This window comes from Vombatus ursinus, unplaced genomic scaffold, assembly GCF_900497805.2.
Source record: "Vombatus ursinus unplaced genomic scaffold, bare-nosed wombat genome assembly UNPS02014814.1, whole genome shotgun sequence".
NCBI lineage: Eukaryota > Metazoa > Chordata > Mammalia > Diprotodontia > Vombatidae > Vombatus > Vombatus ursinus.
The window spans coordinates 7937840-8009928 of record NW_020954592.1 but is presented as its reverse complement, the minus strand read 5'-3'; the positions used below and the strand labels follow the sequence as shown (position 1 = coordinate 8009928).

Genomic DNA, 72089 nt, shown 5'->3' with positions numbered 1-72089 from the left:
TGTAGATTGTGGCATACATTTCTGGACATGTCTAATGAAGGAATTAGTGTTGCCTGACTATGCATCTTTACTGCAAGGGTTTTGTTTTGTTTTGTTTTTCTTTTTTTCAGTAGGGGAAGGGGAGGTAGGAGGAGAGAAAATATTTTTGCTAACTGAAAAAAAATTAAAAAGAAAAAGACTACCCTTCTTTCAATGGAGGAATGTCCCATACCTTCTATGACTGCTCATTCCACTTGGGTTGGTTTTAGTTGTTGGCAAATTTTTCCTTACATTCAGGCTAAAATTTCCTTTCTGTAGCTTCTATTCATTACTCCTCCTTCTGTTCTCTGGCATCAAATGGAGTTAAAAAGTCTAATACCTCTTCATATGGCAAACACTTTGAACACTTGAAAATAGGTATTGTGTCCTCCCTAAGTCTTCTCTAAAATAGCATTTTAAGGTCTTCTGATTGCTCTTATTAAGGCATGAGCTTAAGACCCTTCACCATACTGACTGTGCTGCTCAGATGTCCTTCCTAAAATGTGGTGACCAGAACTAAACACAACCCAGACGTGGTCTGACCAAGTCATTGTATAGTGCATACCATTATCTTTGTAGTCCTAGGCACTATACCTCTCAATGAAGTCCAAGATTAAATTAGCTTCCTTGACTCCTAAACCACACTATTGATTTTTGCAATTCACCCCAAACCCTGATGCCTTTTCTCAGATGAGTTGCTGTCTTAGTCACATCTCCCTTATCCTATAGTCATGAAGTTGAGTTTTTACATTCAGATTTTACATTCAGCTCTATTAAATTTCATCTTACTAAGTTCAGTGTAACAATATTGCCTATCAAGAATTTTTTGGATTTTGATTTTGTCATCCAACTTGTTATCTGTTCTGCCTAGTTTTGTGTTATCTGCATATTTGATAAGCATGCCATCTTTGTTCCATTTGAGTCATTGACAAAAATGTTAAGCAGCAGAGAGCCAAGGAGGATCCTTGGTGTGATTCACTAGAGATCTCCATCCATGATGATGTTAAAACCTTCATGACTACTTTGGGGGGAGGGGCAACCAATCAAACAGATATGAACTCAACTGTATTAGCCCATATCTCTTCATCATGTCCACAAGAATAGCATGACTTTTAAAAACTCTTCACCATAATCACGATATCTACTGCATTTCCTTAATCTAGTCTAATACGCCTTTTAAAGGAGGAAATAAGATTAGTCTAGTGTGATCTGTTCTTGATGAAGTTTTATTGATTCTTTGTGATCACCAATTATTTTTCTGCATATTCGCTCACCATGCCTTTAATAATGCATTTTAAAATTTTACCAGACAGGTCATTGGTTTTTAATTCTTTCCTCCCTTTTTTGAAAATTGGACCCTTGCTCTCAAGCCCTTCACCATCTCTTCTGTTTTCAACAATTTTCTGTCCTTCTTTCCTCCCTTTCTTCCTCTCTTCCTTCCTTCTTTTCTTGTGACTCAATTTTTCCTCAAAAATTTTTTTTTATCATTTTCTTTTACAAAATAATGAAGGTTGATGCCCTAGCTGGGAAAAACTGTAGTTTAGGGTTTAAATTTTCCTCCTGTCCTAAAGCATCTATTCTATACACATGGGATGTTAGCTTAAAAGTCCTTAATACTACCTACATTGGGTTTAATCACTTTAGGGTCAATAGTTCTTGTAGCCTTCTGGTGAGCTTGGGAGCCTTGGGGTCAGTGGGTTTAGGGGTCTTGGTAACCTTTTGGTAAATTTTTCTGGCAACTTTGATATTGGTGGGGTTGGTGGTCATGAGACTGTTATGGCAGCCTTTGGGTCCTTGAATTTTATGAACTGCACACGTTAGCATTGGAGGTCATGGTGCTAAGCTTCTTTATTAGGCAGCCAGGTGGTATGGTGACTAAAATCCTGGGGCTGGAGTCAGGAAGACCTGAGTTCAAATCCAGCCTCAGACACTAGCTATGTGACTCTGGACAAGTTACTTAGCCTCTGTTTGCCTCACGTGTAAAATGAGAATAATAATAGCACCGATCTTTGAATGTTGTTAGGAGTATTAAATGAGATAATATTTGTAAAATGATTAGCATTGTGCCTAGCACATGGTAGGTGCTATATAAATGTTTATTTACTTTTCATTTCCCCTGTTCTCCTCTGTGACTGATGGCTTTGGCACCGTTGGCTGTACCTTCTTCAACTGCTGCTATTATCAGCATTCTGTCCGTCTCATTCAGTCATTCTTTCCCTTCCGTGATCCTTCTCTTTTTCCCCAATATAATGTTTAAAGCTCTTTTTTGTTGGTCCTTAGTGTTTTCTGGCAGTCTCAGCTCATTCAGACCTTTAACATTTTTTTGGTAACATCTTTGCCCCTTTCAAAAAAAGTTACCTAAATATTTCTTCAGACTAGAACTATTGCTAGGATGATAAAAGTAAGAAATTCCTGTATGTGGCTCTTTTAGCATCACCAGCATCTTGTACAGTGCCTTGGACATACTAGGCATTTAATAAACATTTGTTGAATTGAATTAAACAGTAAAGGACAGGGTACCTGCAGAAAGAGGGGAACTAAAAGGGAGAAATATTCATAAAGGGATAGATTAAAAGCATCATAGAAATAACTATTTCACTGTGACCTTTCTCCATTATTATTACTATTTTTTTGGACCAGGCTTATGATTTAATTGGTTTAGAGAACTCTCTGGAGGAAAATCCTTCTACCAATACAGATACTCAACTGTTTAGCAATTTAAAGTCTTAGAGAGTTGCCTAGGATACTGAAAGTTTGGGTTTTGAAGCCTGTATGCATCATGAGTGGACATGAACCCATTTTTTCCCTCACTGACGCTAGTCCTTTTCCCACTAAGTCTCTTCCTTCTCTGTTACCTTTACATATTACTCCCTCCAGCTTTCCCTAACATAAACCTTGCATACTTCTCCTGGACTTCAAGCAGATTCCTGCTTGTTGACCCCCTATTTATTTTGCTACTTGATCCAAATCCTTCTCTACGGTCTCAAAATTCCAATGTGACCACACAGGTCCAGACAATATGTAATTGATTACTGAGAAACAGTGATGGGTCAAATCATTGAATTCCCAAGTGGAACCACTTGGGATAGATAATTGCTATTCCACTGTAAGCAGAACTGACATTTTCTGGATTTCACCATATTCCTTAACCCACAAAATCTCTCATGGCATGAAAAGTAAGATCAAAGAAAGAGCAAGAATATTTGAAACCATGTGAATCTGTCCTTCTGTATTGTTTTTGGAGTATAAGGCAACTGTTTCCCTAAATCCTGCTTTCTTCAATAGTGCCAAGAAGTCTATTTCTTAGCTGTTAGTTGTAAGTTAAAGACATGGATTTCAAAATCCTCCTAGAGAGTAAAGTTTAACCCAGACTGTTACAATTACATTTGTATGTAACCCATCTTGTTAAACTAATTCCCCATGTCCCTGCTGGTGGTCTTTGTATTGAATTATATAACCCCAAGTCTGAAGGTTTTCTGAGGAACAGCTGAGTGCTGCATGGTAGGGGAGAGAGGGAGATGTGACTCCTAATTGGCTGACAGACCTCTGAGCCTGCAAATGCAATTATATAAAGGTACTCATTTGGATTCTGAGAGATTTCTGGGAGAGATACAGAAGGAGTTTGAGAGAAAGAGAGGCAAGAGTCAAGTGTGGACTTTTGCATGACAGAATGACAGTTGGGGGACTCTCCTTGGGGCTCTTTCTAGACATATGGAAAAGCTGGTCTCCAACATGTCCCTTAACTTCCAGCAACTGCAGCCCAAGAGGCTGCTAAAAACGGAGCTTCCCACTGGTGAGATCATTCTTTCTTCTCTCCTCTAACTCCTGAAGAGCACATTTACTCTAATGTATTTACTCATCTACTCTATTTTGTACAACTTTTCAGATTTCTTTTCACTGCTTTCTTCGATAAAAAAGATATTCTAGCTATTTGTGATTTTTAAAAATGTAAACAGTATTTAATGGAAGAGAACTAAGTTGCTGAGAGTAAGCTAAGCATTTCGCTTACCCTAAGAGCAACCAGGAAATGTGACTTTTATTCTAATCCCCTAACAGAAATTCATGCCCTTTGACTTCCAGTATTTAAAGTGTAGTAGACAGATTTAATTCTAGTTCAATACCTCTCATGGAGATAGGAGAGCAAAGCATTGAGCTCCCAGCCTCAACTGGGCTGTATAGGAGTGTTATTTATGGCCCTTCTGCTATTCTACACAAAGGTAGAAATTTTCAGTCTCCATATCCCAGATCAGTTACCCATCCATCCATCCATCCATCCATCTATCCATCTATCTATCTATCTATCTATCTATCTATCTATCTATCTATCTATCTATCTATCTATCTACCTACCTATCTATCTGTATCTATGCCACATGAAAGGCAACCATTTTATGCTAGATACATCATATCTCTGTTATATATGGGTTAGAGAAATAAGTCCAATGCACTGACTAGAGGGCATAAAGTTTACCTTAAAGAAAACCAATTTTATCTTTCATTAGTAATAGAAAATGGCAGCTAGGTGGTATAGTGGATAAAGTGCTGGGGCTGGAGTCAGGAAAACTCATCTTCCTGAGTTCAAATCTGGCCTCAGACACTTACTAGCTATGTGATCCTGGGCAAGTCACTTAATCCTGTTTGCTTCAGTTTTCTCATCTGTAAAATGAGCTGGAGAAGGAAACAGCAAACCACCCCAACAACTTTGCCAAGAAAACCCCAAATAGGGTCACAAAGAGTTGTACACTAATGAAATGACTGAATAACAACAAAACTGATAGAGAAACAATGTTGAGGCTACTTTAGGAAAGCCTAGCAATGCCTTCCTTGCTAATCTTACCTGGTCCTAAGTGAGGCAGGGTCTTAGATGATCTTTATTGCACACACAGCCCATGGAACAAGCTTCATCCCCGATCACTATTAACCAGTGCCAGGTTTATCTGCCAGTGAAAAACATCCTCCATCTTGCCACAACCTAACTTTTCTTTTTTAGCAGCATATGTTAACAAGTGGGACTCCCTAGTGACAATCTTCTTTCTCCCTGTAATAGCAGGATAACTCTCTCCTGGCTATTGATTGGCTTTGACCCAAGTCAAACCACAGAAACTCATAAAAGAAAAAGGGGATTAGGTTGAAAGTAAAATATCACACCACTGCAAAGATGGTTTTAAAACCAGATTAAAACAGATGTTCTCTAAGAGTATCACTCTGCTCTAGGTAGTCTGAGAATTATTGAACCCACAAAGGAAAAAATACAATGTATTGGAGAGATAGCACGTGATGTGTAAGAGCCACTGGTATTTATAGTGATAACTTCCTCATAGATGGCAGCTGAATCACACATGCCAGAGCAGTCCAATATGTAGCATTGGTGTACCTGTTATTAGAGCCATAACTAGAATAGGGTGACAAAGTTCGGTTCATGGATACTGATATCCAGGAGGGTATTTCTTTTCTTTTTTAAATAATATTTCCCCCCAATTATATGTAAAAACAATTTTTAACATTTTAAGCTTTGAGTTCCAAATTCTATCCTTCCCTCTCCCTTCCCTGAGACTATAAGCAATAGATTATACATGTGTAAAAATGTAAAACTTATTTTCATATTAGTCATTTTGTGGAAGAAAACTTGAACCAAAATAAAAAAAAGAAGAAATAAAGAAATCAAAAATATTATGCTTAGACATCTGGAGGCAGATAACATTTTTCATCATGAGTCCTTTGGAATTATCTTTTTTTGCCTCAATTTCCTCAGTTGTTGAATAAAGATATTAATAGCACCTACCTCCCAGGGTTGTTGTAAGGATCAAATGATACAGTAATTGTAAAGTGCCTGGTGTATAGTAAGCTAACATGTTGTTGTTCGGTTGTTCAGTTGTATTTGACTCTTTGTGATGCTGTGGATCATAGCACACCAATGCTGTCCATGGAGTTTTCTTGGCAAAGATACTGGAGTGGTTTGCCATTTTCTTCTCCAGTGGATTAAGGCAAACAGAGGTTAAGTGACTTACCTAGGATCACACAACTAGTAAGTGTCTTAGTCTAGATTTAAACTCAGATATTGCTGACTCCAGGCCCAGCGCTCTATCCATTTAGCCATCTAGCTGCCTCTAAGCTAACATAAATGTTAGCTATTATTATAGTTTTCTCACAAGAAAGGGCTGGACCTTGACCTTTTCCTGGTACGTCTACACCTGAGATGAGATCAGCATCACTGTCATCCTTGTCTCCCATCTGTTTTCCCTGTAGGTGAAAAAATTCCCTATTAAGGTTTTCCTTGTAAGTGGGTACCCGGAGTACCAATAACTATGAGTAGAATGTCATCTTTGATACAATCACTACTTTTAGCTTCCACACCCTCGGGCTGCTTAAGTTGTATCAATGCTGAGTCAGTCACATGAAAATGGATTCTAAAGTCTTTCAGCTTGTAGAAGCTGTGCTTGTTCATTCAAATTTGCAGTAGTCCTGACCACATTTGTGAATGGTCATTTAATCATCTTCTAGCTACCTTCTCCAATAACTCCCCACATCAATAGGGTAAGAAAGTCACAACGTCTGCTTGCAACACATGCTCTCAGAATTCCACCACAGACCCATATTCCCATGAAGGAAAAAACAAACAAACAAAAAGAAAGGCAGGGCTCATTCAATTTCTTTTATGTGTAATTTATATTAGGGCACTGCCTGATCTCCATTAGAACGTTAAACCGAGGCTGATTTCCTTTGGATCTTCTTTATTGAGAAAAGGGGCTATTATTATTTTTTGTGGTCAAGTTATTAGTCTTATATTGATGAGATATTTTACAGTTTTGGGAATGAGTCAAACTCAACAGTTTTGATTACAAATAAGTCATGTCAACAGTTTTCATTCTCATCGTCATCAAAAAGCGTTTATCAAAGACTGAATCGTTAATGACAGGCATCATGCAAAGATTAACCAGGTGTGTTTCCTGCTTTCTTGAGGCTTCTGACCTTGACCCAGAGATGCATGGAAAATAAAGGTGAGTTGCAAAATAAAAATGAAGAAATAGTTCCATTCATCAGATCACAAGATTATTTATGGATTTAGAGTCACAATTAGATTTCAGAGAGTTTCACTTCTATGGGGGAGGAAACTGAGGCTTAGAAAGTGACTTGCCTAAGGTCACACAGATAGTAAGAAACAGAGCATGTCAGGGGTATGTGGCTTTTGGCGTTAGGGAAAAAAAATGAAGCACAATTAGTGGGAAGGGGTTAGACCAGGGGTAGGCCCCTAGGGCCACACTTGAGGACCTAGAAGGCCACCTAGAGGTTCCCCACCCCTGGGTTAGACTTTGGAAAAATTCTTTTCTCTGGCTCAGGATGGGATCAAGTGAGCTGTTCTCTGCTCAATTTGAGACTTTACACAGGAGATGGGATTTCAGGAATGTCTGAATAAAGGATAAAAGCAGCAGATAAGAGGGAAGCCAGCAATTTCAGGCACATCTGCTGTAGTTTGGAAGAACGCTCAGAGAAGGCAGGAGAAATAAGCAGATTTAGGAGTTTTAGCTAAAATGTAGCAATAAGAAATGGGCTGGAGCTGGTGAAGTATATGACCTTTTTATGAATTAAAGTTTGTAATAGAAGTAGTATGTGAATCCTGGCTTGGTCACTTACTCCCTGTATTGATCTTGGGCAAGTAACTTCTCTGTAACAGTTTCCTCATATGTAAAATTGGGGAGGGAGTGTTAAGGAGGAAGAGATTGGATTAGATGGTTTCTAAAGTCTCTTCGGGCTTGAAATCTATGCACCTGGGACTCAACGACTTAGGAGAAGGATCCTAGCATCATATGATATGGATTGCTAATGTATTACAAAGTGCTTTGTAGGCATGGCTAATTCTCATGATCTTAAACAGGATTTCTCATGAGGTTCACAGGTTCAGAACTGGAAAAAAGAAGCCTTAAAAGTCATAACCTGAGTCTTAAATGGGTTAGAGGTAGAAGGATATGAGCCTGGTGATTTTGTGTATATTCTCACAGTACCTGAGCTACTCCTTGGATATGTGAGTTAAAGACTTTTTGGAAACTGAAATGACTCTTTAGGGCCAAGCAGATTACATGTATTCTCGATCTCATAGGGTAACGTAGGAGGTGTGGGGGCCTCCAGAGATTCAGTTAAATTCAAGGCTACTTGAGGTTTCTTTCACAGAGGTCGCAAGTGTGAATAGATGTGGTAAACTACCAATTAAATATACTCTAACTCTGTATTTACAAAATAGCTCCCTGTACTAGTAGCAATCTGTGGCAATTTTTTTAATTGGGTATGTAACTTCTATTAATAAAATGGCATTGTAGGCCAGTGAGAAGAGTGTGTGATCTAAAAGCAGAAAATCTGAGTTTGAATCTCCACTCTATAATTTATTATCAGTGTGAGATCTTGGACGAGTAATTTACCCTCTCGGGGCTTTGGTCTCATCAGCTGTAAAATGAAGGAGTGAACCAGAAAGCATTTGAAGTTCCCTCTGGCTTTAAATCTGTGTTCCAGTGAAAAGTCCTTACTGATGACTGACCTTTGGTCTTCCATCCCACTGGTTCTTCATTCACGTGGCTCTAAAATTCCTTAGTACCATCAAGAACCGTTGCATGGAGGCCACAAAAATGAGGGAATGCTGAACAATAATGGATTTTAGTTATTTTATAAGGTTTGGCATGTACTTGGAACTTATTTAGTTCATCTCTTTTATCAGGTTTGGTATGGATTTGGAATATATTTAGTTTAGCTATTTTACCAGATTTGGAATTGGAATATGGTTTGGATTGGAAAACATTGATCTATCTTATGCCAAAGATATTTCTCATTGGGCAATTTTCCCCTAAGTATTTTTACCAGTGATTTTTCTACTCTCACTGAAATTCATTAGTGTGATGGTAAGCCTCCCTCAAATGATTACACAATAAACACATATGTCTAGTGTAGCTAATGCTCACCAGGAAGCCGTTGTCTGACATTAGCCAGCTTCTACCTTGCCTAGGTGAGAAACATCAAACCAGGCTGCTACAAAAGATGCAGTACATCCATACCTTAATAAAAAAAAAAAAGAACATTAAAGTTGTCACTAGAAGACTTGAGCTCAAATCCTGATTGTATCACTTAATATATGTTTGACTCTAGACAAATCACTTATCTTCTCTGGGCCTCAGTTTCCTAATTTTAAAAAAATGAGGGGGGCAGTTAGGTGGCTCAGTGGATAGAGCCCTAGCCTTGGAGTCAGGAGGACCTGAGTTCAAAGCTGGTCTCAGACACTTGACACTTACTGGTTGTGTGACCATGGTCAAGTCACTTAATCCAATTGTCTCACCAAAAAGATACAAAAAAAAAGAAGAGGATGAGATGATCTGTAAGGTTCCTTCTAAATTCTATGATAGCTATGATAAGGAATTGTAGTTTATGTTGGACATTAGGCAGTTCCTCTGGTAAATGCTGAATTTTAGTTCATTATAGATGTAATGTACATAATCATTTAGAGGAGCTGGCATCTCAATCATTTTGGCTTTTTCTTAGAGTCTTTTTCTTTAATTGTTAAATAACTATATTATCCTATCAAAATATTCTAATTATAGTAGTGATAATTAAAAATTCATGGATAGGAGACAGGTCTTTATAATACTGAAATGCTAGGTTTTTTATGAAAAATTAATTGATTTAATTTTATTTCTTCTGTGCAATTGTTCATAAACTATAAAATGTATTTCCTTTTCTATTGAATAAAGGGTACAGGAAAGTTTATTGAAAGCCAAGGGATAAAGGGGTCTAAAAAGGTTGGGAACTCCTGTTATAGAGCATTATCTATAACATCAGTTAGGAAATAGATTTGATCCTTTTCTCTTTGGTTTAACCATTAAGTGAATACTTCAGCTCTTCTGAATTCAGCACCTAGCAGATTTTCTTTCTGAACATAAGAACAATTTGCTCCTTGACCAAACTTTTTAATTCTGTCCTAAAGGGATCCCAAATGACTTTCCATGAGTCAGTTGCAGTTGGCATCAAATAAACATTTGTTGAATTGAGTGGAATTGATTGTCCTACCCATCTTGGAAGGGTTCTCCTGCTGAATTTCCCCCCAGGGGCCAAGATGCCTTTCAATATGCCAAGCAGCTGCTGAAGAAGACAATAGGCTGAAATTAGAAGCCTAGAGTCCCAAGACACACTCAAAGTTAACTACCCTCCCAGGGCTGTTCCTACAGACCATGGCTAGGTCCACATAAGCTAAATTCATTCTAGTAGTTGCCCACTATAGTCAAATGAATCTGTGTATCCATAAAAAATGGAAGCAATGACCAAAAGCATGGTCAAAGGGGAATGCTAGTTGAGTTAGTAAATAAAAAACATTCCAACTAATTACATTAGTTAGTTTAAAATTTTGGATCTCCCATAAGAAAATACACTTAAGAAACTAGGAAATGGTGGCATAAGAATGAAACTGGATTGGTAGGCAATCTGGTTCTGCACAAGGATTGAGCCTGAAAAGAAACAAAGTTAGGATGAATATTGGAGTCAGCATTATTTGGGTTCTTTTCCCACCTTTGAGAAATGATGGGGGTAAGATCCTGGGCAATTCCCTTAACCTCTCAGGGCACCCAGGAAACTTGCTCAGATTATCAAATTGCAGAGAAGGAATCAACCTTTATTGGTAGAGGAAATTGTTCGCTAGCAGTTCCCCACAATGATGAAATAATAGCTCTTGTTTTAAAAGAATAATAACATATTATCTGTTAAAATTTGCCCTAATACCTAATATGTCCTTAGAGCGGCGATTTTTGCTTGAAGGGTATACTAGCAAGACACAAGTCCAGTACCTTTCATCAAGCTGGAAAGGATTTGAGCCTGAGCCCATGATAGACCATGTGCCTGTCATCCAAAAATCAGCCCAGCTAAACTCAGAGAGTCTCAGCAGCAGATGGGCCACTGGATGATATATTTTTTTTCCAATAACAAAAAAAGTCACAAACGTTATTTTCTAAGGCATGGAGGGCTTGTGATCCACATTGATGGAAGGTATTGAAATCACAGTTCCATAAATTTTGAAATTATAACATATTTTTTATTTTATTTTTAATTTATGAAATAAAACAAACATTTCCATAACACAGTAGAATAAAAAAAGATGACTGCATGTGAAACTGCAAATATATTACGTACAACTTGCTATTCCTTTTAAAGTTATCATGTAAATTATTTTTTTTCCTTTTTTCTTCCTTCCCCTCTCCACTCCCTTAGAGATGACTACCATTAGACACAAACACACACACACACACACACACACACACACACACATATATATATCAACAACTTATATTTGTATACATTACTTTAGGTAGGTGGAATAATGGATAGAGAGCTGGTCTTAGGGCCAAGAAGACTGTGAGTTCAAATCTTGCCTTAGACACTTACTAGCAGTGTGAATCTGGATAATTCACTGAACCTTCCAGCCTTAGTTTCCTCATCACCAGAGTTGTGGTGAAGATCAAATGAGGAAACACATGCAAAAGACTTTGCAAATCTTAAAGCACTAGATACACTAGCTATTATTGTTGTTGTTATTATGTCAGTACAATGATGTCTCTCTGTGAGGTAGGGAGTAGTAATATCATTATCCCCATTTTATAGATGAGGTAACTGAGACTCAGAAAGGCAAAATAATTTGCTTAGATCACACAACTAACTGGGACTCCAATTTATGTCTTCTGATTCCAAATCTAGTATTCTTTCCACTTAGATATCTTTGACTCGTGCTTCTTACGCACCAAACACCTAACCCAGGATGTATTATTATCCTGGGGTTATAGAAGTAGTTGTCCAGCTTTTAGGTAGCTGCTGTGGAAGGTGCACTTCAAAATGCTTCTGCTATGTATAACTCCACAAACTATACACGCACTCGATCACTGGGTTTTATGATAGACCATCTAAATAATAATAATGATAATGTTAATATTTATACTGTGCTTTAAGGTTTACAATAAACATCCCATATCTCACCTTATTTGATCCTTACTATAATCCTATGTGAAGGACAGCTAGGTGGCACAGTGGATAGAGCACTAGGCTTGGAATCAGGAAGATTCATCTTCCTTAGTTCAAATCTGGCCTCAGACACTTACTAGCTGTGCGACCCTGGACAAGTCACTTAACCCTGTTTGCCTCAGTTCCTCATCTGTAAAAATGATCTGGAGGAAGAAATACACTCTAATAGCTTAGCCAAAAAAAAAAAAAACCACAAAATGGGGCCATGATGAGTGGGGGCTATTGGAAAGACCAAACAAAAATAATCCTGTGCAGTATATGCTATTATTGTCCACATTCACAGATAAGGAAACTGAGGTTCAGAGAGGATCAATGACTTACTGAAGGTCACACAGCTTATTAAATGTCAAAGCAGGGATTTGAACCCAGGTCTTCCTGACTTCAAATCCAGCACACTATCTGATATGTAATGCTGCTTTTTAAAGATGAAACAGAGAAATGGGGAAAGAGTATCTCAGGGTAATTGTCAGAAGATATCTAGATGCCTTGGACACAACCATTGTCACAATTCAGGGCAAGGAACAATCTATAAGACTAAGAATTGAAGCCAAGGCCTGACTTATATTACCTATTTTTATTGAGAGATGCAAATTAAACAGAAGCTAAAACATATCAGATTACCTATGGGTTGACAAATTACGGCATTTTGTAAAGGTCACAGGAACCATTTTCATGTTCACTGATCAGAAATAAATATCCACCGTGCCTAGCACAGTGCTCTTCTGTGCCCTATTTAGGTTCTTAATAAATATCAACTCATGACAAAAGTTAGTTGATGATTTAACTTATTTTGGCACAGAGAAAATTACTGCTATTTATCTTATCGAATCTTTTCTGTGTGCCTACTTTCATTATCTAAAGGCATTGCCTAGGAGTTAACTTGAACTGAATCCTACTTCTTCCATTCTGCCCCTCCCGCTCCTCTGCACTTTATTCTTAATATTTTTGTTTGTACTTTTCCATTAGCACTTTCCTGAGATGGGCTGAATTTTTTTAAAAATTATTTTCTTCCTGTGTTTTAAAAAAAAAACTCAGCAAATTGCTGCCCACTCTGACCTCTCAGTTCTCTAGCCTGCTCGCTCTTTCAGAATGGCTGAGAGCACAACTCGGCTTTGGAAATTTCTGGCCCAGGGGCCAAAGGTTCTAATACCCTTTCTCCTCTTAAGGGATATGATCAGAGAACGAGTCTGGGTTGAGAAGAAATGATCTAGCAAAGGTTAAACTAGTGGCATTTGTGCAAAGCATTGAAGTTCATTCAGCCAACAAATTCTTTAGAAGATAAATCACCAATAGAACTTTGGTTAATTCCCAGTGTTTATGTGACGCTACGCTAGAGGAAAACTTCCAAGAGATTTCTGCTCAAGGGATTGGAATCCTTCAGCCCACTTCAAACCAGTTTCCCAATATGCTTTGGTAGCCTTTGGCATCAGTGGCTACTGCAACCTATAGGCTTTCTTTACTTACCAGCAAAGGAGGCAATCATCTTGCTCGCCTTGAAACATTTGAAAGAAAATATTTTTTTCTATTGAAATGACTCCTGTTCATTTCCATGAATATCGGGCTGAAAGGAAGTCTTTTCCTTTACAAATTAACTAGGAGGCACAGTGGATAGATCTCCAGGCCTGGAGTCAAGAATATTCCTTTTCAGGGACAGCTAGGTGGTACAGCAGATAGAGCACTGGCTCTGGATTCAGAAGGACCTGAGTTCAAATCCAGCCTCAGACACATAACACTTACTAGCTGTGTGACCCTGGGGAGGTCACTTAACCCCATTGCCTAGCAAAAAAAGGAAAAAAGAAAGAGTATTCTTCTTCCTGAGTTCAAATCTGGCCTCAGACACTTCCTAGCCGTGTGACTCTGAGCAAGTCACTTAAATCCTGTTTGCCTCAGTTTACTCATCTGTAAAATGAACTGGAGAAGGAAATGGCAAACCACTTCAATATCTTTGCCAAGAAAACCCCAAATGAGGTCATGAAGGGTCAGATACAACTGAAAAATGATTTAACAGTCACAGCAGTACATGTTTTTATATCTAGTGAGAGGGAGAAAAGGGGATAGGGCCAATCATCCAGTAGACTACTTTTTCATCTAGGTTAAATCAGGTCATACTAAATAGCAAGGGCAACTTCAAAGGAGGAAAGACTCCGTAGAAGACAAGATGAAGCTGAACGGGGGTAAAAATGGATGGGAAATCCATATGTTTCACTTTGATGATAGCAGTGGTGATGGCAGCAGTGGCAATGGTGGCGATTTATTAGAAATGGTCGTGGTGATGATGATGGTGATGCTCATTATGGTCTTGATGCTTGATAAGCATATATGGTGGTCATGGTGAAGATGATGATGGTGATTGTGGGGGTTGCTTATGAGCTACTTGCTTCTATATGGATCTCAGGTCTCTTTTATCTGGTGATCAGGGGTCAACTCTTCCACTGGCTTCTTCCCTGTCTCCCTGCTCCACTCCATCCTGAGTTCCCTTCAAAGCACAGGATTCAGGGCAACTGTCTCAATTCACCGTATCCTTGGAATGGCTCTGGCCTCATGGACCATCTCTGAATTTCTTTGTCCTACAGACTACATAGTTGGACTGAAAGTAAACCTTCCTGAATTTAAGCCTTGCAAAAATAAAGAAAGGAAAAGTCAACAGCCCCCGGGTGTTAATGAGTGGATTAATACGGATCTGTTTGCTTGCTCTTTATTAACAGAAATATTAAATGCTGTTTCAATGCTAAGAATCTAGGTTTCTTTTTAAACACACACATACATTCCCCTTTTAAAATCTAGCTGTTAGGCATCTGTAGTCCTCTCCTCTAAGCTCACATTTCCAAATGAATACAACTTGTTCAAAGACCTTGTGGTTGGTATCACTCATTCTTTAGTAATAGTCAAATTTGCCTTCAGAAACAGCTCTTTTACCTTGGTAATTCTCCAAGCTTTTAAAATACCATGTATTCAAAAGTACACCCACGACACAATTCATGTTACTTGCTTTTGGCCTTATGATCTCTCTCACTGTTTCTCTGTCTGTCTTTGTGTCTCTGTGTCTCTCACTTTCTCTCTTTCTTTCTCTCTCCTTTGTCTCTCTTCCTTTCTGTCTCTGTCTCTGTGTCCCTCTATCCTTCCTCCCTCTGTCCTCCTTCCTTCCTCCTTCTCTCTTTCTCTTTTGCTCTCCCTCGCTCTTTTTTGCTCTCTGTCTCTCTGTCTCTCCATCTCACTCTGTCTCTGTCTCTGTTTCTGTCTCTGTCTGTCTGTCTCTCTCACACACACACACAGACAGAGACACACACACATATACACAGAGAGAGAGACATAGAGAGACAGAGAGAGAGAGAGAATTTACAAATGAAAAATATCTCAAAGGGCATGATGCCTATCTTCCTCATTTTGCAGATAAAGAAAATGAGACCCAAAGAGGCTTAGGGATTTGCTCCAGGTGATGCAGCAAGTTTGTTGCTTACCTCCTTGCCTCCTACTCCATTGAGGGCTCTTTCTATTCCAATTCCTGCTGAAGCTGTCATATGAAAGTTTGCAAATGGGAAGAACCCTCACATAGGCATACATTATACCAAAAGGACATTATTACATGTGTATGCAGGACACCCACCACCACCACCATTTTGCATGAATTAAAATAGCTATAAATAGTGTTTGGAATTCAAAATCATTGGGAATTGTAATTCTCCTCAGTTATTCAGCCACTTAAAATAATTTAATTTTTAAAGATTTTTATTTATTATGAAGTTGACAAATATGAAAAAAGAACATTTCTATATTTTATATGAAAAATGAATCTTTATTATGGAGAGTTTTAAAAATTTTTTTATTTGATTTTATTTTAGACAATTGGGGTTAAGTGACTTGTCCAGGGTCACACAGCTAGTAAGTGTCAAGTGTTTGATCTGAGGCAGGATTTGAACTTAGGTCCTCCTGACTTCTGGGCTGGTGCTCTATCCACCGCGTCACCTAGTTGCTCTGAGAGTTTTATTTTTTAAGCATGTATTAAATTTAACAAAGTATTATCAACACCATACTACTTGTCTGTATCCTTTCTGAATTTCCTTTGGTTTACTTCTTTGCATTTTAAAAATGTCTCATTGGCTCTTTTTACTTTTCTTTTTTGCATCTCTATCACTACCCCTCCACTCACCTCTATAATTCACCCTCTCCTAAATAGAAGTCTTCCCTTATAATTAATAATGAAGGTAAAAATAGCTAGCATTCATATAGTGACTACTGTGTTCTGGGCACTATGCTAAGCACTTAACAAATATAATCTTATTGGATCACAACCCTTGGAGGTAGGTGCTATTATTATCCCCATCTGACAGATGAGGAAAGTAAGATGGACAGGTTAAGTGACTTGTTCAGGGTCCCAGGTCTTCCTTACTTCAAGCCTAGCACTCTATCTATTATACCGCTTATTTGCCATTCCAAGTAAACATAGTCAAGCAAAATGAATGCATACATTGGTTGTTTCTGAAAATGTACATTTCATTCTATGCCACGGTCCATTGTCTGACTTCTAAGAGGTAGGAAGTATTTTCCAGCATTGATCTTTGGAATCCTGACTGGTCATTGAATCAATGTTGATAAAATTAATCATTTCAAAGATGACCCAATGGCTTGAGTTTTTCTTCTTCAAATGGTCATCTTCATAAACAAAAACTGGTAATGAAAACTATAAACATTATGTTGTTTTATTGAAATTCAACATGTCCTCCTTTTTCTAGTCCATTCAATCCAAGAAGGATTTAAAAAGCAGGCACACTGCAAATTTATTGGAATACAAAGATTAACAACAACAATAAAATCACTCTTAACCCTTAAGGAACTCACATTTGTTAAAAGAATACATATACACATATAAATAAAAAGAAAATAATTTGAGGTAGGAGAAAATATCGACAGTTATAAAAATATTGAAAGATTTCTTAAAGGGATTGACACCTGATTTAAGCCTTGAAAGAACATGAAGGATCTAAGATGTCCATAGGAGAAGAGGTAATACTCTGCGTTAAAAAGACTCAGAGGTGGAAGATGGAATGTCAAGTTCAAGGAATAGAGGGTAGGACAGTTTGAAATATAAGCTGCATGAAAAGAAGTAATAATAAAGTGAAGTGAAATAAATCTGGAGAAATAAATTATGGCCAAGTTGAGAAGGATCTGAAGTATGAACCTGAGGAGTTTTGCTCTAGAGGCAATAGAGGAAAACTGATAAATCTTTTTTTCTTTTTTTGGCTAGGCAATGGGGTTAAGTGACTTGCCCAGGGTCACACAGCTAGTAAGTGTTATGTGTCTGAGGCTGGATTTGAACTCAGGTCCTCCTGAATCCAGGGCCAGTGCTCTATCCACTGCACCACCAAGCTGCCCCAAAACTGATAAATCTTGAATGAAGGAGTAGCATGGTTAGTACCTCACTGTACAAAGGACAATGGTATTTTGGTAGCTATGTTGAGGATGGCTTGGTGAGGGTATCTCTGGGAAACAAGGAAACAAAATCAGAGGCTATATATGATGATTTTTAGGCAAGATGTGATAAATAGGTCAGTGACTGAGAGTAAGAAGAAGGGGCTAGATGTGAACTGTCAGATGAATATGAGTGGTGGGGTGGACAAGAATTAGCACATCATTCAGAATATATGTAACATTCCCTGATAACTATTTTACAATCATTAGTGTAGTTTTATTTTGAATGTTGGTCTTTATTAAGGTTGTATTTATAAACCGAGATCTCATATTTTTCTAGAAGAAAGTAATCACATTCCTTAATGCTGACTGGAGGTCAGCAGAGAGGTAAGGGCTGGTAGATCTGAGAACTACCAGTATGATAATGGATTCTGTGGGGGCTGATGAGATCACCAACTGGTGTAGGATAGAAGGAGAAAAGAAAGAGGACCCAGGAGAGAGCCCTGTGGGACACCCACAGTTAGCAGGGTAACTTGGATGAAGATCCAGCAAAGGAGACTGAGGAGTAATGAGTTAGGTACCATGATAGAGTAGTGTCACAAAAACCTAGAGAAGAGAATATCAAGGAAAAGAGGGTGAATAACAATATCAAAGATTGAAAAGAGATCAAGAAGGATGAAGATTGAGGAAAGGCCATTAGATTTGGCCATTTAGAAATTGTTAATAACTTTAGGGAGAGCAGTTTTGGTTGAATGAAGCCAGATTGTAGAAAGTTAAGAAGGGAGTGAGAGGAAAGGAAATGGAGACACCTATTGTAGATAGCCTTCTCAAGGAGGTTTGCCCCAAACTGAAGAGAGATATAGAATGATACCTCGTGGCGATAGATGGATCAAATAAGAGTTTTTGAGGATGGAATAGACATGAGCATGTGTGTAACAATAGGGAAACAACAGGCAGAGAGGGAGAAAATGAGGGCCGGGAGACCAATTTAATAGAGTAGAAAATCTAAATTTTTAAAAATCCTAGTTTACCACAAAGTATGTAAGCCCATTACAATTGTTTTGTTTTAACTTATTTGATTCGATTGCTCAAACATTTATTAATAGCCTACCATGTATGAAGTAGTAGGCTAGGTGCTAGGAATAAAAAGACAAAAATGAAATGTTTTTTGTCTTCAAGGATTCCGCAGTAGGTATATAACATAGATTCAGATTAAGCAGGTAAAAGTTAATTTCAGGAGGGAGGGAATGCACAATTATGGGGAGCCAAAAAATCTCCCCCAAAATAAGGGGGCACCTGAGCTGATCTTTGAAAATATATATAGATTCTGAGAGTCAGAGATAAAGAGAAAGTACATTCTAGGCATGGCAGACAGAGTGCCTGGTGGATAGACCAGTTTAACTGGAGCGTTATGTATGTATACACACACACACACACACACACACACATACATATGTACATTATGTGTATATGAAATCATGGATCTGTCAAAGTAGGAAAAGATTTTAGGAAGTAAAGGTTTCTGGTAGTAAATGATGATTCATGGACTCAAAAGAAAAACCAACTGAACAAACAAACCAAAAAACAAAATAAAACCCCAAGCCAAATACTAGACTAGATGTCTGTAGAAAAGAAGACTTAGCAGGAGATATGATATCAATCTTTAACTATCTGAAAGGCAGTCATGCAGAAAAGGGCTTAGACTTGTTCTGCTTAGCCCCAAGGGCAGTGTTAAAAACAACAACTAGAAGTTTCAGAAAAGCATATCTCATCTCAGTGTAGGAGAAAACTTCTTCAAAATGACAAGTGTCCCCCAGTTGCCTCCAAAAAAAAAGAAAGAAAGAAAAAGAAAAGGAAGGAAAAAATGACGCGATTAAAAATAGAATAGGCTGTTTTGAGGAGTAGTAAGCTTTCCATCATAGGAAGTCTTTAAGTGGAGAATGGATAAACCTAGTTTTGTTGGGGATGTTACAGATGAAATTCATGATTTGAATGTAGATTGAACTAGATCAAGAGATTCTATGACTAAAACCTTCCTACAAATCTTCCATTGGAAATAAAAAAGAAGGAATGAAAGACATTTCTAAAAATAAATTAATAGTATTTGGCAACTGATTGAATGTGGGAGGGGGTGAGGAAGAGAGGAAGGATTTAAAGATGACTGAAACTTCTAGCCTAGATGACTGGGTACTTCCCAGTCATGCTATATCAACATGTGTTGGGAAGTCTGAAGAGAAGGCCAAGTAAGGGTAGGAAGTGATTCCAACTTTAGTAAAGCAGATTATCCAAGTGATAGTATCAAGAAAAATAGTTGAAGATCTTTTATTAGAATCATGAGTATAGATTTGGGATCCAGTTCCTTCACCATTCTGTTCATACACCTCTGGACAATCTCCATCTTGGAGGCTGTAGTGAGAATAGGTGAATTCTCAGAGGAAGACTGAGAAGAGAAATAAACAGAAAGCCAAGGACCCAACTTTGGAGAAATACCTTAGGTAGGGATAGATATAGCATAGGGATGAAAAGCCAATGAAAAGGATGGTCAGGGAGGAAGAAGACCAAAACAGCATGTTATCAGATCATGGGAGATAAGAGCTTCAAGAAGGAGAGGCTGGTCAATGGTGTCGATTGCTGCAGAGAAATCAAGAATGATAACATCTAAAAAGCCAATGTATTTGTAGATTAGGAGATTGGTTAAGTGGCTTTTGAGAGTGTAGTTTTAGTTGAGCAGTGAATATGAAAGATGGATTGTTAGGGTTAAAACTGTGCATGAGTGTTAAGAAAGTGAAGGCAGCAGAACAAATTGGTCAAGAAGGAGCTAGGTGATTATGGTGCCAGAAGCAGCATCAACTCATGAATTTTTTTTTGTTTTTTTTTTTAGGCAATTGGGGTTAAGTGACTTGTCCAGGGTCACACAGCTAGTAAGGGTCAAGTGTTTGGTCTGAGGCCGGATTTGAACTCAGGTCCTCCTGACTTCAGGGCCGGTGCTTTATCCATTGCGCCACCTAGCTGCCCCCTAACTCATGAATTTTTTTTAAAAAATGTATTTTATTTATTTCATTAAATATTTCCAAATTACATGTAAAATTTTTAACATTCATTTTCTTCTTTTTTAAATTTTAGACTCAAACATCAGAACCCAACTACAGAACAAAGAAAAAAAAGAAACATATCATAAACTTAAATATTGAAACTCAAATACAAATTAAGAAAAGAAAAAGAAGCATGTCATGTGCACAGCAGAACATGAGAGAGGATTCAAAATATATAGCAATAAATGCTCATTTCAAGAAAGCCTGTAAGCATTTTTTAAAATTTTGAATTCTAAATTTTCTTCTCTCCTGCCCATCCTACACCCCTTGAGAAAGCAAGCAATATGATATTAATCATACTTGTGAAATTATGCAAAATATATTTCCATATTAGGCAGTGGCAAAAGAAAGTTTGGAAGTTTGGACCAATGAAACTATTAAAATACAAAGAACTAAATCTCTAATGGGATAATTTCAAGCCCCATGATGGGCTGTAACTACTGAGTTGGAGATGGTAAGGGGTAGCATTAGATAGATAGATAGAACATTTATTAAACACTTACTACTATGAATTAGTTAGATGAGAGATAGGGTAGAAAAGAAAGAGGCAGATATTTTAGACACAACATGAAGGTGGCTGCTTTGTCTGCTGCCTCCTAAGGCTGACCCTGAGAGTGTTCATTCCGATAATGGTTACTCTACATTTACAAGGATGGTCATTCGTTCTCCTGATTTCTGATTCTTCTCTCTGGCTGTGTCCCTCATACCTGGAATGCTTTCCCTCCTCATTTCTTCATCATGGCTTCCTTGGTTCTCTTCAAGTCCCGGTTAAAATCCTACCCTCTTCAGAAAGCCTTTTTCAATTCCTCTGAATTCTAACGTCTTCTGTTGATTTTTTTCTAACTGATCTTGCATATAGCAAATAGTTATTTGCATGTTGCCTCTCCCGTTAGACTGTAAGCTCCTTGAACACAAGGACTGTCTTTTTACCTTTCTTTGTATTCCCACTTCTTCGAACAGTTCCTGATGCTTAACAAATATTTAATGACTGACTGACAAAGGTCCGGGGGTAAAGAGAGTAGAGAAGGTGGGCAGACAATCAGTACTGCAACAAATGCTAATTGTGAATGGGCAAGACATTTGTGAGGCATTCTAGTTATTCAGTCCTAAATTGAAGCATGGCCCAGGATAGGAGAGCCATAGCTAGTGAACCTCCCCAAGAAAGAGAACCCCTCTGATGACATCTATCCAGTCAGGAACAATGTTATGAAAGATTGCATAGAAGTGGGAGGCTGCATGTGCTGGACATTGCGTATAATGTCAGATTTTTTTTTCACTCTATCGGTTGGTTTTAATGGATTTTTTTTTCTTTTCTTATTTTTAAAAATTCTTTATTATAAGGCATGGCTCTCTGAGAGGGTAAAGGGGAGGATTATGGGAGGAAATGAAATGATATAAAAATAAAAGGCAACAATAAAACTTTTTTATTAAAAAAAAAGGCTGAAGAATTTCCCTATTCAATTTAGAAAGTAGGCTTAATGTAAACCTTTCTTATCCCAGCCCCAGAAAGTGATGGGGCCCCTCTTAATGAAGCTGGTCTCCAGACATGGAAGATCACTGTTCTATCTTAGGAGCCCACTTCAAAGCTGGGTAACCTGTTGATTTCACATGGGATTTATGAGAGCTTAATTTGAGGCCTAGATGGTCAAAGTCTGTCACCATTCTGTGGTTCCATCTGTAGTCATTTGTCTTTTTTGACATAGGGGAAAGGCCACATGCCCTCAGGAAAAAAAGGACTTTAATGTGTGTGTGTGTGTGCGCGCGCGTGTGTGTGCGTGCGTGTGCGTGAGCATGCTTACACATGCTCATTCTTAGGACAATGCAAAAAGCAAATGATTTGCTAAAGAGAACTCATTGCTTATATAACTTGGCAAAAAATAAAACCAAACACCCTCCCAACCCACAAAAGAAACCCAGTGCATTTTAGTCATCAGGAAGGAGAAGAAGAATCATGTTTGGTAAGTAAGATAGATTTTTGCCTTTTAAAGGAGACAAAGAACACAGCCATGAGCAGGAGGTAATGCTGGCAGGCTCTCTTCCTGTGAAACACCATGACAGCTGGTGCTCACAAGAGAATGGAGGATTGAATGTCAGGGCCTAGAACTGGGGTAATAGGGCTTCACTGCTCTGGTTTTCAGGCTGTCCAGATGGTCAATAGATTTCTGGTTTGTAGATGCTCTCAAGTTAGTGTCAGGTTTGGGCCTTTGGACTAAAGGTCCCCAACTGCTGGCCCATGGAAGGGTTTATACACTTCCATGTGGCAATGTGGCAAATTTTGACTGGTGCACAAAATGTTTTACTGCCAAAGATTCTTGCTGCTCAGTATCTAAGTTTAAAAAAAGTCATAGCATCAGAGACCTAGATCTGGAAGAGTTCATTCAATACTCCTCATTATTCAGATGAGGAAACTGAGGTCCAGAGAGAATTCTTATCCTCCTCCTCCTCCTTATATGCAAGCCTTTCCATCTTCTAGGTCCCCACTGAGAGCCCTTGAACTAAGGATACTGAGGGTGGAGTGGTTTGTCCTAGAAAACACGTATGTTGATAAATTAATATAAAAAAAAAAGGAAAGGAAAGGAAATGTGTATGTTGTACCAGGATGTAGTAGACAGAATGCTGCTTCTTACTTCTGGGCACAAAGGTGGTGCACATGGAGACATGGGATGACGGACACATCTTTAGACATGGTCAATGCATGGATTTGTTTTGCCTGACTATACTTAATTTGTTACAAGGGACAATTCTATTTGGGGATAGGGGAGGGGAGTTAGTTGGAAGTGACAGTGATATATCACTATATCTATATTTATCATCCACAGCTCTATAATCCATATCAATACCTATCTATGTCTATATAAATAAAAGAACATCAATAAAACATCTTTAAAAAAAGAAAGAAAACAAGAATTTAGATCAGTATTTGAAGAATGGATTACATGAGGCATTTTATGAAATGAATGCAAATAAGTTACTATAAATATAACCAGATTAAAAACCTAGCTGATTTTTGTGCCTGAGGCAAGAATATGAAATTGTGTCCTTTGTCCTAATGATGACAGTGTGATTGAATATTTTCTACATTTTTCTAACCCTCTTAGCTCTGTCTGCACAAGGTCAGTGGCTCACTAGTGCATTCCTTCTTACAGTTTGATGATGAAAGACCCTATCAGTAATCATTACATGTATCCTAGAACTGAATAACAATCATCTGATTAGGCCCTAAGAATCTTTGTGACTAATCTTAGTTGAGTGTTTTAAAACGCTCCGGCAAACTGCACTACTTCATGTTTAAACTCTGAGGGAGATGGGGAGCTTTGGATAAATCGTTGAAATGGATTTCGTGGTCTGGAAGCAACATAGTGAGTGCTTTCCTTTTCAGAAATTTTGTGTTATATTTTAGGCGTTCCGCAGAACCTGATTCTTGACAGAAGAGGAGGAGATTTTAGCGTCTCCCTTCTTCTCCCTCTCACTCCTATTAAAGAAAAAAAAAAAGATTGAGTGAATTGACTTCATTTAAAATGATGAACTTCTACATCACCATGGAGTTTTCTGCAGAGGCAGGCCCAAGGTTGTTTGTTTAAACGGGGGAACGTGTTCGTTTAGCACAACCTCAATAGAGTCTTTGGGATGCTTCCTGCTCTCAGTGCCTTGTGTACCATGAGACTGGCAGGTGAAATAGCAAAATTATAGGCTAGCAAGGCATTCTGGTAAGTGATAGCTAAACACCACCCAAAACTTACAAACCAAACATTGTCTGGGCAGAAATGACAGATTAGCTCTCGGAGGAGATAAAATAAAATCTGGGAAAGAGACTTTAGGCCAACAGAATTCATCAGCATTTATTAAGGGTCTATTGTTCTCGGAACTGGATACAAAACAAAAAATAGTGCCCACTCTGGAGGAAGTTATGTTTTGAGGAATCAAGAGGTGTTATAGCTTGCAAACAGATAAGTACTTACATGGCACTGAGGGAACACTACTAATTGGGAGAGATCAGGAAGGGCTTCTTACAGGAGGTAGCATGGGGGCTGAGCCGTGAAGGAAGCAAGAGATTCTAAGAGGCAAGGAGGGCAAACATCCGAGTTATGATTGAAAGCCCAAGCAGAGGCATGAGAGGCAGAGATTCTTTCTGTCAGGAAAGCTGGTTCTGAATGGCCCTTCTCCTTAGTTTTCTATTTTTTTTGAATAGTTCTCTGATCCTCCCACAGCTTCTATTAACCTTCTGTTTCTAGCTTAAAGGCTTTTTTGTCCTGTTCTGTATCCCTCTTTCAAAAAAAATTACAGAGAGGCACATAATTAACTATTTAATTCTTGTTAAATAACTCTTTAGTGCTCAATAAAAGAGGCAGTTAGGTCGCTCATTGGATGAACTGCTAGGCCTAGAGTCAGGTAGACTCATCTTCCTGAGTTCAAATCTGGTCTCAGACACTTACTAGCTGTGTGACCCTGGGTAAGTCACTTAACCCTGTTTGCCTCAGTTTCCTCATCTGTAAAATGAATTGGAGAAGAAAATGGCAAACCACTCCAGTATCTTTGTCTAGAAAACCCCAAATGGGCTCATGAAGAGGCAGACGTGACTCAACAACAACAACAAAAGCTCAATAAAGAGTTGTTTATTGATTGATGATTTTTGGCTAAGGTATTAACGGCCATACATAGACCAGCATAAAACATAGAATGCAGCCACGGGAGAGACCTTAGAAATCAAATCTGACGTTACCATCTCATGTCTCAATCTGGCTCTTTCCTACCTGGCTGTGTTCTGGTGAGAGACAGAGCTGTAGGGGCAGCTAGATGGCGCAGTGGATAGAGCTCTGGCCCTGAAGTCAGGAAGACCTGAGTTCAAATCTGGTTTCAGACCAGACACTTGACACTTACTAGCTGTGTGACCCCGGGCAAGTCACTTAACCCCAATTGTCTCGCAAAAAAAAAAAGAGAGAGAGAGAAAGAGTGCTATAAGGAGAGAGGCCATGGGCCCTACCCATCTGAGGCCAACACATGGTCCATAAACGTGGGCCTCTCTTGTTATCTCTTTGAGTTTCTTCTTTCTTGTTTTAAATGAGGTAGGTTGGAGATGGCTATAACCTTGTGAGCTTCAAAAGGTGAGGAGATCCAGCCAGCAAGGTCCATGAGCTAGAATCCAAACTACGATTTAGTAGAAACCAGATGGTGAGGAACAAAGTCCTTTCATAGCTTCATTTGGTTTCTAGGAATCTTTGTGACTCACATTAGTTAAATGTTTCCAAATGTTTCAGCAAATTGCATTGAGTTTACCAGTCTTGTTGAGTTTACCTGTCTTGTTTGATCTAGCCTAGCAGTACTAGAGATGAAGACTCTTGGAGGTAAAGTTGGTGGGGTAAGGAATTTGATTAACTTTGAGCCCACTCTTCCTAGGGACTGAAGTGGTATAAGGGGGAGTGTGTCCTCAGATGTGGAGGGGAAATATTTATACTTCTGAAGTTAAATATTCTTTTGTAAAAGCTGAAAAGTGTAGGTATTCTAGCATCATCACAGGACCAGTGGTGGTGATATTTCAGGAGCAGATTGGGCCATTTCCCTTCCCCCTCAAATAATATCTAGTTTTTTTTTTCCTTTTGTGTAAAACTGCCTGATTACAGAAAGGTGATTTTTCACCTTGCTCGCTAGGCCAATAGATAAAACTTCTTACACAGTCACAACTGTAGCATACAAACCTCCCTGCTTTGGAAGGGATAATTCTTTGCTATATCATTAATAATGAGCACAGAGTACTAGTTACATAGTTAACCATGTATAAAAAAAAATTGACAATTTTAATTTACATTTAGATTCTAGTTGGAAATGGTTAGTAGAGGGAATTAAAGTTTATGACAAATTTAAGAATGTTATTATGGTCTCATTTTAAAATAGATTTGATAGTTGTCATCAAATGTTCAAGGGCTTCTGCAGGGGAAAAATGATTAATGCACAGAAGGAACAATAATCCAATAATGGTGTTTGATTTTTTGTTCCCCAAATGGTTGCTTCTCTTCTTCAGTCATCTCAAACTCTGGCTTTTTAAAAAAATCTGTTTCTAAATCCAACTGAAATTTGCCCTCCTGAGATAAGGAAAGAAGGGCAAATTAATGTGGAGTAGTCCAATAATTCTGGAAACTTGGAAATGTGCAAAGAATGTGACTAAAATATCTATACTGTTTGATCCAAAGATTCTACTGCAAGGCATGACCCTTAGCGAAAGGAATGGCTAAGGCAACTGTGGAATAGGAATGTGATGTATTATTAGTATGCTACAAGAGGCAATGAATATGAAGAATACAGGTAGGAGTGGGGAGATGTATGTGAACTGATGCAAGGTTAAGAAAGCAGAACTAGGTAAACAATATACAAAATGGCTCTAACAATGTAAAAAGAAAGAACATCAGTAATAAACTAAAAACTTAACATTCATTATAATGACCAAGCTTGACCCCAGTGAAGAACTATTAGAACACACCTTCCTTTTTTCTTTGAAAAATTGTGGGGTGGGGAAAATTAAGAATGTGGAACAATACACACGAGGATTACAACGCAGTAATTAAGTCCCACTTGGACTTGTTTTCATGACTCTGCTTACTTCCTTCAGCATTAGTTCATGTCAATCTTTTCATGCTTTTCCAGATTCGTCATGTTTATTTCTTATGGTATGATAATGTTCCATTAGGCAGCTAAGTGGTGTAGTGGATAGAGTGTTGGGCCTAAGTCAGGAAGACTCATCTTCCTGAATACAAATCTAGCCTCAGACATGTACTAACTGTGTGACCCTAGGCAAGTCACTTACCCCGTTTGCCTCAGTTTCCTCATTTGTAAAATGAACTGGAGAAGGATATGGCAAACCACTCCAGTATCTTTGCCAAGGAAACCCTAAATGAAGTCACAAGAGTTAGATACAACTGAAAAATGACCGAACAACAACAAAATGTTCCATTACAACCATGTACCTCAATTTCTTTAGCCATCCCCTAGTCAATGGGCATCTACTTTGTCAAGTAGATTTATCTAAATCCATATTTACCTTCTACTTCATGTTATTTATAAATAAATTAATTCCCCCTCTCATCTTAAAATCAGATAGAGAATTCTCTAATAATAGAATCTGAGCTATGGAAGATATCTTAAAGAATACTTATTCCAACTTCCTACTAGATCCAATAATTATTATCTCAAGAACATCCCTAACAAATAGTCATTTTTTCTTTCTGTATCACAAGGAATCACATCCTATTTTTAGGCATCTCTGGTTGTTAGGAAAACCTTTCCTTCTTTGAGCTGAAATCTGCCATCATTTCCACCCACTGTTCCTAGTTCTGCTATCTGAAGTCATACAGAATAAGCTTATTTTTTCTACCATGATAACCTTTTAAATACATGAAGGCAGTTATTATATGTCCTTCTGAAGTTTTTTTTTCCGGGTAAACTTCCCAAGTTTTTTTCAGTCATTCTTCTTACTACACAGGTTTGAGTTCTATCACCATCATGGTTACTAAGCAGAACTCTAGATGAACTTGAAATTGCCAATGTCTCTCTTAAAAGCTGGTGCTCAGAACTGAATATAATCTTGTCAGTCTATACTACAGGCATACCTTGGTGTGATTATCTCTCTTGTTCTGGTCTCTGCTTCCATTAATGCAATCTAAAATCACATTAGCCTTTTTTGACATCAGCCTTGCATGGTTCATTCACACTAAGTTTTCAGTTAACTAAAACCCTCCAATTTTTTTTTTCACATAAATTGCAATCTAGTCAAATCTATCCTATCAGGTATTTGTTATTATCTTTTTAAGTCAGAAGTATAGTTCTATATGTTTATTCCTTAATGATTTTTAAAATTTTATTTTTATCCTGAACTTAAAACACCAAAATGAGTATTTCCACATATATAACAAGAGGATTGCATATGAAACTGTGGGAGATAGGTGTTTTTATTATCATAATTATTTTACAATTGAGGAAACTGAAGCAAACTGAGGCTAAGTGACTTGTCCAGGGTTATACAGCTTATAAGTGTCTGAGGTCAGATTTGATTTCAGCTTTTCCTGACTACAGGTTTAGAACTCTATTTATTGTACCATGCAGCTGCCTTAATAATAGAAGCTGCCAGGTTCTATGGTACCTGAACTGCTTCTTTCTGGATTTTTGCTGTATATTTTTCTTTCACATGAAAGCCCTAGAGACTTCAGTTATGATGTTTTTGAAATTTTTCCTTTTCGGCTTTTTTTCAAGGAGTGATTGGTGCATTCTTTTCATCTTTACTTTGTCCCCTGGTTCTAAAAGACCTGAACAGTTTTCATTTATGACTTCTTGAAATATAGTTTCCAGGATTTTTTTTTAAAGTCACAGTTTTCAGAAAGTCCAATAATGCTGGCAACTGAGTGGATAAAATACTGGACTTGGAGTTAAGAAGACTTGAGTTCAAATCTGACCTAGATACTTACTAGCTTCATGACCCCAGGCAAGTTGCTTGACCTCAGTTTGCCTCAGCTTCCTCAACTTTAAAATGGGGATAATAATAACACCTACCTCTTGGGGTTGTTGTGAAGATCAAAAGATAATTATAAAGTGCTTGGTACGGTGTTCAGAATATAGTAGATGTTATTATCGTTATTATCATTAAATCATCTCTCCTTGACCTGTTTTCCAGGCTAGTAGTTTTAATTTTTTTAAAATATTAGATGACTTACATTTTCTTCTATTTTTTCTGATCTTTTGATTTTGTTCTTATTTTTCTCATTGACTCAGTCATTGATTTTTCATTTTGATCTATTCTTGTTTTAAGAGAGTCTGACATCTGGTAAGTTTATTTCATATGGCTCATTTGCCTTATCTAACTTTCTAAGAACCAACTAGGTCAATGTCATTCTGTTTACATTCAACTGAAAGACTGAAATATTCCAATGGGAATATTTGTTTCAGCTTTGTTTTATCTTTGTTTCAACGAAGATAAAAATAAGAGGAAAACAAATACATTCCTGAATGTGTACAAAATTCTATTTTTGCTCTCAAAACAGAAACAACCTCCTATAAGACTCACACAGCCCAGTAGAGGGGAGAGAAGTTGGGCCCACAAAGTCTTGCTGTTGCTGTTAAAAACTTCTACCACCAGTAACTTCTGCTCACTTTCATTTTTTCCCATGCAGTTCTTGACTTGTCTGACTTCCAGCACTATTTTCTTTGGTTATGATCATTATCAAGCTGCCCTGGCATGTTTTCCACTTATTTTTTAATATGAACCACCAGTTACAGATACCATCTTCTTCTTCCTACTCTGTTACCACCATGCTACAATCACCCTGTGCTTAAGCCCATATTCATGGTAGCTGAAACCGCAATGTCCTTCAGTGAAACCCATCTTTCAGGCGTAGCACTTCATGGGAAATACAGTCTTCTGCCTATTGGTTATACCTCTGCCTATAAGGAACTGAAGAAACTAAGAGAATTTATCATAGAATACAAAAGACTTAAGGGAAATATTATTGTACTCTTCAACTACTTGAAAAGCTACCACATATAATAGGAAAAATATTCTTCATCATTCCTATAGTCTGAATTATTAATAAGAGGGAGAAGAAAAGAAATAAGAAAGTGAGAGTTACAAATTTGTGAACATTTGTTTAGTTGAATTATCTTTCTTTTACCAGTAGTATTTAAGCAGAGGAGTGGAGATGACCATCTTACAGGGATGCTATAAAAAAGAATTCCTCATTGAACGGAAGGTCAGACTACCTGATTTCCAAGGTCCTTCCCAACCCTAAAATTCTATTACTTTACAAAATGCCAGTTTTCCTATCTTTGTTTTAAAGTCCTTTTAACCAGTCTTTGGCATGCATCAAATGTTTGGAGATTGAGTTTAATCTTTCTCCTAGGACCAATAAAACATTAGAGTTCTCAATTACAAGCAGTTTGGAGCTCTGTTGTTGCTGTCTCTGTCCACCACCTCCACCCCAGATAACATTGTGTAAATGTATAACTGCATGCACAATTCAGAAAGAGGAATACAGATAAAGAGTTACTAAAGGAAATTGTCACAAACATTTAAAATTAATTCCCTCAGGCTAGTGGGCAAGGGAGAGGGTCACTACTGGAACAATTTACAAAACAATTCAAGGAAGTTTTCTGTGGGAGCTGGGTGTTCTCCAAGAGGATGCTAGGGCTATTTTTTCAAGCAAAATTGACAACTGTTTCAACTTTAATTAATAGAACAAATTAATTCAAAGCCACTTATTAGACACTTACTATGTACACAGGTCAGGCAATACAAAATTGAAGTGAATCACAGCGCCTGTCTTCTAGGAAATACATTCTATTGGGGGAATGCTGTGCACAAAAATAATTGTACAAGGCAGAATGTAAGATTTGAAGAAGATATCACTTCCAGTTTGGAAGCTTAGGGAAGACTTCATGGAGAAGAAGGCACCTGAATTGAGTCTTGAAAGAAGGGAGAGATTTCAATAGGCAAAAATGGATGAAGTCAGGAGGGAACACATATCCCCAGGATGAAGACAAGGTAAGCCAAAATATAGAGATGAGAGAGGCTAGGAAATAACTATTTCGGATTGTGAAGGGCCTTAAATAACTAGCTCAGGAATTTATACTTGATTCAGTAAGCAATGAGGAGCCTGAAGGTTTTTCAGCAGAAAAATAGAATCAGAGATGTGCATTGGAAAGATTATACAAGTATTGCAATGAAGGCCAGAGTGGAAAGGCAAATGACTAGGGATATAGGTTAGTTATGATGGTATTTCAGCTGTCCAGCCAAGAGATGATGAATGCCTGAATTTCTATAATGGTAATGGGAATGAAAAAAAGTGGAAAGCTAGAAGAGTTGTTTAGGAAGTAGACCAATTTATTTGGTGACTGCGTGTAAGACAAGATGGAGGGGGAAGAGTCAAAGATGACCTCAGGGTTTCAGACTTAGGTAGCCTAGAGGATGCTTCATTAGATGTAGAAAAAGTAGAACAAACTTGGGGTGAAGATGTTGAGTTCAGATTTAGACACGTTGAATTGTCTAAGTCATGTGCAGATGTCCAAGAGACAACTGGAGACTCAGGGCTGGAACTTTGCAAAGATGTAAGTGAGGGTATTAGAAAAACATGGATAGATTTGCACAAAATAATGAAGAGTGAAATGAGCAGAACCAAGAGAATGTTGTACATAGTAACAGCAATATTGTTTTAAGAACAACTTTGAATAAATCATTTTGACTATTATAAATACCCAAATTAACTACAAAGGACATATGAAGGAAGATATTATCTGTATCCAGAGAAAGAACTGATCAGTAAAAGAATGTATAGGATAATTTTACATATATATATATATATATATATACATATTTGTATCTAATGGCAACCATCTCTAGGATGGAGGGAGGGAAGAAAAAAGAGAAAAAAGAAATTCATAATAGCCTTATTATATATTTAAAAGAATAGGAAGTTGTACATAATAGATTTACAGTTTCTTGTGCAATCATCTTTTTTATTATACTATGTTATGGAAAAGCTTGTTTTATTCCATAAATTAAAAATAAAATAAATTTAAAAATTAAAAAAAGGAAGTGAAGAGATGGGAGAACATCTAAAAAAGGGGTATTAATGGTGGCAAATGCTGCAGAAAAGTCTAGAAGAATTAAGACTGAAGAAAGATTATTCAATTTGGTGAGAAGGTATGTAGACTAGCTCTCTATTCACCATTATTTTATGACTTCTAGAAGGCATTCAGGATTATGAAAAGAGAAAGGATAGATTAGTTAGCAGTGTTAATGGCAAATGACATATATACATATATATATACATACATATGGCATGGGATTTAAGAGTGAATGAGAATACATCATTGAAATGGTTTAGTAAGAAGGGAAGGCATAGAGAGGAAAACAAGAAAGGCTGAAAGAAGGATGATGGACAGGGAGAGTCAATTAAGTCAAAAAACAGGTTTGAGAGGGGGAAGGATGTGGAAGAGGTAGCAGATGGAAGATTACAGCTAGGAGAGGAAAATGTCTGTTTTTAAGGTCTGGAAGTTAGAAGAGTTCCAAGTGATAGTGAAGTCCAAGGTGTGGCCACTGATAGTGGGTAAATAGTATGGTGTGGAGATAGATGTCATAGGAATTGAGGAGTTCAAAGAACTAAGAAAACAGTATTTCTTTGAAAAAATCATTATCATATTAACTTACTCTACAGGAAAATAGGGGGGAAGGGAATAAGAGGGGGGATGATGGAGGGGAGGGCTGATTGGAGGAGGGGGCAATCAGATAGTTGGTTTTCCACACCATGACTACTATGGAAGTGTTTTGCATGACTACAAATGCATAACCTGTATCAAGTTGCTTGCCTTCTCAATGAGGGTGGGTGGGGAGGGAGGAAGGGAGAAAATCTGGAACCCAAAGTTTTAAAAACAAATGTTAAAAAATTGTTTTCACATGCAACTGGGAAATAAGATATACAGGCAATGGGGTATAGAAATCTATCCTGCCCTACAGGAAAATTGAAGGGGAAGGGGATAAGAGAAGGGGGGAGGAGATAGAAGGGAGGGCAGATTAGGGGAAGGGGTATTCAGAATGCATGCTATCTTGGGGTTGGGGGAGGGATGAAATGGGGAGAAAATTTGGAACTCAAAATCTTGTGGATGTGAATGTTGAAAACTAAAAATAAGTAAAATTGTGCTCTCAAAAAAAAATCTAAAAAAAATCATTAGCATAGATTTTGAAATCTGTGAGAATTCTGCCATAGAAGGGATGAAGAGCATAGAATTTGGGGTAATGTCTTGGAAGTTAGTAAATGGTGGCAGTTGGGATTAGAAATAGTATGATCAGATGACATGATTTTCAAAGAAGGAGCAGATGTTGAGTGATGGTTGAAAAGCAAAGTTCTGATAGTGCCAATGAGGCAAGAGTATTCATCATCAGCAGCAGCAGCATCATAGCTAACATTTCTATAGCCCCTTAAAGTTTGCAAAATTTTTATTGTATTTGATTCTTATGACAATGCTGTCAACTCAGTGTTATTTTTATCCTTATTTTTCAGATGAGGAAACTGAGGTAGACAAAGGTGAAATGATTTACTCAGGATCACATAGCTGGTAAGTGTCTGAAGTAGAAATTGAACTCAGGTCTTCCTGACTCTAATCTGGGACTCTATGCACTGCAACATTTAGTTGCTCATGGGTTTGTCCACTTATCTTTTGGACCTTGTAAGATGGGATATGGGATATAGAAGGAATATGTAGTATGGCAAAAGGCTAATAATTGTTTAGTTATATCCAGTTCAGTTAAAGTGCAGCATGGTACATTGAGCAGAAATACCATAGAAAATATTGTATACTTGGAGTTAGGAGATCTGGATATGATTACCAGCTCTGGTACTTAGTAATTACGTGACCTTGGGCAAGTCACTTATTTGGTTCCTCATCTGTAAAATGAGGCAGTGAAGTGGATAGAGCAGTGGACCTGGTGCCAGAAAGATCTGAGTTCAAATTTAGTTTTAAACATTTACTAGCTCTGTGACCCTGGGCAAGTCACTTTAACCATTATTTGCCTCAGTTTCCTTATATGTAAAATGGTAATAATAATAGTAGCTACCTCCCAGGATTGTTATGAGTATTAAATGAAATAACATTTGTAAAATGCTTTTATAAACCTTAAAGTGCCATATAAGTGTTAACTATTATATCATCAATATTTGTTAATAACTAATATGGTAGCTATTATAGTTAATATCTATACTCTTGACCTCATAGAGTTGTGAGAAAAATATTTTGTAAACCTTGACATGCTAGATAAAGGTGAGCTGTTGACATTATTAATAAAGCAGTCAAACTAGTTCTGTGTGTCTTATTAGGTCCTCTATGTGCCTTTCTCTAGGGCACTGAAAGTTTATTTTTCACCCTGCTTCTATGTACATGCATGAAGTCTACAATCTCAAAACATGCTTAATTATACATATTTGCAGAAACCACAGTGCTTTCAGGAAGGGGGGGAGAAGGGGAGAGGTAGAGAGAGGGAGGGAGGGAGGGAGAGAGAGAGAGAGAGAGAGAGAGAGAGAGAGAGAGAGCGAGGAGGCAAGCGAGCTCACTACCTCTCTAAACCTCAGGGAAGGCCACAAACTACCTTACAATAATTCAATTGAATAAACATTTGTTATTACTGAATTTTTGTAATTTTCTTGATTTTTCATCTTTCCTCTTAGTCCACTGTGCTTTCCTAAGGAAGACGGTAAGGTTTATGGTGGCCAAAATACAGCACAAGTCACTGGTGGTTATACATTATAAAGGCAGGAATGAGGACAAGGTCAGATGAGGTTTTTGGGTGGAGTCCTTGAAATGGATTTGGAGAATACACAGTCATAGTTCTGGGGGATTTAAATGGAATTAAAATAAATTTTCTAATATCAAATCAGATAGTTGTCTGAGATGAAGGTTCTCAAACTGACACTGGGAGAAAGGCGGTCAAAAGAATAGAGTTATTTTTAGCTTGGGCCATCTGCCAACTGTTGTTGGGTGCCTGACGGGGTATCACATTCCTCAGCTATGTACTCAGAGAGCTATGGCCTTTCCAGCCCCTGTACCCTTCTGACAGCAAAGAGAAGAAACTGGCCCCCAAAGAGGCAAACAGGTGAAGTCCATCAGCTGATAGCAGAATCTAGCAACCATGAGACCAGTAGAAATGCCCAGGAAGATAACATGAAGGAGAGCAAAGAGTGATTGATGCCCAGCACAAAAAAAGGAGAAGGGAACAAACATCTACATAGTAGCTATTATGTGCCAGGCACTATGCTAAGTGATTATGAACATTACCTCATTTGATCCTCACAATGATCCAGTGAGGTAGGTGCCTTTATTATTCCCATTTTAACTGTTGAGGAAACCAAGGCAAACAGAGGTTAAGTGACTTACCCAAGGTCACACAAATCTGATGCAGGATTTGAACTCAGGAGAGCATCATGATGATGTCATGGAAAAGCACTGACAGATCTTCAGGTTTGTGTTTTCCTAGTCTTACATGTTCCCTCGTTACTCATGTTCCTAGTTACATATGTTCCATACATGTGCTCTGGCCATGTGGATTCTTAGCGTGTTCCCTTTCATCTCTATTCCCTGGTGACATATGTTCTTTACATATGTCACTTTGATGAGTGTTCCAGTCACATTTTTTTTTCTGAGTGTGTGATACACTTCACTAGTGGTACAATAACTTGTAGAATGTCTCCCGTTTGTGCACGTAGGGATCTTGTCACTTTATTGGCACTCATTTAATTAAATGTCTTTTGCTTTGGATGCTTGTGTCCTCTGGCTGTCTAGAAAAAGTAAATACATCAGTGCAGGCTATGAGCTATGATTTTGAGCATGTTCTGACCACAGAATGTCTCAAACCTGGACCAGCTTTTCTGGAACTTCTCAAGTGTTACACACAAAAGGATCATGAATCATATGTATATATATATATAGATAGATACACACACACACATATATATACACACACACACACACACACATATAATGTATGTATATATACATATGTATACACACACATATATACACACATGATATATATGTATATACATATGATCCATGATCCTTTTGTGTGTAATATATATTGTGTGTAATACATATATTATATATATATGTATATATATATACACATATCTACAAATACATATAAACATATATATTTGTATAAAGTGCCTATGATGTCAACCAGTCTGTCCATGAACATTTATTGCCAGACAGTGACCCTGGAGATGCAAAGGAAGGTAGAACACCGTCTCAAGGACCTCCAAGTCTAATATGACTTCATTCTTAGGATGATTCTTGACACTTTCTACATTCTTTTCTGGCACTGGGTTATGTCCACTGTGGAAGAAGAAGGGATGTGCACAGAGCTAGACATTTTGTATTTGACTCTACAGTTGGCTGTGACCAAAGAATTCATCACCTCGAAACCAACCTGCTAGTGATGAACCTTGTGGTACATAACCCTCCTGCAACTGGATCTATCCATCTATCCATCTATCCATCAATAAACATTTATTAAGGCCTTACTAAGTATGTACTATGCTATGCACTAGAGATACAAATACAAAAGTGAGACAGAACCTACTTTCAAGAAACTTACAATCTATTGAAATGTACCCAGGCTAGTAGACCCTTATAGAACTCTATGCTCTACCAACATAGTCTTTGAGAATCAAAGGTTACCTCTGTACCAGCAATTGATGGTGCAGTAGATAGAGAGGTGCATTAGGAATGAGGAAGACCTGAGTTCAAATCTGACATTAAGCAATCAGAAAAAAACTGAAACAATCACATAAGAAGGAATTTGTTCCAGATTACCAAATTAGTAAGTGCCTGAGACCAGATTTGGGATAAAAATTGTAGCAGACTTGTTATTAGTATCAAATGAGATAATTTCTTTTACATGCTTTACAACAGTACCTGGCAAGTTGTAAACGCTATATAAATGCTTATTCCCTTCCCTTCCTACCCCATGATGTAACACTGGAGTAGGAGTTCTGTGGGTAAGATGAAAATAAGATCCTATGGAAAGGTAAAAAAAAAAAAAAGTTTTTTAGTAAATAAGCTCACTTATTGAAATCTCAATCCCTTGATCTTCCCAACAGTCATTAACCTTTCCCCTCCCCAACCTTTTGTTGAGCCCTGCAGTTCTTAACGGGACCAAGCCCCTGCTTGCTTTTCCCAACGCTTCTCTCCCTGTGAACATTTTAATCATATTTAAATGAAACAAAAAAGTTTTAAAACGAATTATAGAGTGTTTTCCTTACACCCCTATTGGAAGCAAGAGACATGGAAAGAATGTGAAGTTTATCTTATGTCAACATTACATAAGTATTAAATATAAACAGCTCCAGAAAATGAATCTTTGCCCTCTAGAATATGTAACCTTTTCTGATAAATAATGTCTCTTACCAATTGCATTTGTGCTTTAATTATTATATATCCTTTTTTCTTTTTCTTTTTCTTTTTTCTTTTTTGGATGGAGCCAAGAACTCTCTCCTGAATGTTTGAGGCAAAGGTTGGTTTTATGAATCCTAATTTTGTGAAGGGCTTGAAAATGATGATAGAAGGTAAGACAAGAGTGGAAGCAAAAATCCTGAGGCCAAGAAAAGCAAAGGGTGAGGGAAAAGGCAGTGAGGTCAGAGGACCTGAGTTTGAATTTCAGTTCTGCTAGTGAGTTAATTAACCTCACTGGGCCTTGGTTTCCTTACCTGTAAAACTAAGGGGATTGGACCTTGAAGTCCCTACCATCTCTAAAATTCTAAAAGGAAAGAACTTCTGAAAGGAAGAACTTGAATTAATTGAGAGGGGGTTAGATTGAGTGAGTCAGAGCTGGACAGAGCAACTTAGGGAATATGACCTAAGCTACCTAGAAAAATAGATTTAACTTATTCAAGAGACTTTTGTACCTGGGTACCAGGTAGAATAAAACAGCTAACTTGGAGATACTGTTAAACCATCTGAAAGCAGTCTTAGCCTCTGTCTAGTGCCAGTGATAGATAATATCCTGAAAGAACCTTACTTCCTTTTTCTTTCTTTTTATTTTAAAATTATATTTATTTATTTTGTCCACTTCTAGGACCACTCCCTGTGCATCCCCCTACCCCAAGCTATAGGACTAATCCCCATGCATCTTTCTACCACCAGCTCTGGGTCTCCTCTCCATTGAACTCTCACCCAGGTTTCCTCCCCCCCCCCCTCTCTCTCTCACACACACACACACACACACACACACACACACACACACACACACACACAGCTGTGGGCTCCCTCCCTGTGCATCTCCTCCCTCCCTGCCCCAGCTCTGGGTCTTTCCTCCTTCCCATCCCTCCATTCTCTCCAAGAACCTATTTTCTTAAGGTCCTTGACCTCATGACACATTGTTCTTGGAGCTAACTGCTCTTCCTTAGCTTCCTTTGCTGGACTATCAGGAATCTCTTATCTCCTCAGGATGGATGTTTTCCAGGCCTTAAGTCCTCTGTCCTATGCTTCTTTGTTTTGGTACTGCCATGTTTAACTATTCTGCCTATAAGGGTGACTCCCAGATTTACAGATTCAACTCTACTCTCTCTTTGGAACTACAGGTCCATGTTGTCTTTCCCTATTAGAATATAAACTCCCCAATAATCTCGAAGCCATCCTTGACTTTTCCCTTCTTCTCCCCCCACCACATTTCTAATTGGTTGCCATGCAGAGAGAAATTCTACCTCTAGAGCTCTGGAACCTCTCTCTTTTCCACTCAGGTAGCCACCATTCTATTTCAGGCCTTCATTACCCCTTACCTGATGGACACCTAGGTGACCCACTCTATAGAGAACAGGACTTGGGAGTCAGGAAGACCTGAGGTTAGAATCATGCCTCAGATACTTACTAGCTTTGTGACCCTGGCAAGTCTTTTAACCCTTGTTTGCCTCAGTTTCCTTGTCTGTAAAATAGAGCTAGTAATAGCACTTACCTCCTAGGTTAATCAGATAACACTTATGAAGCTATCTGAGTCCAGTGTCTAGATATAGATCAGGACGACTGGAGATGGCCCAGGATGCAGTGGAAGACCTTGGTCTTTTTAAGCTAAGGTCTTTCCGAGTTATCACTTTGACTGAGGCAATGTCCATTCAGTGATCACGGCTATTTAAGAAGTCAGATGGCTCTGGCGGAGAAAGTGAGACTGGTGACTCTGCACAGCCCTCCCTCACTAATCCAATTTACTTGCAAGTCATGGCATCATCTTCCTGATGTCATGGTCCTCTTCGAGAATGAATGACAACTTATAAAGCATTAAGCACAGTGCTCAGCATATAGGTAGTGCTATATAAATGTTTTTGTTGTTGTTGGGTCATTTTTCAGTCATGGCTTATTCTTTGTGACCCCATCTGAAATTTTCTTGGCAAAGATGCTGGAGTGGCTTGCCATTTTCTTCTCCAGCTAATTTCACAGATGAGGAAAACTGAGGCAAATAGGGTTAAGTGACTCGCCCAGGATCACACAGCTAGTTAAATATCTGAGGCCAGATTTGAACTCAGGAAGATGAGTCTTCCTGACTCCAGACCTACTGCTCTATCCATTGTGCCACCTAGCTGCCAATATAAATATTAACTACTACTACTACTACTACTACTACTACTACTACTACTACTACTACTACTACTACTACTACTACTACTACTACTACTACTACCACTGCTACTACTACTACTGCTACTTTTCCTCCTCCTCCTCCTTACCTGATGGACCTGGTTGACCTAGTTTTTAGAGCACTAAAATTGGAATCAGGAAGACCTAAGGTTTGTATCATGCCTCAGATACTTACTAGCTCTGTGACCATTGGCAAGTCACTCAATCTCTTTTAGTCTCTGTTTCCTCATTTGTAAAATGAAGATAATAATAGTAATGGCCTCACAGTGTTATTGTAAGGATGAAATGAGATAAATCATATAAGGAGCTTTGTAATCTGTAAATCGTTATTTAAATGTTAGCTGTTATTAGCTATTATTACCAGGACTACTTTGATAGCTATCTAATTAGTCTCCCTGACTGATCTCTCCAACTCATCTTCCATACAACTGCCAATATAATCATCTTCAGGCACAACCCCTGTTCTAAAATCTTCAATGGCTCCTATCTATTTTTAGGATACAATACAAATTCTTTAACATGGGATTGTCATCACCATTAATGTTGATTTCAAATTTGCATATATGGTTCTCACTTACCCCATCAATTTGTTCCTTAAAACAACTTTGTGAGATAAGTGCTTTAATTATTACCATTTTAAAGATCAAATTGAAAGATTAAGTAGAAAGGAAGTTCCTGCTGAAAGATGATGATGATGATGATGATGATGATGATGATGACTTCCAGATCTAGATATCCAACTCTAGTACCTCCTCTGAGTTTAGCACTGAATTCTTATTGAGCATTTTGAACTAAATGTCCTGTAGGCATCTCAAGTTTAATATATTCAAAACAGAACTCAATATCCCTATCCCCAAACTATTCCTCATTCAAACCCTGTTCTTAAGGTGTCCATCTTGTCATGCAGGTTCACAACCTTGGAGTTAGACTAGTCATCCTCACTCACTCCTCTCCTCATATCCAGACAGCTGTCCTTTCTATTTCTACATCATTCCCCTTTTCTCCACTCATACAGCAACAAGGCACTGGACAAAGAAGGGATCTTTACTTCGGTTCAACCTAGAGGAGTATCATTACATTTGAAGAATGGCGTATCCTTCTTCCTTGGAGCTCTTGTCTCCCTGATCTAGTGTTTTGTTTTTTTTGTTTTTTGTTTTGTTTTGTTTTTGTGAGGCAGTTGGGGTGACTTGCCTAGATTCATACAGCTAGTGAATGTTATGTGTCTGAGGTCGGATTTGAACTTAGGTCCTCCTGACTCCAGGGCTGGTGTTCTATCTACTGTGCCACCTAGTAACCGATCCCTGGTCTAGTTCTATGAAAGGCTCATGTTAAAGAAAGGTGATCTTTTAAAAAAAAACCAAAACATCCTTCCCACTTTGATATCGAGTATAGATACTCATCCAGAAAGAATATTCCCTACTGGTCATTTCTTCTTCCCAAATTTATTCTCCTCAAGCAGGTAGGTAGAATTAGCCAAATCATCCAAAGATGTCAGGCACTGGGCCCCAGTTTCTAGTTACATTTTAAATGATGTTTTTAGTAATCCGTAAAACATCCATGCTCTTGTTGTAATTCAGTTATTTTTCGGTGATGCCCAACTCTTTGTGACCGCATTTGGAGTTTTCTTAGCAAGGATACTGAAGTGATTTTCCACTTCCTTCTCCAGCTTATTTTACAGATGAGGAAACTGAGGTGTTAAGTCACACAGCTAGTTAGTGTCTGAGGCCAGATTTGAACCCATGAAGATGAGTCTTCCTAACTCCAGGCCTGACACTCTGTCGTCTAACTGCCCTATTCATGCTCTTAGACCAAGGGTGGGGAACCTGAGGCCTTGAGGCTACACCTGGCCTTCTAGGTCCTCGTATGTGACCTTTTAGTTATGGACATAGAAAGGATATTTGTATGGCCACCACAGAATCATTTTATGGATAAGGAACTTGGGGCCCAAAGAGTTTATAGGACTTGCCCAGGGTCACACAGCCAGTAAATATCTGAGACATGATTTAAACCATAGTTTCCTAACTCTAGGTCCAGAATACCATGATACCTCTTCATAATATATCTTCATAATACTTGTGTTCTGATTGAAAGAACAGGAATATATGAAAGGTCCAACTCTTTATCATCATATAAGGACTGAATTTCAGTGTTACTCGTACGGCCCTGAACCAAAGAAAAGAAAAATCATCTTTCTGTTTGCAGGCAGACACAAATACAGTGAGTGCCAGCTCTCCCCCCACCCCCAGCTATTATTCTCTTGGGCTGACTCTCCATCTGTCTGGGAGTCACCCTGGGAAGAAAGTGCATTCATCATTATTGATCAGGAAGGCCTTTGTGAAGGAGGGGGTGGTGTCAGAACAGAACAATGGGCGTGGTCAAAGCCTCTCCCGGTCTCTTTGTTCAGGCTTGATAGGGGTGCCTTAGGCACTTTGTGAATGTGCTGAAAATCAAGCATGACACAGTAGCTTGCTATGTACAACCTCAGATATGAAATTGGGGAATGTACAGCTGTCTATTTTCATGGATCAGCTTTTGTGGAGGAGGGGGAGAGGGAGAGAGAGGGAAGGAGAGAGAGAGAGGGAGAGAGAGAGAGAGAGAGAGAGAGAGAGAGAGAGAGAGAGAGGAATAAAAAAGAGTGAAGAGAGACCAAAACAGAAAGAAAAAGTGAGAGAGAAATGGAAGAGAAAGAAAAAGGTGAGTGAAACAGAAAGGAGGAAGGAGGAAAGGAAAAAAGAAAGAGAAGAGAAAGAAAAAAGAAAGCTGAAATGAAAATGGGAGAAAATTATTAAACAACAAAAAAAGCAGCTTCTAGATTGAAAACGTAAATATATTAGTTTTCATCACAAAAATCCCCTTCTAGAATTGGTAGTATATTCACTTGGGAATGTTGCATATGAATGCTACCTTTTACAAAAATCTTATTATTTCTTCTAGTTGCTAATTCTTTTGGTAACATTATTTAACTTTATGTGGGGCCAGAGCAAACAACAAATATTGTACTCTGCTGTGTGAACTTCCTAAATTTCTCCATATATCAGTATATCAGGCACTTAAGAAAACTCATTTACTTTTCTTGATCAGTGGTGATTACTTAGTGCACTGCATGTAGGTGGCTAGATTTTCACCTGGTAAGGCACAGTACTGATATGCCAAATAGCATCTTAGATCTGAAAGAGTTAATGTACCTTTAAAGTAAGTGCCTGAATTATTATCTGAAAGCTACTAGAGCACTAGGGAGGATCTATGCTTAATAAATCAATCATTCAACAACCATTTATTAAGTACTCCTAGCTACATCCAAAATTCTACCTCAAAAAATTGTAAAAATTGTGTATAAATCAATCAACAAGCATTAATTAAGATCTTACAATGTTCAGAGCACTGTGTTTGGTGCTGGGATATAAAAATAGAAATGAAGACAGTCCCTGCCTCCTAAGGGTTTGCATTGCATGAGAGGAAACAACTGGTAAAACATTTCAGTCTAGCACAGTGGCTAGCCACCACTCAGGTACAGGCCACAGGGACTGGAGACTTGTGTCTTTCCTCCTCTCCTTCTCTACCTCTCTCCCTCCCTTTCTTCCTCTCCTGTCCTGTCCCCTCCCCCCCCCTCCCCCCACCCCCCCCCCTCCCCTCCCCTCTCCTCTCCTCTCCTTCTTTTTCCCAGGCTCATCTTAAGGAAACTTACCTCTCAGCAGAGAAAATAGGCTCCTCATAGCCTCACTTTATTAACCGTTAGATGGATTACAAGTGTCTCATCTCAGGGCTATTACATTGGCTCAGATGGTAGGCTAGGTGGCACAATGGAAAGAACACTGGTCTTGACCTTGAAACAAGCAAGGTTTGATTCCTGGCTCTAGTATTTCCAAGTCTTTTTCTCTCTATAATATTTTTCTCTCAATTAGAAAAGCAGTTAGTAATATTTCTACCACCAAAAGCACACAGTTGTAAAGAAAGATATCCCCAGTAGACTATAAGCTCCTACTATGATCATTGCTTCCCCAGTGCTTAGAACAGTGATTATCACATAGTAGGTACTTAATAAATGCTTGTTGAAGTGAATTGAATTAGTAAGACTTAAAGCTATAGACATGTTGTGTATCATTATTTAAGCCTTTATCTTTTACTGTAGAATGAAAGTTTCTTTGATGGAATTTCAGGTATCACTGAGTTGTGTTGGAAAATTCCTAAGGGAATAGAGGAGGGACTTTTCCCACATCCCTGAAACTATACCATATTGGTAGATGATTCCATTATGTTGTATTTTTTTGATGTTTTTCACATGCTTTTGCTGATTTTTTAATATACAAAGAAACATCGTGTCTTACAAAAGTGGGGGGAAAAACTCTGAAAAAGTACCACTTAAAAGGTCAAGGTTAGAATTTAAGATCTGCTACCTACCTACTAACTGTACTGGAGAAGGAAACGGTGAACCACTCCAGTGTCTCTGTTAAGAAAACCTCGTATGGGATCACAAAGAGTCAGCCATGACCGAAAGATGACTGAACAATGAAAACTTACTCCCTGGGTGACATTGGGTAAATAAATATCTTTAACTTTGTTGAGTCTCACTTTCCTCATCTGTAAAATGTGGGCACTGTATCAGATGACCTCTAAGGTCTCTTCCATCTCCAAACCCTGTGATCCTCTGTGAGCAAGAATCACTTCCCCTGTTTTTCATGTGAGGGATCTGAAACTCAGAGCAGTCAAGTGATTTGCCCTAATTCAGGTCCTGGCTATGAGAATCTTGGCTACACATGAAATCTCTGAGAGTCATGGGAGGGCTTTGTGGGCAGGGTTCAGGGAGGAACAGCCTTTTACTTAGGACTTGTTCTACATAGGGCTAGATGGGAACTCTCCATCATGGTAGACCTGCTTTAGAGTGGTCCATAGAATTACCATTGACAAGATCATCTTTGAACCTGAAGAATTAAAGATTGTGTATAGGCAGCATGGTGCAGTGGAAGGAGTATTAGATTTGGTATTAGAGGGCCTGGGTTTAAATCCTGGCTATTCTATTTACTATCTGTGTAACCTGCAATCAAGTAACCAACAAGCATTCATTAAGTGCCTATTAAATATGAGAAGTGTGCTGAGTGTTGGCAATACAAATCCAAAAGCAAGATAATCCTTGCACTCTAAGTTCTTAGAGTCATTTAACTTCTCTGAGCCTGTTTCCTCAATTGTAAAATGGTGGTATTGGATTAGATCATCTCTAAATTCTCTTTTAGCTTTAAATCTTTTTTTTTTAAGGCAATCAGGGTTAAGTGATTTGTCCACGGTCACACAGTTAATATAGCTTTAAATCTTAAAAATTTTTATTGATAACTTTTTTATATCACCTTCATTTCCAAATGTATTCCTTCTCCCTTCCTTTATCCAATAAATCATTCCTTATGAAAAAGAATAAATAAAAGTATGTACAAAATAATTATATATCTATATCTATATATATATACACACACGTGTGTATGTGTATGTATGTATGTATGTATACCTATTTGTGTCTAATGGTAGCCATCTCTAGGTGGGAGGGAGGGAGGGAAAAATTTTCATGATAATTTGGTGTATTTGAAAGGAATAGCAAGTTGTGCATAGTGGATTTGCAGTTTCATGTGCAATCATCTTTTTTTATTGTACTGTGTTATAGAAATGCTTGTTTTATTCCATGAGTTAAAAATAAAATTCAATAGTGAGTCAAAAAAATAAGAGAAAGAATTAAAAGCAAAGAGGAAACTAAAAGCAATTCAACTAGCCACATCAGTCAAGTACATATAAATTTCCACACCCAGAGTCACCCAACTCTGCAAAGAAGGGAGGGAGGTCAAGTTTTAAATCAAAGATTTTAAACTATCCTGGTCATTTAGAACAAAAAGCAATAAACTGCATTAGTCCAAGAAGACCAAACCCATATGAGTCATTCTTTTGTCCCTTAAGCAGGCGATGTAAGATATTATGACCCCTTTTCCATGTGTCTGACAGATGCCTTGGAATTACTTCCACTGTGATTATATGTTTGTGGATTTGTGACAAATACCAAAAGTAGAGACTGAAGGAACTGGACAATTGATGTTTGAAGGAAGAGGAATGGGATCAAATGAAAGTGATTTTGACAACAACCCCAAAGCACATTCCCCTCCCCCCACCCCATACCCAGCCTCTTCCAGAAGCTACACCAGTGGCAAATTTGAGTTACCAAGCACAATTCTAAATTCTCATGTGATCATCTAATCTGGCTCTCTTGTTAGAAAATAATGAAGTAAGTGAGAAAAAAACTGGGATTGATTTGATTTGAATCAACTGCAGATGACTTAAGCAATTTCATTTTAGGCATATGTAGATTTATATATCTACTACATTTTCCCTCTAATTTCTAAGATTTGATTCTGAGATTTTTTTTCTGCCAAAAGCAAATGATACATTTCATCCCAAGGTTTCATCTTGAATGAATTTAAGGAAAAAAAAATTAAACACCTGGCACATTGAAAAGGATGGTACATTGTCACCAGAGGTCTTAGGTTAGAATCCTGCTTCTGATATTTACCAACTATGTATTTTTAAGTAAGTCATCTAAAAAAACTGGCCTCAGTTTCCATATCGGTAATTTGAGGGAGTTGGGCTAGATGACATTTAAGGTCTCTTCTATCTCTAATTCTATGATCCAAAGAGAGAGCCAGATTAATAATACTTAGTTCTAGTGTTTAATTACCTGAGTAACTTTAATATTTTATATGTAACCCTTGGCCCAGAGGTTCTCATTGCATAGGATAATAGGTTTAAAGTTAGAAGGAACCTCAAATGTCATTTTGTGCAGAATCTTCATTTATAAATGAGAAAACCAAGACCCAGAGAGGTTAGATAGCTTGCCTTAGATCACATAAACTTTAAGATTCAGAGTTCAAATTTGGGGACCACCCAAATTCAGTACTCTTTCTAGCCTATCATAATGTCTTTCCAGAGTCCCTTGTGGCCCAAAGGGTCACAGTTTTCTTGACTTGAGACCCATCTCAGAAACCCAGAATGCTTTCTGCTTGCAAACATATTAGCCATAATAGATTTTTTTCATCCAAAGGGACAATTGTACCTTCTTCAACAAGTGAATTAAAATGGCCCTTAATTCCCACAAAGTCTCATGTTTTTCATTGTCGTGGTTGCCCCCATCTTTGTGATGACCTGAACTATCCACTTCCACCACCTTAGTGTGTATGTGCGTACACAGAGGAACACACACAGCGACTTTTCCTCACAGTAGCTCAGTTGCCCCCAGGTAGTCTATCCTTTGAAGTATCATCCTTCTCACAGCTGCCCCAGGGCCATCTCCAGTTATGCTGATCTATATCTGGCCACTGGACCCAGACGGCTCCAGAGGAGAAAATGAGGCTGGTGACTTTACATAGCCCTCCCTCACTTAAATCCAATTCACTTGCATGTCATGACGTCACCTCCTTGATGTCATAGTTCTCATCAGGAATGGACAAATGACATCCTCTCGTGGCCATTTGGGGGCCTTCTACTCTCATAAGTACACTTGACTAGTAGAGATGAACTGAAAGGACTGCTATCCTGGTCTTCCTGAGGTTATAACTTTCCCCTGCTGGAGCTCATGACTCACAACCACTTTTCATGAAATCTGGGATAACCTTTTACTGCAGTTTTCCCTAATTCGAGTGTCAGTGACTCCTTTGAGGAGTGACCAACCTTCCATTCCTGACATTCTCATTGAAGGTCTAATATTCTCTTATTAAATCCCAATGAAGTCTTGGGTAAAGAGCCTACACTTTCAGGTGACCAAAGACTAATATTTTGGTTGATCAAACCAGGAACAAGTGAATGTTACTCAAGGGAACAATCCCCTCTGGTATGCGGACTGACAAGGGCTCTCAATGGTTTCCTTATTTACTCTTCTTAAGCGCTCCATGGGGGAAATTAAATCACCCAAGATTGTTCCAGTTACTAGACCCATCTCAGACTGGGCTAACTATTAGGAGCACTACTTGGAATTGTACTATCTCTCCTGCTCTATCCTCTACTCTAAAAATGGTGTGTGTGATTTCAGAAAGAAGCTTACAATTTGGCTCGGGAGAGATGCATAAATTCCAAGACATAATTCAAGGGTGTTGCTGATGGCTAAACACTTTTTTTAGATGAAAGATTGACAAATAATAGGGAAAGGGAGAAATCCTCTTTGGGATCTTTTGTTTGGCATGGTATTAGAGCTGGATGCAAGGAGATCATAAGTCCTTGGCCAAGAAAAGGGAAATGAGAGTGTTCCCTCTGCCTAAGAAGGACTCTTTTGCCTAAGGAGTGGTCTGACTTGGACATTATTATCATCAGAGAGCTATGGAAGTGGATGGTGAAGAATCCGGTAAAGAGTGGCAAAAAGGAATGGTGAGAAATATAGAGAAGTTAAAGGATGCAATTCTTTTCAGAACAACAGAAGAAGAATGTCATCTGTTGGAAATTAAAGACAACTGCAAATGTAAAGGTTTGGAGTATGAAACATTTTATGAGAAGAGATTTTGAGACCCTTAATGGGAGATGTGTTCTGAGGAGTTGCTCTGGAGAATAGCAGTTAGGAGTGTGTAAATAGGTGAGGTTATACAGATCTCTTCAGGAAAAAATGTCCAGTGTTCTCTTGGACTCTAACAGAGATTCCATGTGTTTTGATTGACATATTAAAAAAATAAAAGAAACCTGCTCATTCTTTAAACCTTGTGAGCCGCATGCTTATAAGCGGAATTGACAGTACATTAAGTGATGTCAGATAAGAAGTTCTCAGATTATCTGGCTGGAAGTAATGAGCCAGAGAGAAGTGAAAAAATCCCCTCCTGCCCTGCCCTTCCCCCCAGTGGCCCAAACACACACCCAGTCCCTTTTTCGCTATTAAGACAGGGGTTACAACAAATGGAAAGCATCAATTACTTTATTTTAAAAATAATAATTATTATTATCATTTTAGTAATAATGACATAATAACACCTGTTCTGTCTGCCTTATAAAAACATCGTTAAGTATGAAATGAAATAACCTACATGAAGGCTCTATAAAGCAATATGTCAACATCGACTATTATCATCATTATTGCATGTAAAAATGTCATAGTGGATAGAAGACCTGCCTTAACACCAGGAATATTTGATTTCAAGCCTGCCTCGGACACATATTGGCTGTCCTGGGCCAATAACTCAACCTCTCAGTGCTCCCAGGTGACTCTTTAAGAGCATAAGTTATGGAAAGTGGTCTATTTGCTTTGATGGAGGGAATTTTAGGACAGGAGTTTACCACATTGATGAAGTCACGAATCTGAAACAAAAATTGCCACATTACTAACTATGCCACAGTTTTGTAACATCTCCAGGTTTTTTTTAAGCAATTTTTATTACATTAGTTACTGTTGTTATTTTCTCCTTCTAAAAATGTGTTGTGTCACTCTGTCATAACACATTTAAGCAAAATGGAAAGAATCAGCAGTTTATTTGGCGGTATATTCAGAACAATGAACTCATCAGTGTTATTTTTATATTCCATTTCAACTTGGCCAATTGCCATAGGACATAAGAAATTGTTATTGCTCAGAGCTGTGTTTCCCTCTTAAGCACCACCCAAGCAAATGATAGATAGGGGCATCTGGTTCCCATTTCAAACTGTGAATAAAACTGTATCATGGTTTACATAGCTTGAACTAATTAATGCTTGGTGCGCAGTCAACATTTTGGAGAAGTTTTTGTTGTTGTTGTTTTATTTTTGTTAAACTCTTGGTAAAAGCTATGGCTCTTGGGAATGATCTTTCCAGGGCATCATTGAGAGGAGAGCCTAATGGTTACAAGAGGATCCAACATTTGTAAAAATCCTTTCTTTGCTCTTTGTTAACTCTACTGAATCTGGTTACCATGGATTACAGCTATTTCTTATGTAGACACAGATCTGTTAAGGAAAAAAGTCTCTTTAAAAAGCTTTCTATCTGTAAAGTTTCTATTACCATTGTCTAACAGTTTGGCTGAGCTACCTTGGAGAAAGTTTAGTTTATGGAGAAAAGAATGTTGAGCACAGACTATCTGTCCTTTTGCTCCCTAAACCTACTGATTATAGTTTAAGTTTGCCAGGCTGACGATATGTGAGAGGCAGTATGGCACAGTGGGGAGTATACTGGGTTAAGAATAAGTAGATCTGGGATTATAACCTGTCTCTGACACTTACTAGTTATACGACTTTGGGCAAATCTAGCCTCAGTCTTCTCATCTGTAAAGTGGGTACAATAGTACTTGCGCTATTCCATAATACTGATGTGATAAGGGATGGAATTTACAAATCTTAGAGTACTTTAGAAATGTCATTTATTTTTATTAGTATCTTTTTTGAGGGAGGAACTTATTATCTCATGAGTATGGGAAACTCCCAATGTAGAACATCCCTCTACACAAAGTAGATGAGCAAACTGTTCTGCAATTTATGAGGTGGTTACTTTCTCAGGATCACATAATCTACATATGTCAGAGATTTGAACCTAAGTCTTCCTAGGTTTATGGTGACCTCTGAGGTCAACCCTCTACTGTTCCTCATGTGTTTAGACATTACATCATGTTTAATTTGCAACCTCTAGGTACATGGTTGTTGAACTGAAGTTAGGGTATTCTTTGGATTATATGTGAGCATTGGGGCTTACTAAACTCTTGATTTTTTTCTTGGCCTGGATCCCTATATTTCTTCATCTGCAAAATGAAGAGGATGGACTAGATGGCCTCTAGAACACTCTAGACCTCTAGATGCTGTTCTCCTTAGAAGATCTAGCTCAAAAACCATTTCTCTTACTTTCTTTCCCTTAGTTGCCTCCACATTCAGTGCTTTCATCCTTGCCTTCTTTTGTACCTTTATAGCACTTTGCCTCTATGGTATTTACTTAGCATTTCACACATGCTATTTCTTTTTTAACCTTTTAAAACAATTAATTTAATATTTTATTTTTTTCTCCAACTACATGTAAAAACAATTTTAACATTCTTTTTTTTAGGCAATTGGGGTTGTGACTTGCCCAAGGTCACACAGCTAGTACGTGTCAAGTGTTTGGTCTGAGGCCGGATTTGAACTCAGGTCCTCCTGACTTCAGGGCTGGTGCTGTATCCACTGCACCACCTAGCTATCCCCATTTTTTTTAATCAAATTTTGAGTTCTGAATTCTCTTTCTCTCCTTCCCTTCCTGTAATCATTGAGAAGGCAAGCAATTTGACATAGGTTATACATGTGAATTCATACAAAACATTTCCATGTAAGTCGTGCTATAAAAGAAAACACAGACAAAAAACCCAAGAAAAATAAAGAAAAAAATATGCTTCAATCTGCATTCAGACTCCATCAGTTCTTTCACTGGAAATGGATAGCATTTTTCATCATAAGTCCTTCAAAACTGTCTTGGATTGTTGTATTGCTGAGAACAGCTAAATTATTCACAGCTGATCATCATACAATATTGCTGTTACTGTATATAATGTTTTCCTGGTTCTGCTCATTTCACTTTGCATCAGTTTAACACACACTTGTTAAATACAAATACAAGTAACACAAATTGTTACTTGTATTTGTCTTTCTTCCTAGGTAGATTGGAACCTCCATGAGGCCAAAGATCATGCCTCACACATCTCTATATCCCTCACAGCCTTTTGCAGGGAGAGCCTTGTTCAGAACATGTACTCTCATTGATGTTACCAATGTGGAGAATTTCATGTATTTCCGTTCTAATACAGATGTTTCTTCAGAGTTTGAGTCCTCCTCTACAAATTCAAACTAAGTAACCCTGTGACTCCTGAATTTGAACTTAATGTTGCAACTAATTTGTCTCAAATTTGTATAGCTTATTGTATGTAGCTTATGTGTAGTTCTTTTTCCCTGCCTTTATATTCCTCTCTTTAAATGTGATACAGACTTGTAGAATATTAAAGCTGGGAGAATTGGTCTTCTGATCCTAATCAATAGTTGATGATTGCAAATGGAATCTTGGGCTTCTAAGATTATCTAGGCAACAATACATAAAATATCATGGTTAGAAAGCACCTCCGGGACCATCTAGTCCAACCGATGGCTAAACAAATATCCTTTCTATAACGCCTTCATCAAATGGTCATTCTGCCTTTGCTTAAAGACCTACGTACACTAAGGGAGAATTCACTCTGTATTGAGATAGCCCATTCTGGACAGATCTAATTCTTAGCAAGTTTTCCTTACATTGAGACTAAATCTTCCTCTCTGTAACTTGTATACACTTTTCTTCTTTCTGCCCTCCATCTGAGGCCAAATTTAATTGTCAATTCATTTTGACAAGCATTTTTTTATTTCTTGCTTAATAGTATTTTATTTTTTTCCAATTACATGCAAAGATAGTTTTCAACATTCACTTTTACAAGATTGAGTTCCAAATTTTTTTCTCCCTCTCTTACCTCCCCCCTCCCCAAGACAGAATGCAATCTGATATAGGCTATACAAGTAAATCATATTAAACATATTTCCACACAAATCATGTTGTGAAAGAAGAATCAGAACAAAGGGGGAAATCACAAGAAACAAAAAAAAGAGAAAATAACATACTTTGATCTTCATCCATAGTTCTTTCTCTGGATGTGGACAGCATTTTCCATCATAAGTCCTTTGGAATTGTCTTAGATTATTGCATTGCTGAAAAGAGCTAAGTCTATCAAAGTTGGTCATCACACAGTGTTGCTGTTACTGTGTACAATATTCTCCTGATTCTACTCACTTCACTCAACATCAGTTCATGTTAGTCTTTCCAGGTTTTTCTGAAATCTGCCTGCTCATCATTTCTTATGGCACAATAGTATTCCATTACATTCATACACCACAACTTTTGACAAGCATTCATTGAGCAACTACTTTGAGAAAGCATGTGATAGGTGCTAAGACAAAATTGAAACGATATCTTCCCTCAAAGAAGTTAAGACATTCTCCTGGCAAAACAAGTTTAATACCTGTTTCATATGATAGGCCTTCAAATGCTCAAACACAAATGTCAGATCCTATCTCAATCTTAGAGTAATAGAGATAAAAGAAGGAAAAGGATTCAGGAGGAGGAAGAAACTGTAGGCGAGGCAGCCCTGATGCCCCATTCCATGGGAGGCTAGTCAAGGAGAGGCTGAATCAGAATGCTTCCGTCATTAGACTTTTCCTGATCACGTTCTTATCCTATATTATCTTTAGGTCTTAACGTAGATGTTGGACCTATGGGTTATAAATTGCAGTGGGACAGTTAGATGATGCAGTGGATAGAGTGCTGGGTCTGAAGTGAGGAAGATTCACCTTCCTGAGTTCAAATCTGGTCTCAGACACTTACTAACTATGTGAACCCTAAGAAATTCTCTTAACTTTGTTTGCCTCAGTTTCCTCAACTGTAAAGTGAGCTGGAGGAAAAAAATGGCAAACCACTCCAGTATATCTACCAAGAAAACTTCATATGGAGTCACAAAGACTCAGACACAACTGAAATGACTCAACAGCAACATCAAAAGATTCTCTTTTTTGTGGGAAAAATTTATTTGCCTAGAGCAGGAGTGGGGAACATGCTGGCCTGGAGGCAACATGCAACCCTCTAGGTCCTCAAGTGCAGTTCTTTGATGGAATCCAAACTTCACAGAACAAAAATCATTTTATTCAGATTTATTTTATTTTATTGAGGGCCTACAGGGCCACTTGTGGTCTTGAGGCTGCAGGTTCCAGTAAATCTCTTGACTTGTGGGAAAGTCAAACAATATTGCAGAGTCTTCTCCTGATGTCTCAGCTCACTTCAAATTATGGACAATGTCTTCCACTCTTTAAAGTGAAAGAGAAAGACCTTAGCAGAGGGTCATGAATATCTTCGTGTTTTAATATAATTTGACTATACAAAGTATAGCTTAAAGCCATAAACTTGACATATACCAAAACAATTAATTTTAGAGTCTCATAGATTTGCCTTGTGAAAGTGAGGCGAAGGGACCATGATGCTTTTAGGGTTCTAATCTACCCTTGTATCTTCAAACACTGTGGAAAACTGGTATTGCTACCATGTACAGGAGAATATTTATTTCATTAATTTTCCTATTGTAATACTCTTCATTAAGAGGAAAAGAGGAGATGGGTGGAAATTTTAGGGTTTACCGGTTCTTACTTTGTGCAGTTGCCTACACCATAAATGTGATGAACTATTTATGTTGTATAAGATATGTGTGCCTATTTAAGACATGCATGTCGACCTAGGTTGTCTGAATTTACAGATGTGGCATCTGAGAGGCATGGATAAATATGATATGAGATTTGACTTCTCTCTCAAGGAGGGGAGAGTCTAGGCAATGCCTATGTTACCACCAGCATGCTATGAGGGAGAGAGTGTTAATGGAAAGGGGCAGACAGGTCCCAGAAACATGAAAAGACTGGGTACTCTTTTCTCTAGTCTCTGAGATAAGTACTAGATTAGAATTATATCAATCTATTTCCTCAAATATTACTTGTCTAGGGGTAGGATTTTTAGGAGTTCAGAAAGAAAGTCACCTCCTTGGTTGCTCTTAAGGGGGAAGATAGTCTCAAGTTTACATCAACTGCCTTAACTCCTTCCCATCAAATATTAGTTACACAAATAGCGAATAGCAGGTAAAACCATATATCCAAGCATGGCAGTAATTAGAAATTGGAGAAGTTTGACATATTAGAATAAATCAGAATATACACACATGAATGACCTCTTTAGATACGTACAAGACGGAATCACAGAATAACCAAAAGAATGAGTCTGCTCTCATCTCTGAAGTTTCTGGGGAGGCAAGATAGAAATCAGGGCCATGTGGAGCAGCCAGCTTTTGCTACATATTTGAAGTAACAAAGGTATAAAGGAATATAGGAATAAAGGAATACCTGGGACCATGAGTGTTTGTATCCCAAGAAGCTTTGGCACCAACTCTACCCCTCACACAGGTCTATAGCATCACATCAGCTTTCTCTCTACCCGTCTAAAGTTACCTTTCCTTTCTCATACACTGCACATAGCATTTGAGCATTCACACTGTGCTTCACAGAGTGCAACTCTGATGGGTTGACCACGTTGTTTGAACGCAAAATGTATGCTTGCCAAAAAGACTATTTTATGGAGAACTCACACAGGGCAAGCGTTCAAATGGTGGTCAGAAGAAGCGATGCAAGGACATTCCCAAGGTCTCTCTTAAGAACTTTGGAATTAATTGTGTGACATGGAACACACTGGCACAGGATCGCCCAGCATGGAGTGCCCTCATCAGAGAGGCTCTATGAGCAAGCAGAATTGAAATAGCTCAAAGAAAACACAAGATGTGCAAACTTAGAATATCACCCCAAATGTTTTATAGCTCTACAGTGGTAGAGCATTCTGAGTTCCTATTAGTCTGATCAGCCACAGTTGGACATGCTGGAACCTGACTCTAGCATAGTGATGTCATTTTGGTCCTCTTTGAAAACAAAGGACAACGACCAATGTAGCATATGGCTGCCTTTTCCTTACCCAGCCTGGGTAGGACACAGCTAAGTTATGTTCCAAATAAATAAACATGAAGAATTCAGAGAAGTATTGCTTATATGAACTGATGTAGGACAACATAAATGGAACAAGGAATAACAATGAAAATAGAATAATAAAAAAAAAAGAAACTGGATGCTTTGTAAGTAACAATGACTAAGCTTGGCCTTGGAGAAGAGTTGAGAAAATGTGGGAGACAATGAACGTGGAATATTTTTTATACTGTCAGACATGGTTGATATGGCACTTGGTTTTGTTGAATTGATTTTTTTTCTCTGTTTTATCATAAAGCATGACTTGCTGGTTAGGGAAGAGGAAGGGCTATACTTGGAAATAAAGGTGATGTAAAAACAAAAGCTGTCAATAAAAATAAGCTTTAAAAAGATTACTAGTACCCTTTAAGATTTTTTTTAAGGAAAGGAACTATTTTAGCTAAAATATGAGAGCATGTACAAACAACTTAAATACTTCTTCAATAGATCTGTGATTTCATCAACATGGGTGCTCCCTCCATAGACACAGATGAAAACTCATCTACTCTTTCTCCTCTTGTGTGATTTTTGTCCACGCTCACCCATAAATCCTCTGCAGGCTGTCTATTCAATATGCTTGTATCCTTCCTCTAGGTTTTCTTAACATTCCATGGGTGCCAGTGCAGCAGGCAGGCTGTCCATCAATTATCCCTTGTACTTGCTACATGTCTGGCCTGTCTCATTTTCTAGTTTGTGTTAACATGTTGCAGCATATGCAAGCAAAAACAAGCTATTTATAAGATGATAGGATATAAATTTAAATGTGATTAAAGGCCCTTGATTCCAAAGGGGAAAGACTTGCATAGATGTATTGTTTGGCAGGTGCTTCTCACACAAATGTGAAATGGTGAGATCAGCTGTATAGTCTCTGGAATGTCTGCTATGAAGCAGACCCCTATTAGGACATGCTCTTGGACCAGTATGCTTACATCTATGGAAACCATTAGACAGCTCTTTGTGACACAGATATTCCTAGGGCTCTGCCTTCCTAGTGAAAAAAAAACAAAACAAAACAAACAGCTTAATAATTCCAAATGCATCCAAACTCCAGACTTATGTTCCTCTTATTCTCCATGGTTATTTATTTATTTATTTATTTATGAAAGGGTGATAGATGGTAGAAGTCCAGTGTGGGGTGGGGAGGATGGGGGTGGAGAAGAGAAATTTAAAAAAAAAAAAAAGGAAAATCTGCTTCACACAACAAGAGTATTCTTCCCCAACTATCACCAGGCCCTGTCTCCTAATTACCTCTTTCCATCCTCCCCTCCTGAACATGGAATTTCTGAGGCAATACTGGAGTTCAGCGGCTGCCACATAATGGGGAGCTCAGTCTAGCATGGAATCAGAATAGCTCTTTGTTTGGGGAGGATTGTAGAGTGGACAAAGAACAAGGAAGTGTTTGGGAAGGAAGGATCTGACACCGCCCCCCCAGGACTAGATTCAAGGTCCTTCACAGACCATTTCCACTTCTGATGTCAATAGAACTATGGCAAAAGAAAAGATTAAAGTGACTAACCTTGGGACAAATTACAGCCTTAGAGTTTACAGAGTTCACAGGATGTCAAAGTTGGAAGGGACCTTGGGGCTCCTATGGCTCAATCTACTGATGTTATGGATGAAGAAACTGGGGGGCAAGGAGAGGAAGTCACTTGCCTGAGGCCATTGTAATCTGCTGTTTAGCATGGAGATGTCTTCAAAGGTCCTTTCTAGTTCTAAATCTATGATTTTATGAGCCTACACATATGTACATATATTCATGTAGATATCTTTACATTTATGTTACACTTACACACATATACATACATATAATCTTCCTGATAAGACAAATTAGCTTTTCCCATCACAACTAATGGCATCACATTATAGCATGTTACTATACATATGTTGCTGTTCATCCTTCGTTTTTGGAGAGGACCAATGACATCATGGGATGATGACATGGATGTAGGTTGGATATGTGAAATAAAATTAATCTCCCAAGAATTTCAAACTTTTTATAACATTTGGGGAATATTTGTATAGCACCTTATCAGCTAGGGAGAAGGGAAGGGAAGAAGCATTTGTTGTTATTTATGTCATTATTATATTATTTTTTATAGTGCTTACTATGTGTCAGGCACTGTGCTAAGCACTTTACTAATATTTCATTTGATCCTCACAACAACTCTAGGAGGCTATTATTATCTCTATTTTACAAAAGAGGAAGCAGACACAAACAGAGGCTAAGTGACTTGCCCAGAGTCACACAGCTAGGAAGTGTTTGAGGCTGGATTTAAATTTAGGTCTTCCTGGCAACAGGCCTAGCTTTCTATCCACTGTGTCACTAAGCTTCCTGGGTATGGGTATAGCCCCTTATTAGCAAGGAGGATGATAGGATGATGTGATGTACTTACATATATAAGTGTGTGTGTGTGTGTGTGTGTGTGTGTGTGTATGTATAAAATATATATTTTTATTATTTTTTTCCCAGATAAAAAGAGGAACTGATGAATCATGGGAGGGGAAAAATGGCTCAAGACAAATGGAAATGCTGGAACCTTTGACCTCTGTGGAGAGGAGAGGGCCCCTGGGAGGCTCAGAACCACGTTGATTGCAAATAAAGGATGCTTCTACCCTGAGAATGCTGCTGAGAGTAATCACGAGCAGTTGGAGCCTTGTCTAGTTTACTAATCTACTTAAGAAGTGATCTCCCTGCAGGGAGTTCTACAGTTTTCCTAATTCTTGATGCCACGGGGATCTGGTAAATGTATTCCACTCTCTCCTTTCTCCTCCCCCCAACTTCATCGTTGCCCCGAGAATTGGCGTTGTGTACCCTTGGAAGTTTCCTACTGTCATTAAGTTTTACTTATTTGCTATATGTGTAGTGAATTTTGTCTCCAGATAAAGATAAGCTGATTTTTATTGTATTCTGAGTGTATTTGTTATCAAGGCATGGATCATGCAAATTGGGAAGAATGAAAGTGAGCTCATGTCGATGACCTTAGACTTAACTATGAAACAATATTGAAAATTTTCTCTCTATTCCCCTCTGTTTCTCTCTGGCTCTTTCTTTCTCTGTCTCTGGCTCTGTCTCTCAACACAAAGAGGGGTCTCATTTATATATTTAACTTGGCTCTGATTTGGTTTAGAAAGTCCAGGTGATCTTGTTGAAATATTCACCGAGATTAAACAATCTAACAACAACAATAACAACCACCACCCAATACAAGTCATTTAACAATCTCTAGATTGGAATGAGAGTTGCTTTCAGGCTTTGGTTCACTCCAGCGAGATTTGAAAATTAGCCTCCCTTGTGTTACTGTGCATAAGAGGCTTACATAATCGCAAAACAAATAGGTACATGTTATAGAAAATAGAATTTTTTGCAATTAAAATGTACATTTAAAAAAGTAGTACCTTAGATATATCTCTATGTAGTTTCTTACTTTAACTTCCTCTGCCAACAGCTTTGATTGGGATCCTCAAAATCTGTCTGTGCCTAAAGTTTTAAAAATAAACGTAAGCTTTTAAAGAATGGAATTTCCTAACGTCATTTATGATACAATAATAACAGCAAATGATAGTTAGCATTTATATAGTGCCTTCTATGTGCCAGGTACCATACTAAGTGCTTTACAAATACTATCTCAATTAATTCTCACAACAATACTGAAACATAGGTCTCATTTTACAGTTGAGGGAAGCAAGGCAAACAGAGGTTAAGTGACTTTCCTAAAGTTCAACAGCTGGTACCTGAGTGGTTTAATAAACATAACAATATTTTACAAATACTTATTTTCTTTCTTCTAATACTGAAGTTAAAGAAAAGGTGATGTTTTAGCCAGGTTCTGTGAGGGTTGCTTACATAAGGTAGAAAATTTCACCTATTAGACTACTACAGGAAAGGAGGGGTACTCACTCCTTCCTCTGGCCCCTACCCTTAAAATATAAGCATCATCAACCTTGACCTTTCTCTTCCCACCAGGTGGCACCTACTTTCTAGTAATCATGCTTAATTTTACCTCTGCACATTGTAGGGTGGAGGAGAGGAGTGGGGCAACAGTAGAGATGTATGACTCAACAGCATTCAGCATCACTCAGCACAATAGCATCTCCTAAGTGAGGAGATCTGGATCCCATGACTGCCCTACTTTGGGAGGTTTATAAGATAAGAAATCTATAAAAATAAGATACCCTCTCATTTAGCTCCTATTCCACCAACTAGTTTACTCCAGTAAAAATTCAAATAGAATACTACCACTACACCAACAGAGAGCAAACTCCGGTAGCTTCTGTCAAGCTGGAAAGGCTTCTAGGCTCCTGGTGACAGTTGCCCTCCCTATTACCTTCAGAGACAAATATAAAATCCCTTGTTTAACTTTTAAAGCCCTTTGACTGGGGGTGGGGGGAGCCAAGATGGCAGAGATAAAAAAGAAAGCATAAAACCCTTCAGAACCTGGCTCCTTTCTACCTTTCCACCCTCTACTCCCTCTTCTTACATCCTATGAGCCAATAATTGACTTGGTTGCTGTTTCTCAAACATGATACTCCATCTCCCATCTCCCAGCTCTGGGTTATTCTCACTGGTTATCACCCATACTTGAAATGCTTCCCTCTCTCACTTCTGCCTCCTGGCTTTCCTGGTTTCTTTCCTCAAGACTCCGGTCAAATGCTATTCTGCAGGAGGCTACCACCCCCCCCCAAGTCTGATAGTGTTTTTGCTTTGAGATTATCTCTCATTTACCCTGTATATATTATACACGCACATACTTGCTTGCAGGTTACCTCCCTCATTAGAATGTAAGCTTATCGAAAGCAAGGACCATGTTTTTGGCCTTTCTTTGTATCTCAAGTACTTACCGTAGTGCCTAGTATATAGTAAACACTTAATAAATACTTATCATTGTTGTTGTCAGAGCACCGGTTTAGGTAAACTCAGTGAGGTTCATTGTCAGAAGGTTGGCCACTAGGTAACGATTTTTAATTTTTGGTCCTAACAACTTACAAAGTTGTTAACAGTGTATAAAGTTGTAAGTTAACAACTTATCAAGTTATAAGTTAACAACTTATAAACTTATAAAGTTTACTATGGAGTAAACAGGTTGTGGTCTGTCTCAGCATAACCACATCGATAAAATCAAGGCTTTTGGAAATAGGTTAAAGAAATACTTTCCTTATGCTAGGCAACCAGGATAAGGTAGACAGGAATAAAAAAAAAAAAGAAGTCCTAGAGAAAGCTGTCTCCATAAGAAATAAAGGAGGCCATTGTCCTTTTCATTGAATATTAAGAACTAGGCTGATGCCCTGAAGATAGGTATCCCTGGATACATGGAACAAATACTTCAGCAGATCCGTCCTCTCATGGATGTGGTATTGTCCTCCCTTGGTAGAGATGGCCACCCACACACATAATTTCCTCCATTAGAATTCTCGTTTATATGCTCCCATAAATCCACCGCAGGGGGTCAACCCAGTGTGTTATGTATATATGTATGTGTATGTGTCTATGTATGTGCATATAAGCTCTATGTGTCTTAATATATGTATATTCATGTTACATAGCTATTATGCATACTAATTATGTGTGTATACATTAACCATTTATAATATACATATATAATGTGTACATATTATACACAATTATGTGTGTATATATGTAATATTTGTTTATGTTCTATATATAATTGTATATGTTGTCTTCTCTGACAGAATGGAAGCACCTTGAGGAGCTGTTTCATTTTTTTCACTGTTACTCTCACATAGCAGGCCGGCAAGCCAGCATAGCTGAAATAGCAAGGTACCTTGAGGGAGAGACAGGAAGAGACATGCACTAGGTGAGATCATCATCTCCACAACCACATTTCATAAGAACCTGAAGGAGACTCCCCAGGAATCTGAGCCAGGGGAACTGAAATGCCCCCTATCCTTAGACCATCAGCCCTGCTTCCAGCCTGGTCCCTATGCCATCACTGAGGGGATTCATCTCTGTGGAGAAGGAGCCCACCTACCTCACTACCACTGTTCCATCGCCACCTACAACTAGGTAAGCCCAAGAGCAAAGGAAATGGTAGCCTTCCTCAGAATACTAGTCCTGCTTTGAGCACAGCCCCTAAAGGCATCTCTCTAGTAAACAACCCCTGGGGGGATTTGACCTGATAAGTCCCTCTGCACAGCTACTAAAGACATCAATAGAAAGTTCTAGGCACCAAAGTCCTTGGGACTGCCAAATGATTTAACATTAAAAACAGATATGATTTTATCAGTGGAAACAACGCACCCCAAAGACAATAGGACCTTTCCATCTGACTTGTAGCTAAAACCTCCCAATGTATTGCCTCTCTCGTTAGAATGTCAACTCCTTGGGATTAGAGAATGCCTTCCTGTTTATATCCCCAGTGCTTCGCAGACAGTGAGCATTTTACTAAATGTTTTTTCATTTATTTATTTATGTAGCCTTTTTGATTGATTTTGATTGGTAATATGGTATGCTATGATTCACAAAAACGGGCAGCTAGGTGTTGTAGTGGATAGAGTGCCAGACCTGGAGTCAGGAAGACCTGGGTTCAAATTCAGCCTCAGATACTAACTGTGTGACCCTAGGCAAGTCACTTAACCCTGTTTGCCTCAGTTTCCTCATCTGTAGAATGAGTTGGAGAAAGAAATGGCAACCACTCCAGTATCTTTGCCAAGAAAACCCCAAATGGGATTATAAAGAGGCAGATGTGACTGCAATAACTACACAGCAAAATGGTTCACAACCATATAGCATCATTAGAAGGACAGAGAAAGCAACAGGGAACTCCTAAAGTGGAAACTCTTATAAAAATTATTGACATGTTGAATGACTTGCCCAGGTCATGCAGCTAATATATATCCGAGGTGGGACTTGAACCTGGGTCTTCTGGCCTAAGAGTTCTGTTCTGTATACATTATACTAAGTAACAGGCTAGCTGAGTACAGAAAAGCACATTAATAATATGACAATAATTAATAATAATTAATTAATCAATCATTAAACTCTGGCCACTAACTGATGAGCTCTTTGACCATAGCAAGTCACAAAACAAAGAAAAATACAAAATCACCTTAGTCCCCTCAGTTCTGTAGGATCTGCAGTGATGGAAGCAGAATGATGGATGATAGCAAAGAGTGCTAAGAATCACAGTGTTTGTTTATTTTTTGCTGCTTATCAACATTAGCTTAACTGTTGAAATTCTAAATGTTAGCTCCTTGTCCAGTAATTGACAAGCGGATATACTATTGGAAGAAATGATTCAGATCAATTACTTCGCTCTCTGAAACTGAAACTAGCACATAAATAGTACTTGAAGCTAAATGGAAGGGTGACTTACAGTTTTTCTTTGGAGAGGTTTAAAAAAAGAATCAGGCCAAGCTGATTTCGATATCACCAAGGGCAACAAGAAGCATCTTTTCAAGTTTCAAGTGTGATTCTCGATCATCTCATCTTACAGTATTCATAATAAGCACAAAAAGAAAAAGAAAAAAAAAGACCATCTTGAAAATAATGGCAGCATGTAAGTTAACCTCTGTTAAGGACAATAAGGAGCTAGAATGGAATATAACCTCTTTGTATTCAGAGACTGCTTCATTTTTTGGTCTTTGTATTCACTGGACCTAGCACATAGTTTTGTTGTTGATGCTTGTTCTTCAGTCATTTCAGTACTGTCCAACTCTTCATGACCCCAACTAGGGTTTTCTTGGAAAGATACTGGAGTGGTTTGCCATTTTCTTCTCCACTTATTTTATAGATGAGGAACTGAGGCAAACAAGGTTAAGTGACTTGCCCAGGGTCACACAGCTAGTAAGTATCTGAGGCCAAATTTGAACTCAGGCCCTCTTGACTCCAGGCCTGGTGCTCTATCCACTGTGCATTTGGTAGCCAGCATTTGGTAGGTGTTAATAAATACTTGATTGATTGAATATCTTGTATCTCACGAAGAAGGAGCTGACTGTATCATCCATTAATTTAAAATGCAAGGTTTGTGTTTTCCATATGAGTGACCTGCATCCATATGAATTGTCTAAATGTACAGACATTCAGCTTGCAAGGAGGTAAGAACAGACATAATTATGCAAAGAACTAACCAAAAACCTTCAAATTAAATCAAAGTACACTTTAATACTTTGTGACTTCAAAACAAAACAGGGTATAGTGTAGGGTATTGAAAAATGGGTTGGAAAACACAGTCATGATTAACAAAAGGATGAGGTCAAAGGTTTGTGGACAACATAGAAGCCTTTTATCTATAAATCAGTGGAGACAACGTGTTGTAGTTGAAAGAGATTTGGATTTTGAGTCAGAGTAACTCCATTTGAATTCTGATTCAATCACTTACAACTTGTATGTCCTTGTCTAAGTAACTTAAATTCTTTGAGCCTCAGTTTTCTCATTTATAAAATGTGGGGATTGAACTAAGCCCCTCATTCTAGATCTTCATACGTCTATGGTCCTGTGAATGTTCTCTTCAAGAAAAGAGTCAGGAGGTGCTAGGCCTAGCAGACACAAAATAACAGTGAAAACAAAATTGGCTCGTTACTTGGCATAGTGTATATTAAACAGAACTCAGCCCAGAAGACCTTGGGTATATACTAGCTGTGTGACCCTGGGCAAGTCATTCAACATCTCAATGGCTGACAATATGGAAGTAATTTCTGATCAGCTTTCTGTGAAGTTAGATCATGGTTATTAGGGTAAACTCAAAATCAACACAACAAATTAGAAGAGAAGTAGATAGGTAGATAGATAGGAAGAAAGATAGAAAGATAGATGGCTGGCTGACTGGATAGATAGATGGACAGACAGATAGAGAGATGGATGGCAAGATAGATGGAGAGAGAGAGAGAGAGAGAGAGAGAGAGAGAGAGAGAGAGAGAGAGAAAGATCATTTATTAAAAGTTTACTCTGTGCCAGGAACTGTGTTAAGCACTAGAGATACAAAACAAACAAACAAACAAAAAAAACAAACAAACAAAAGACACACAAGGCAGCTGTGCTTTCCAGTAACTTACATTCTAATGGGGGAAGACAACACAGAAAATAGTAAGGGCACCTGCAAGGGCCACGATGAGGAGACAACCCTAAATGGCAGCGGCATGGAAGGTTGGTTCTAGGCAAGATAAGGCAAAAGGCTCATCTATTAGCGGGTTGGGGGTAACTGGGGTGGAATCCAGGTTTCCAGAAGAAAGAAAATAGTCAGAAAGCAAGTCTATGATGAGGAGACTATAGGAATTGATTGATTGAAAGAGCTCCAACTGAGCTATTCAAACCAGCTATTTATGCCAACAAATGGGAACTGAATTAAAAAAAATATATATGCTTAAAAAGGCATCTATAAAGCAAAATTCTGTTTTGTGAATCTTATTATTTTTGTCAATACTCTTGCAACATTGAAAATGTTCAGAAAATGTCAAGTCTGGAAGCAGTGTGCTTTAAAAGGATTCAGATTTTATGTGGGCTGAAAGGGATGACCTGTAAGGCCCGTCTTAATTCCTGATGTGCAATGGTTCCAAAGAACTAGAAGGTGGAAGTTTTTTGTTTTTAAGAAAAAAAATCCAAAACTAAACACATAAATTCAGTGGATTATGGATCTGCATGTTATGTGGGTGGGGATACACATGAATAGGGTGTACAAAGCTAACAATATGCCTCTTCTTCCTTGCCAGTATATGTCAGGTGCCTATCTGCTTCACTTTTTTAAGAAGACATGGATTATCATGAAATAAATTATAGGATCACGAATTGATATATTTCCCCACTGATTTCTGTTTGTAATTTTCAGATGGGTAATTATAGAAATGCATCATCATATACCTTATTGATTACTATAGAAAGAATCCATATATTGAGTTGCCTTACAATGAGGGTATGATACCTGTGCTCACTTTAGCTGGTGTCCTTTTGACGTGGATAGAATTTGGGTCTGATTTTAGAAGTAGGACCCGACTCTATTCTACATTTAATTAAGATCTATCAGAGAGTATAGTTTATGGATTTTTTAATTCTGTTTTTAAAATATCATTTCAAGTTTTGAACTTGAATTTTGACAACATTTGGCAAAAATTAAATAAGCACATTCATGGACCATCCATCATGATTACATTCAAGGGAAAGAAATTAGTGTGGTGGCTCTAAGTGATGAACTAGCTTAAGTTAGCTGCATTCAAGGAGTTATGAAATTCAGCAACAAATTAAAAAACATTTATTAAACAGCTATTATTAGTTGACCACTGTACTAATTCCTTGGAGATCTCTCTCTCTCTCTCTCTCTCTCTCTCTCTCATAAATAGGATTTTATTTTTTCCTAATTATATGTAAAGATAATTTTCAACATTCATTTTTATAAAATTTCAAGTTCCAATTTTTTTCCCTCCTCCCTCTCCAAGACAGCAAGCAATCTGATATAGTGCAATGTGCAATATGTGCAATCACGGAAACATATTTCCACATTAGTCATGATGTGGAAGAAGAAACAGAACAAAAGGGAAAAACCACAAAAAAACAACAAAAAAGTGAAAATAATATGCTTAAATCTGCATTCGGACCTCACAGTTCTTTCTTTGAATGTGGCTAGCATTTTCTGTCATGAGTCTTTCAAAATTGTCTTGCATTATTGTATTGCTGAGAAAAGCCAAGTCAATCATAGTTGATCATCACACAGTGTTACTGTACAATGTTACAATGTTCTCCTGGTTCTGCTCACTTCACTATGTATCAGTTCATGCAAGTCTTTCCAGGTTTTTCTGAAATCCACCTGCTCATCATTTCTTACAGCACAGTAGTATTCCATTACATTCATATACCACAACTTGTTCCACCATTCCCCAATTGATGAACATTCCCTCAGTTTCCAATTCTTTGCCACCACAAAAAGAACCACTATGAATGTTTTTGTACATGTAGGGCCTGTTCCATTTTTTGTGATTTCTTTTTTTGTTATCTCTTTGGGATACAGATCTACATGTGTGCACTGGATAAAATGGGTATGCATAGTATGACTGACATTTGAACATAGTTCCAGATTGCTCTCCAGAATGATTGGATCAGTTCACAACTCCACCAACAATGCATTAGTGTCCCAATTTTTCCACATCTTCTCCAACATGTATCATTTTCCTTTTCTGATAGGTGTGAGGTGGTACCTCAGAGTTGTTTTAATTTGCATTTCTCTAATAGTGATTTAGACCATTTTTATATGACTATAGATAGCTTTAATTTCTTCCACTAAAAACTGCCTATTCATATCCTTTAACTATTCATCAATTGGAGAATGACATATTCTTATAAATTTGACTCAGTTCTGCATATATTTGAGAAATGAGGCCTTTATCAAAAACATGCTATAAAAATTATTTCCCATCTTTCTACCTTCCTTCTAATCTTGTTTACATTGGCTTTGTGCAAAACCTTTTCAATTCAATGTAATTAAAATTATCTATTTTGTATTTCATAATATTCTCTATCTCTTGTTTGGTCATAACTTTTTCCCTTCTCCTGACAGGTAAATTATTCCTTGGTCTCCCAATTTGCTTATGGCATCACCCTTTATGTCTAAATCATGTTCCCATTTTGACCTTATCGTGGTATACGGTGTGACATGTTAGTCTATTTTCTGCCATACTATTTTGCAGTTTTCCCAGTACTTTTTGTCAAATAGTGAGTTCTTATCTTAGAAGCTGGAGTCTTTGGATTTATCAAACAGTAGATTACTATAGTTATTTACTACTGCATCTTTTGTATTTAATATATTCCACTGATCCACCACTCTATTTCTTAGCCAGTACTAAGTAGTTTTGATGATTACTACTTTCTAATATAGTTTCAGATCTGGTATAGTAAGCCACCTTCCTTTGCCTTTTTTCCCCATTAATTCCCTTCATATTCTAGACCTTTTGTCCTTCCAGGTGAATTTTATTATTTTTGTTCTAGCTCTATAAAATAATTTTTGGTAGTTGAGTATGGCACTGAATGAATAAAATCACTTGTCATTTTTATTATATTAGTTTGGCCTACCTATGAGCAAATGATATTTTTCTAATTGTTTTGATCTGGCTTTATTCGTGTGAAAAGTGCTCATAATTGTGTTCATATAGTTCCTGGGTTTGTCTTGGCAAGTAGACTCCCAAGTATTTTATATTGTCTCCAGCTATTTTAAATGGAATTTCTCTTTCTATATGTTGCTGCTGAACTTTGTTGGTATATATAGAAATGCCAATGATTTATATGGGTTTATTTTATATCCTGTGACTTTACTAATGTTGTTAATTATTTCAAGTTTTTAGTTGATTCTCTAGGATTCTCTAAGTATTCCATCATATTATCTGCAAAGAGTAATAGCTTTGTTTCTTCATTACCTATTCTAATTCCTTCAATTTCTTTTTCTTCTTTTATTGCTAAAGCTAACATTTCTAGTATAATATTGAATAATCATGGTGACAATAGGTATCCTTGTTTCACCACTGATCTTATTGGGAAGTTTCTAGCTTATGCCCATTACAGATAATTCTTGCTGATGGTTTTAGTTAGATACTGCTTATCATTTTAAGGAAAACTCCATTTATTCCTTTGCTCTTTAATGCTTTTAAGAGGAATGGGTATTGTATTGTGTCAAAAGCTTTTTCTGCATCTATTGAGATAATCATATGATTTCTGTTTCTTTTGTTATTGATATAGTCAATTATAGTTTAACCAATAGTTTTACTAATGTTGAACCAACCCTGCATTCTTGGCATATATCCCAGTTGGTCATAGTATATTATTCTTGTGATAAATTGCTGTAATCTCTTTGCTAATATTTTATTTATAATTTTTGCATCAATATTCATTAGCGAAATTGGTCTATAATTTTTCCCTCTATTTTGGCTCTTCCTGGTTTAGGTATCAGCACCATATTTGTGTCCTAAAAGGAATTTGATAGGACTCTGCTTATTTTCCCAAATAGTTTATACAGTATTGGAATTAGTTGTTCTTTACATGTTTGGAAGAACTCACTTGTAGATCCATCTGGCTCTGGAGATTTTTTCTTAGGGAGTTCATTGATTACTTGTTCAATTTTTCTTTCTAAAATTGGATTATTTAAGTATTTTATTTCCTCTTTTTTTTAATCTGGGTGATTTATTTTTTGTAAATATTCATCCACTTCACTTAGATTGTCAGATCTATTGGCATACAGTTAGGAAAAATACCTCCTACTTATTGCTTTAATTTCCTCTTCATTAGTAATGAATTCACTCTTTTAATTTTTGAAACTGGTAATTTGGTTGTCTTTTTTCTTTTTTTAAATCAAATTAACCAAAGGTTTATCTATTTTATTGTTTTCCCCCATAAAATCAGCTCTTAGTTTTATTTGTTAGTTCAATAGTTTTCTTACTTTCAATTTTATTAATCTCTCCTTTGAGTTTTGGAATTTCTAATTTGGTGTTTAATTGTTTAAATTCATTGATCTGTTCTTTCTCTATTTTATTCATGTAAGCATTTAGAGATATAAAATTTCACCTAAGTACTACTTTGGCTGTATCCCATAAATTTTGGTATGTTGTCTCATTGTTATCATTCTCTTTGATGAAATTATTGACTGTTTCTACAATTTGTTGTTTGGCCCACTCATTCTCTAGGATTAGATTATTTAGTTTTCAATTAATTTTTAATCTATCTTTCCATGGCCCTTTATTTCACCTAATTTTATTGTATCATGATCTGAAAAGGATGCATTTAATATTTCTGCCTTTCTGCATTTGAATGTTAGGTTTTTAATGCCCTGATGCCTGGTTGACCTTTTGTAGGTGTCATGTACCACTTAGAAAAAGGTATATTCCTTTCTAACCCCATTCAATTTTCTCCTCTCTCTCTCATTCTTCCTTCCTTCCTTCTTTCCTTTTTTTCCCTCTCATGTAAATTAAAATACATATGTCCAAAGAGGTTCAAAGTGCCATGTGCAGTCCAAGAAAGCAATGATCATTGCTAACTTTGGGGGAAGAGGTAGTATACTGGGCTTTGGATAAGCCTTGCTTTGATCTCCTCTAAGTCCCTGCTGTTTACGCAGAATCAGGAGAGGGATGGCGGCACAGTGGAAATTTAACTATGTGAAATATAGAGTTGTAAAATAGAAGATGGGGAAAGTCCAGAGTCGTTTGTCCCCAAGACACATAGACCATGCTTTGGAGTAGACAACTGCCTGAACAATCATTGGGCTAATGGGAGATTCAGCATTTGTAAGATAAAAGCATCTTTGAGAAGTGGGTCCTGGCCCTTGTAACTTGGCTAGATGCTCACCATCTACATGGGCTGCTGCCATCAGAACCAATGCTGAGCTTCTGTGAGGGACTAAGAGAGACATGGAGAATAGGATCCAACTGCCAGGGAGTCTGACTTTTATCATGACTTCTTGATTTACTCATTTTTCTGTAACCTTTGATGAGCTTAGTAAAAACATACTTAGCACAACTGTAGTTCTGAGTGTTCATTTGAGTGGAATCCTCCTGAGCCAGAGGTCCTTGAACCTGGGAATTTGGTGTGGGGAGAGAGGCAAAGGAAGAAAGGGCATCTGGGAATGCTTCGCAAAAAAGTTTCATTTGAAGGATGGGTTGGATTTGCCTAAGATAATACAGGTACAAAGTAGCATAGTTGGGATTCAAACCAGGTCCCTAATTCAAAATCATTTTACAGAGGAAACTGAGGTAGGCAGAGGTTAAGTGACTTGCTCAAGGTCATACAGCTAGTTAAGTATTTGAGGCCGGGTTTGAACTCAAGTCTTTCACACTAATGCACTATCCAGCGACCTCATGAGAAACTGCAAGTATCGCAGGGTATGTGGTGAATTTCCTCTGAAAATAACTTTTATTTAGGCCTTCCACCACCATCACCCCCTTTCCTTTCTCTTCCCTGCCTTCTCCCTATAATCCTCTCCTCTCTTCTTTTTTGTTGGCTCTAAATTGCCTTTTGGGAAAAAAAATTATAATCCTTGCTCCATTCTCCCTTTCCTATATCCCATCAACTTCCATGATTTTTATGTTTCAGTCAATAGGGACTTTAAATCTTTCCTTGGAACAACTTCATTAGAGTTCACATGTTTTCCCCTAAAAAATTCTGAGGTCTTTTATTATTTATTACAATGTAAATAATAATTTTAGCCCCACCCCTCACATACACACAAAATAGATGGTGCAGTACACAGAGTACTTGGCGTGCAGTCAGGAAGACCTTAGTTCAAATCCAGCCTCAGACACTTAGTGGCTATGTGACCCTAGGCAAGTCACTTAACCTCTCTTTGCCTCAGTTTCCTCATCTGTAAAATGAGGATAAGAGTACCTACCTTACAGGGTTGTTGTAAGGATCAAGTGAGATATTTGCAAAGTTCTTTGAAAACCTAAAAGGCCTATCTAAATGTTACTATTGTTATTATTAGTAGTAGTAGTAGTAATAGTAGTAATAGCAGTAGCAATAGTAGTAGTAGTTATGGTAGGCAGTAGTAGAAAAAATAGTAGTTATAGTCGTAGTAGTAATAGTAGAAGTAGTAGTAGTAGTCATAGAAGTAGTAGTAGTAATGGTAGTAGTAGAAATAATAGTAGTAGTAGAAGTAGTAGTCATAGTAGTAGTAGTAGAAGAAGTAATAATGATAATAGTAGTAGTAGCAGTAGCAGCAGAAGTACTAGTACTTGCAGTGGTGGTGGTAGTGGTGGTAGTAGTAGTAGTAGTAGTATAGACTGGCAACACAGTTCCCAAGGACTTGGACGGCAGCTGTTGATTACATTCATATTTTTATGTTTGTCATATGAGGCCTCCTGCCTCTAATGCTTAGTACCTGTGTGATCATGGACAAGTCATCATCCATCTCATGGGGATAATAATTCCTGTAATATCTACCTCAGTTATTATGAGATTGTCATGAGGACCAAATGAAATGTAAAATGCTTTGCAAATGGCAAAGTGCTAGAAAGGTGCCCGAGAGAATATCATAAAGTGAGTAGAGGGCTGCTCTGCGAAGGTACCCTCCGGGAGAGGAAATTCCTCACTAGGCATTCCACAGACAGATAAAATCAGAGGTCCAGGTGATACAGTTTTAATAATAATAGCTAACATTTGTATAGTGTTTCAAAGTTGGCAAAGTACTTTACTTTTGTATATCATTTGATTCTCGCAACAATCCTGTGAGGTCGGAGTTATTTTTTTTTTCTTTTTTGGTGAGGCAATCAGGGTTAAGTGATTTACCCAGAGTCCCGCAGCTAACAAGTGTCAAGTGTCTGAGGCCGTATTTGAACTCAGGTCCTCTTGACTACAAAGCCGGAGCTCTATTTATTGCACCACCTAGCTGCCCCTATCAGAGCTATTATTATCCCCATTTTACAGATGAGGAAACTGAGTCCAAAAGAGGTTAGGTGATTTGCCCAGAGTTACATGAGTCTGACGCAAAATCTAATTTCAGTTCTTTCTGACTCCATGTCCAGTGGTTTTCCACTCTGACACATATAAATGTCTCATTATTATGTAAATAATTTTTACATCATAATATTACATTTATAAAAAATAGTATTTACAATGTCCAAACTTATGAACAACAGGAATTGTCTTCTACCTGTCAGCTTTTGCTACTAAGCTCACTACCCATCCCTGAGCAAAAAATGTCATTTGGCATAATTCAAGGACCAGGATACGGTACAAACACATTATAACATCAGGCAAATATGTGGTTTTTATGTTCACACTCTTACACGTGATCAAAATCTGTATATCTGGGTTACAAAGTGTCAACAACTCCAGTGATGCCCACTGAAAATCACAGAATTCCATCCTTGGTGCTCTGACCTTTGCACTGAATGATCTTCTGACCCTTGGTA

General features: G+C 37.9%; 1 long non-coding RNA gene across 1 annotated transcript; it reads left to right on the top strand.

The window, feature by feature from the left end:
- The first annotated feature begins 30638 nt into the window (after positions 1–30638).
- On the top strand, positions 30639–58197 carry LOC114022862. The gene is made up of 3 exons (XR_003566714.1): positions 30639–31074; positions 33590–33644; positions 57730–58197. It is a non-coding gene; the product is annotated as an uncharacterized LOC114022862 (long non-coding RNA).
- Positions 58198–72089: the final 13892 nt, after the last annotated feature.